The sequence below is a fragment of the Cebidichthys violaceus genome, unplaced genomic scaffold (assembly GCF_023349555.1).
Source record: "Cebidichthys violaceus isolate CVI_PGR_0920_01 unplaced genomic scaffold, fCebVio1.0.p SCAF_1, whole genome shotgun sequence".
Taxonomy (NCBI): Eukaryota; Metazoa; Chordata; class Actinopteri; order Perciformes; family Stichaeidae; genus Cebidichthys; species Cebidichthys violaceus.
The window spans coordinates 9696-81784 of NW_027176262.1; the positions used below are offsets into that span (position 1 = coordinate 9696).

The 72089-nt window shown below is 39.0% G+C and overlaps 2 protein-coding genes across 5 annotated transcripts in view; both read left to right on the forward strand.

Moving 5' to 3' along the window:
• The first annotated feature begins 16772 nt into the window (after positions 1-16772).
• Positions 16773-48303, forward strand: LOC137865929 (alpha-2-macroglobulin-like). Its single transcript, XM_068701555.1, has 36 exons — positions 16773-16885; positions 17026-17206; positions 17899-18055; positions 21171-21223; positions 21751-21771; positions 22784-22949; positions 23077-23161; positions 23250-23397; positions 23751-23868; positions 23975-24084; positions 24167-24334; positions 24887-25114; positions 25578-25641; positions 25746-25891; positions 28735-28884; positions 30088-30231; positions 30330-30423; positions 30540-30666; positions 31359-31584; positions 32524-32650; positions 32743-32864; positions 32949-33000; positions 35355-35438; positions 36774-36950; positions 37201-37276; positions 37766-37925; positions 39312-39386; positions 40632-40794; positions 40883-41070; positions 43365-43577; positions 44187-44299; positions 44422-44512; positions 45134-45202; positions 45296-45401; positions 45506-45547; positions 48124-48303. Exons 1-36 carry the CDS (start codon positions 16806-16808, stop codon positions 48126-48128), a joined length of 4329 nt encoding a protein of 1442 aa, XP_068557656.1. The 5' UTR covers positions 16773-16805; the 3' UTR covers positions 48129-48303.
• Positions 48304-50304: 2001 nt separating this feature from the next.
• LOC137866008 (alpha-2-macroglobulin-like) overlaps positions 50305-72089 on the forward strand; it is a 27406-nt gene continuing 5621 nt past the window's right edge. The window contains exons 1-29 of one of the 4 annotated variants that reach the window (XM_068701758.1): positions 50305-50417; positions 50557-50737; positions 51149-51305; positions 55956-56008; positions 56529-56549; positions 57565-57730; positions 57813-57897; positions 57986-58133; positions 58593-58710; positions 58817-58926; positions 59009-59176; positions 59844-60071; positions 60517-60580; positions 60685-60830; positions 61840-61989; positions 62886-63029; positions 63128-63221; positions 63338-63497; positions 64667-64892; positions 66967-67093; positions 67186-67307; positions 67392-67443; positions 68417-68500; positions 68868-69044; positions 69245-69320; positions 69779-69935; positions 70836-70910; positions 71799-71961; positions 72044-72089. The exon at positions 72044-72089 is cut by the window's right edge and continues 142 nt beyond it. In XM_068701758.1, coding sequence (XP_068557859.1) covers positions 50338-50417; positions 50557-50737; positions 51149-51305; positions 55956-56008; positions 56529-56549; positions 57565-57730; positions 57813-57897; positions 57986-58133; positions 58593-58710; positions 58817-58926; positions 59009-59176; positions 59844-60071; positions 60517-60580; positions 60685-60830; positions 61840-61989; positions 62886-63029; positions 63128-63221; positions 63338-63497; positions 64667-64892; positions 66967-67093; positions 67186-67307; positions 67392-67443; positions 68417-68500; positions 68868-69044; positions 69245-69320; positions 69779-69935; positions 70836-70910; positions 71799-71961; positions 72044-72089 — 3578 coding nt within the window. In that variant the 5' untranslated portion in view covers positions 50305-50337. Of the gene's footprint in view, positions 50418-50556; positions 50738-51148; positions 51306-55955; positions 56009-56528; positions 56550-57564; positions 57731-57754; positions 57898-57985; positions 58134-58592; positions 58711-58816; positions 58927-59008; positions 59177-59843; positions 60072-60516; positions 60581-60684; positions 60831-61839; positions 61990-62885; positions 63030-63127; positions 63222-63337; positions 63498-64666; positions 64893-66966; positions 67094-67185; positions 67308-67391; positions 67444-68416; positions 68501-68867; positions 69045-69244; positions 69321-69778; positions 69936-70835; positions 70911-71798; positions 71962-72043 lie in introns of those variants that run through there. The other 3 variants (XM_068701675.1, XM_068701926.1, XM_068701842.1) reach the window with 3 other exon arrangements.

The window sequence follows — 72089 nt, forward strand, 5'->3', positions numbered from 1 at the left end:
ACTCAAGAGAGCCATGACATTATGTTCTTTACAACTGTATGTAAACTTTTGACCACAACTGTATATATATATATATATATATATATATATATATACACGTATATATGTATACGTATATATATATATATATATATATATGTATATATATATATATATGTATATGTGTATATATATATATATATATACATATATATACATATGTATATATATGTGTATATATATATATATATTTATATATATATATATACACATATATATGTGTATATATATATGAACTAGCTACGCGGCAAGGGCACACCCGTGGGTGAATGGTTACCGCGACCGCACACAGCATAAAGCCAGATGCGCATGCGCAGATCATTTAAATGAAAGGTCGGAGGATCGACTTCTGTGAGAACCTATAAGTGTGAAATTTACACTACATTTACACTAAATTTACACAGGTTCTAAGAAACACAAAAGATTTGCTTTTTCTTCTTGTATCAATTAATGAAAGCGACAACTCGGGTCCTGTTCTGACTTCATATCATAAAATACACTCAAATATATGGAGCCACAAAACTAACTGAAATAGGCAAATTCATACTCATTTCTGCTCACTTTTGCATCCACTTGTTAACAAACATTCATGTCTAACAAAAACATTGCATGAAAAACGATAGAGTCAAAGCTCATCATATGATCACATGTTTCTTAAAGTTTATGTAAGAAATAACAACATTATAACATGTTTATATGTTAGAACTGGTTTAACTTATTATCTTTTAAAAGTGGCAGTATATCTGTGTGCAAATGTATGTCATGTTTATTGATGGTAACGTTGACATTACATGGTTGCCATGAATTAAACTCTTCAGTTTGTCAGATAATCTGTAACCCTATTTCTGGATAAAAGGTGAACGGAGTCAGATTTGACACCTTTTAAGCACAATTGCAGCAGTTTGACCCTTATGATAGTGCTGCCTTCATAAACTCACCATGTGAAATATTTGAACTTAAAATATAAATAAAGTGTAAAAAGTGATATGACTTCTGTCTTTTAAACATCAGATATCATCATACCTCTTGTCACATTTCATCTATACACAGCAGCTGGGTTTAGATTAAACACAGGAACTAAAGCACACCAGGTGATTTTGTTCCAGATGACAGGCTTAAATAATCTCAACCTTAAACTGCAGTTTACGACAGATTAGGGTTAGGGTTTTTCCTTCAAATTAAAGGTACAGCTATGGGGAAGAAATTTGCTCCCACATATGCAAATATTGTTATAGCTGAATGGAAGGTCTCAGCCCTAAAAATATGTCCCAAGAAACACCTGTACTATTACAGGTTTCTAGATGAAATCTGGGGGTGTGGCCTGACACAAGAGAGGATTTTGACATCTTTCTGAACACTCTCAACAATCACAGGGACTCAATCAAGCTAAAATCCACCAGCAGTTTGACCTCTGTTGATTTCCTGGACACTACCACTTTTAAGAGTGACGGGTTCCATGACACTCACACACTGGACACAAAAGTGTTCTTGGAGGAGACAGACACTCACGCTCTGCTCTTCAAGACAAGCTTTCACTCAAAACACACTTATGCAGGCTTGATTAAGTCACAGTTGTTGAGGTTTCACAGAATCTGCACTCAACGGGAGGATTTCAATTCGGCAGTCAAAATGTTGTTCCTAGCTTTGGCCTGCAGAGGGTAGCAATTGCTATTCGATTCACTGAACACAAGTACAATATAGGGTTAAGGTTAGAATACAATATACTGAACAGGAAAAAGATGGTGACGCCCTTTGTGAAACACAACATGGATGGAAATCGGTTCTGACAACTGTGATTGAGTGTAATCCTAGGTGGAGTACTTCCCAGAGGAAGAGGGCCGTAAATATTTGGATAGCCAGATTGGACACCAGGCATCCGAAAAGCCTAAATGACAAGCAGGAGCTTCAGAGTGTGAGGCAGTGATGGACAGTGCACAGATCATCTCGCTGGTTTCCAGCAAGGTGATCACATAACCCCAACACCTAACCCTAACCCTAACCCTTCTTTAGTTTAAAACAAAAAACATATGGGTCAGTAGTGAGAATGCAGCTTGAACACATGAAGCTTTGACTTCACTTTTGTTGTCGCCTGCTCTAAAAACAAAACTTCAGAAAACACTGGACAGCACCCGAGGTTTGATCCCATGGAGGGAGAACAGAGAATCCTTCAAGTAGAATTGTTGTGCGAAATAACCACTGAGCTAAACCAGTGCAGCAGATCTAGTAGGAAAAGTTTATGAACATGACACATGCATGTAGTCAGAAGCCTGCTGCTTTGTCTCGTAGTGGATTTGATTGGCTGAGTAGCGTCATGTGAGATGATTTACAACACATGCAACTTGTCTGAGTTCCCAGTGCCATAAAGATTAGAAAAAGCTGTGCGGTTTAAAATAGAAAACGCTCCTTCAAAATGTAATAATTCTCAATAATTTATGGGTTATAGATTGGGGGTTTAGACCTAGACGCCGTCCGGCTCGTGGTCAACCTACGAGTGAAGTCTGTCCTACTCGCTTGATACACAGGAGAGAAGTTTCAGTTGGTTACAATCACCACTCTCACCACTAGATGGCGCCAAATCCTACTGGCCTTTTAAGCTAAGCTAACCTGCCACTGGTGATAGCATCATATTGATCGTACTGACATGAGAGTGGTTTTGATCTTAGCCTCTTACTCTCTTATACATCTAATAATAAGGCCTTAATTGGTATCAAAATGTCTTAAATCAACTGATCAAAATGTCTTTAAAAAGAAAGGGAAGTAGGTTATATGAATCTTTATTTTCTTACAATATGTTTTTTGTTTACATCAGGCAGCCTCCCACTGGAGATTCCATCCTGCTCTCACAGAAATATGTAACATGAACACAACCTCTGAACTCTGCATTATGTGATGGTTGGAACAAATTATCTAGTTCAGGCCGATCTCATCCAGCATTCGATGCTATACCTACGAACAATGATGCGCCGTAATGCTCTCGTCCAGGAGACCGCTGTTTGTTCTCTGTGTGAAACGAGAAGTCAATGTTGATTGATTTGTCACGTAACTTGCGTACTTCAGTACGGCACTTCTTTTAACCCAAATGATGATCATTTCCTAAATATGAGTAGTTTTGTTGCCTGATCCTAACCAACTATTTAACAATCTTTTCCTAAACCTAACTAAGTGAACTATTAGTTTCCTGTGAAGACGCAAGTTTGTTTTGAAAAGACGGTACGAATGTAAGCGGAAATTGACACACGTCGCTGACTTTCGTAGGAAAACACACACAAAATGAGGCGTAACTTTTAGTTGGATATCATGATGATATGTTTTTCTAGTGGCGTAGTATAAACAGTGAAGTATTAAACATTCAAATAGACACACAGGGCGGGACGGGACGTGGATTGGTCAAACAACCGCCAAAGTAATGTTGCTTCATGTTTTTCGTCTTTTATTTATCAGCTTTGGTTATTGAAAGATTTTTATTAAAATTTCATTCCAAGTGGTAATAAAAAAGTCTTTAAAAGTTTTACATCTACCTTGCCTTAAGCTGAAGGAACCCTCAATCTATGCTAAACCTCTGGAGATGACACACTATATATAGCTATATATATATAGATATATCTATATATATAGATATATAGATATATATCTATATATACAACATTTAAATCACTCTCACAGAATATACTCAAATTTGCTATTTTTTTGTGAGCAAAATGAAAAAAACATCTAAAAACTGTACAACTCAAATGTACAATGGTTAAATGTAAATGAATACATTTCTGTTGGTCATAACATCCAAGAGTGACGCCTCATGTTGTCAAACTGTCTGTCCCGAGGACCCTCCACAGAGACAGAACCACCACAGGCCACAGGAAGGTTGGAGGTCTATGCAGCAGTAAGCCTGTGGAGCCTTTACAGTTCCTGATGCGATCTGGAGAGGAAGAGAGAGAGTAAACTCGGCAGCATTTATTTTGCTCCACTCTGTTGCTCTGAAGAAGTATGTGAAACAACATTCAAATCACGTTCAGGCATCTTAGCTACTAGTTCAAAGCTAAAAAGCTGTATATCGGTAGTTAAACACAACAATAAACAGACATATCTCTGTGTAAAAGGGTCGCACACACCTCACGTAAAAAAAAAATTATCACACGCATGTGAAAGGCGAATTAATGACACAGTTCAACATTAAACGTTAACCATCAGACTGTAAATAAAGTTTAACATTAACCATCAGAGTGTAAATAAAGTTTTAACGTTAACCATCAGAGTGTAAATAAAGTTTTAACGTCAACATCACAGTGTAGATAAAGTGAAAGGAGGTTCACTTCAGTTACATTATGATGCCTTCAGGCTCTGCTCAGTGAACATGAGAACTGGCTGAAGGTGAATTATAACGTTATCGTGATGTGTTCACTTGTAATCTGTAAAATGTAGTTTTGGTGATAAACTTGAATAAATCCAGTAGTTTGAAGGAGATGTTTTCACATGAATATAAAATAGATATTAGAGATGAATTATGATGTTTAACTTCATAACACGAGCTCTAAACACATCATTATACATCATTAATAATAATAATGAAGAGATTTATTCAGTAATATAAATACAATCTTTTATTTCCTAATCCTTTGAATTGTGTGTTTTTATGAAGAAAAAAAAAAACAATCAATTATTTAGTATTTTTGATGGTTTACAGACTTTAGAGCGTTGCAAATATTTTTGGGACGGTGGCTAAAAATAAAGTAAATATTCTGGATCCTTGTAGACCAGCTGCTATAATCAAACAACAACATGGATCATCAATGATCAGTAGTTAGTATCAGCAGCAAAAGAATGTGATCGTGGCTATTTAAAAGTTATATTTCCTCCCTCTTTTTCTTTTTTGCTGATCCAATCTGTGATACGATCCGAATAAATAAATATAATAAATAATCATTCACTAATAAAATGTGTCCACAATAGGGCTGGATACACCTACTGCTGGGCACACAATGCTGAGGAAAGACTTTTAATACTTGAAAGTAATACTCACATTTTCCTTTACGTATACCGTAGTCGATGGTGATTTGCTTCTCTTCCATCCTGCCCTTTCTCGTCAGTGTGCAGTTGTAAGTCATGGGTTTATCGGCGTACAGCACAGAATGGTTCGGGATTCTAATTTTGCAATTCTTTGATTGGTTAGCCGGCAGGAACCCATCTGAACTCGAAAATTTACAGTAGAAGGGCGGAGAGCCCAGACAAAATGCATAACGGCAGTGCAACCTTCAATAGATCAAAAATCTTATGGTTACTTTTATTTGCAAGGTACACTTTATTTAATATCAAAGACAAAAGCAAATGCATAGCAAGTTAAGTTTAATGAATGTGAGAACTCGTATGTGTTAATGAGGAGACTGGGTGCTTCAACCTGAGGCTGGTGTTGGAGGTGCATGCAGTCAAAATGCCGAAATCCCCCTGCTTCAGGGTCCAAGTTGAACCTGCAGACAGATGGTATCTTAAAAATCATGTCACAGTTTCTGAGATGAGCATCACACAATTCCACTTCTCTTAGCACCACAGTGTTAGATTGTTTAAAGAATTGTCAGAGTTTAAGATTCTATTTCAACCAGATGTTAAACGCACCCTTAATATCTCACACCCAGTATTTTATAGTCAAACTCGAGAGCTGAAGTCCCGCCTCTTCCGGTGTCGGACCTTATTTCGGAAAAAATAGGAACTGTAGTCCAAGGTGAGAGATAAATGTATATATTTTGTATCCTGTTTGAATTGTGCCATTAATTACACATATGATGTTTGTCAATTTAAAATATCATTTTGCAAGTCAAGAAAGTTTCAGTTTGTCGTAGTAACATTTAGTTTTGTGTGAAACAGCTCAGTGAACAACATCTTCTACGATGTACGTCACCTTTAGCTTAGCTTGCTATCTTTTAAATTGACAAACATCATATGTGTAATTCATGGCACAATTCAACGGGATCTAAAGTGTATTTAGGCTATCGTACATATTTTGCTGGTGGTAAACCAGAAGGTTAATTACTCCTTTTAAAGAACCGTTAAAATATCAGAGCCAGACAACATCATGTTTTTTGATCAAATACTCTTCAATCAGTGATAAAGCAACAACAACAACAACAACAGATGCACACGGACACAAGCACAACAAAAAACAAACCCAATAGTGGAACAGTGATGTAATCCAGTCTCTCAGATCCGATTAAGGCCGGTTCTGCTGATTGATCAGCTCGTTACAGGAGCAGCCCAACCCACTAAAATGTTGTTAGTGTCCTCCTGAATCTCAAAGCTACAAACTCAACCGTCCACAGCCGCTCACATCAACCGCTATAATCATAGATCATGCATGATACCTCTAACAAATCATATATATTCTTTTATCCGTTTTAAATCCACTTTCTCTGATTTGCAGTGAGCTTACCTATGAGGAGGACGAGAAGAGACAAAGAGATGTGCATTTTCCTGATCCAACTTTTGACAAAAAACAAAATGGTACAGTCATAGTGTGGAAATAAAATATTATTATTATTTCATTTGATCCAAATGATGCAAAAGTCCTTTCATCATGACAACAAAAAAAAACATTATTCAGTTCTGGCTGTTTAGTTTGTGGAGGTGGATTTAAGGAATAAAGTGTTCATGAGCAAATTCAGATTAATACGCCATGTTAAATATCATTATTGATCCTTCCCTGCCCAAGAGCAGTTTTACAAGCTAAAAAACCATTAAATGAGAGCAACCATTAGACTTTAATGGGAACAGTAACCCAGTTTGAACCCTGCTGTCACGCAACACAACATGAAAGCAACCTTCAACTGATCCAACAGATCTCATGCACCGTTTCAAGTGAATAAACAAAGTGTGTGTGTGAAGTGTAAATGTATTTCAATGTCTTACCGTTGACTTGTTCTTTTCTCCTCCGTGACTGTGGACGATGGCAGTAATCATAGAGTCGGTGCGATGGGCAGGGCGAGATGAGGGAAGCAGCTGGAGCTGGAGGGTTAAAGTGCTGCTGCACCACACAGTATACACACTGTTGCTGGTCTGAGGTCTGTGGGGGATTGCTGATGTAAAACTATCATATGTTTTTTTTTTGCAAGACACTTTCAGTCAGACATTAAAATGTTCAATGTTCTGCAGAGGATAATTAGTGTCCAATGTGCATCTCTAGAACTGCATTTAAGAAGTAAACCAGTGGAGTCGGTCTAGTGGGAAGCTGGCTTTATGAACATGACACCTGCTGCTTTGGTGTTGAATGTATGAGTCTGTACATTCTTGATTAAAAGCTCAGTTTTTTCTGTCTCCTCTGTTTTTAGAGCATGATAAATTACTTTTCTCTAACTCATTTATTTCTCGTCCACAGAATGTTTATAAGAAGTGGACGAAGTCTTTGTGACGTCACTCGTTGGTTTGTGGACTGATGTTTTGAAGCCTTGAGTTCCACCTTTTGGCCGTTGCCATCTTATTTGTTTTGCAACCAGTGAACAGGAAGTGACCATATCTGGACTGAGGAGGAGTGACGTAGAGACGCCGTATACGTCTCTGGTAGAGACCTGTCAATCACTGTGTAGCCCCGCCCCCAAAGCATCCCTTGCTTTATGGTCTGTTTGACTCTAAATGGACCATAATGTACTAAATGAACATCATGCTGTATTGAAGAAGACTGGAAACTAGAGATTGAGACCATAAACTCATGTTTACAATGTTTACTGAGAGAATAAATCAAGAGAGAAGTAGAGTCATTTAACTAAACTAAACAAAAACCTCATGACAAGATCATGACAACCTGCTATTTTGGTTCATATAGGTGAAGTGGGTAAAGTCTATCTGTCATTGTAGAAAACTAATATCCATAACGCAATTACACATTTTCATCTTGTCTCAACTGATTCTTTTAAATCTGTGTCTGAATTCACAATATTTACCCAACAATCATCACTTGGCTCATGCAACCTGCATGCTTCGTCAACTTTGTAACTGGAAATTAAGTGTGTTGCTAGTCGCGGGTGCATTAGGACTAATGTATATGGGGTTAGATTATGTTTTTCATTTCCTGGATCTCCCTCCCCAAAGACAAATTAGCAAAAACAGCCACGCCTTGAAAAGTGGAAAGTGGTGGTAAACTGCGAGGAAAAAGCTTCTCTGAAAAGAACAATGCTAATGGAACGGTACAACACAACATTTAAATTGAAGAGACATGGCCACAAACGGTGCCTTCTAGCGCAACAGATGCAAAAAAAAAATAACCCATAAATAGCGGTGATGAGAAACACACCAACCCGGAGATATATTAGATATTCATGCACCCGTCCTAAGGATAATTATAACTAAAGCAATACTATAATGTTGCATTAAAACCTGAAGAGCTCGAAACTTTAGGGCCAGACATCATCAACATAAAATGCTAAACAGAACTGAGGTGAAACATGGGGAGGGCCAGAGGAACATCTCTTCTTAACAAAAGTAATTTCCCCATGCATGATTCCCTGGAGGAATTGGCTTTTGCTTGTGCCGCTCATAAGAAAAAGAAAAATCTCTGGTAGAAACCGATGATGGATTGATGGTCAAATCTGATCTGGGAGCGTCAAGACAACCAGAAAGGTTCTAGAACGTTTTCTTAAAGTGCTTTCACAACCTGTTTGGTTCGGTTAAAACAAACTCAGGTCCATTTGCTCCGTAAGTCTTTTGGTCTGGTGTGGAGAAATTAAAGGATGATATTTAGTTCAACAAGTATCTTTCCCTCGCCACTACATGCTGCTCTGTAGCTGCTCTGAGTGTGACTGATGAGCAGAGCTTTACCCGCAGGCGATGTGATATCTAAACAAAGCATCTGTCAACAGGGAAATAAAAGCCTCTTGTCTACGTGACCGATCTCTTAAAGGATCTCCAGCTCACAGTCCGTCTGTGAGCGTGACAGTTTGAAGGAGCTTCTTGACGTTGAAAACATTGGAGAGAATTTTGGATTCTCCATTGATTTTCATAAAACTGCCAACAGTTCATTGCTTGCCTCAAGAATTCTCAGAATTCATTTTTGTGATAAAATAGCATGCAAAAACTGAACAATTGCCATTTTTTGGCCACTGTTGTTGTGACCATAGACTGAACTGTTCCAACTCTTTGCATTTTTAGCATACTGTAGACTCTGCTTTTGTTTGCACGCTACATACTACATGCTACATTTTGGCCAAATCAGTACATACTTCTAGTATAGTATACGGTTTAGAACAGTCCAGGGTCATTTTCTCACAGACGAATAAAATCTGATTTCTTTTTGCGACCGGAGGAGTCGCCCCTTGCTGGTCAGTGGAGAGAATGCAGGCTTTAAAGACACTTCCACATCGGCTTCACTCGGCAGAACCGGAACTCCCGCCTGCTTTACACTAAACCGATTTAGCATTTTGTGACTACTTCTCAAAATACCATGATACTGGGCTGGCAGTTTACAACCAAATCTTTACCACATGTTCTTTGTCAAGTTGCCATGTGCCTCATGCCTTTTGACTTCCAGCATGTATTTGTATCCGTCCCAGCGTTTTTTTACTGTTACCTGTTCTGGATTTAGCTGGACTTTGACCCTTGCCTGCCTCACAATCCCGTAAGCCTATTGTCTAAGCTCATGGTTTCCATGGGGTCATAAAAAGTCTTAAATTACATTTTCCAAGGTATTAAAAGTTTTAGCTTGTTTTTAATTTGTATATTTGTCTAGACAGATTGTGTACTAAAGTTTGTTTGTATTAAATAATTGTGTAGGTGCGTAGTGGGATTCCCTCATACGAACACTTGAATAGCCCTTATTTAAATCCTTATTTAGAATCCTAAAAGTTGTAAAATGCACTCGTGCTGCAATCCACTGTACTGAGAAGAAACTACAACCATCATTCAAGTCGCAAACTCGGTCAAGATTCATTTTATATAGACATTTGGATATCTTTCTGTCACAAGCTCTTGTGGTGCAGAAGTTCGAGGTGGAGGTGTGAGGTGACACTTTTTACTCAAAAGTAGTCAGGAAGGTAATGATCAAAGCCTATCAACCAATTCAAATTCGTCCAACCAATCTACGATCATAACCAGTTATTTTATGTTTTCCCCCGTTTGTGTTCTGATATTAATGGTCACCATTTTTACTGCCATAGCCATTGCCTCTCTAGCTTTCATTGTTATTGGTGGAGTCCACCTTTTCCAAACAAGATCCAAATGACCAACACATCCTCAGGAGACTCACAGGAAATGATGCATGCATTAGTGTTTGTAATTTAATCTACTTGATATAACACTCTCTGATCACTCCCCTACAGTCACTGTCTTAATGCAAGCTCAATGCTTCCTGTTGCTGCTGGCTCACCACTAAAGTGTTCAACTGGTGAACCATGCGGTGCATAAAAGGTTATCTTGGTAACATATTAGCAGTGGTATTGCTGACTAGAAATGTGATACCTTATTATATAATATTATTATATTACAGTCATTTAGCAGACTATTATACAAAGCGACTTACATTTCAGTATCTATCTACACACCGTAGCGCAGCTACGGGAGCAATCTTTGGGGTTAACTGTCTTGCTCAAGGACACACTGACATGAGACTAGTAGAGCAGGAGCCGGGGATCAAACCGCAGACCCTTGGATTGAAAGGCAGCCCTGCTCTCCTCTTAGCCATGGTCACCCCACGTTATGTTCAGTCATCTGTTGGGATGTTCCATGAGAAAGTTTTATCTTAGTGCATTTCAGGCTCATTACACTGGACACTAAGTTAAGTGTATTAACCTCTTCTATTAAAAAAACACTACTAGACTAGTGACCCAGTCTCAACCACCAGTTGTGGAATTGACCAGAAGTTACACAATGAGGTGAAATCTATAAGGTTGTGCCCTTTATGTGTTTAATCAGTCTCTATAAATAACTTTGAAGCCTAAAGGTCGATAGTACAACCAGTCCCTTTCGGTCAACCTGAGTTGAAGGTTGTCAAATAAACACGCTGTGATAACGCTTGAATTGTTTTGCAACATTCAGTAGCAGAGAAATGGGAATGGATTAAAGTTTGACATTAAAAGCATTATTTTCTATAACAACTATCATCTATGTAAAGATATAGTGGAGTAATGTTTCTCTCCCTCAATGTGTGTTGTTACCAGAGCTTCTCCTTGCTTTGTTGACTTAGCTCAGCAGTCGCCATGTTGAGAAGCAATCAAAATGCTTCCAATCTCATATGCAACACCTTGAAAAGAATAACTCGTGAGTATATAGTCGTGAGTTATTATATAATAGTATATAATTCCATGGCAATCCATCCAGCAGTCGCTGTAGATGTTCTACAAACACAGGCGGGACAGGCACGTCCTAATTAGCCAACTACGCTTGTGCACATTTTCAGTGGGCGAATGCATGCTCGTGATTGGAGAAGAGTATTACCCATTGAGTCCAGTAGAAGGCGGAGTCTGTGTGAGATAGAATGGTCTGGACCAGGTGGCAACCTTGTCTTGAAACCCTAACCCTCTGGTTGTATAGAAGTCTATGAGAAAATGACTCAAATTGTCAAATAGACCATAAAGCAGGGGATGCTTTAGGGCGGGGCTACACAATGATTGACAGGTCTCTACCAGAGACGTATATGGCGTCTCTACGTCACACCTCCTCAGTCCAAATATGGTCACTTCCTGTTCACTGGAAATTTCCTTTCACAGAGCAGTTTGGTCGTACAGGAATTGGTTTTCCTTTAATTGAGGATGCACATGCAGCAATCACTACAACTGTGTGTGTGTGTGTGTGTGTGTGTGTGTGCGTGTGTGTGTGTGTGTGTGTGTGTGTGTGTGTGTGTGTGTGTGTGTGTGTGTGTGTGTGTTGTAGGACACAGTGGTGTCTCTTCAGGCTTTGGCTCTCTACTCCACTCTGGTGTTCAGTCCAGCAGGTTCAAGCATGCTGACTGAGAGGCCAACTGTTTTTTTTTTATGTGAACCAACAATCTGCTCCAACAGAGAGCAGAAAATGACTTCTCTCTTGATTTATTCCGTCAGTAAACATTGTAAACATGAGTTTATGGTCTCAATCTCTAGTTTACAGTCTTCTTCAATACAGCATGATGTTCATTTAGTAAATTAGGGTCCATTTAGAGTCAAACAGATCATAAAGCAGGGGATGCTTTAGGGGCGGGGCTACACAGTGATTGACAGGTCTTTACCAGAGACGTATACGGCGTCTCTATGTCACTCCTCCTCAGTCCATATATGGTCACTTCCTGTTCACTGGTTAAAAAAATGACAACATGGCAACGGCCAAATAAATTAATCAAGTTATTTGACAAAAAAAAGGAAAAATCTGTCAGTCCAATCATTTAATTTGACCAGAACCTAATGAGTTTTCCATCAGCTGCTATCTTAACAGCTGTGAGTACTACCAGCAGCCATGTTGGTTGTTTACGTTCACTGTAATCATTTCTTGGTCCGTTTCTTTGGAGGGAGACCTAAAAAAGAAAGGGCTCTCAGTATTGACGACTTGGCAACTTTCTTGCTAGATTCAGCAAATTCTAGAGCACGTGCTGCTACTTTGATTGGAAAAGAGTTGGCAACACCGGGCCTGTTTTTTTAGGTTGGATAATTTTTTTAAATCTAAATGTACTCTTGCTATTTTTCTTTTACAAGATTACCAACACTATCTTTAAACGTTCTCTCTCTCTGTCACACACACAAACACACTCACTAAATGCAAGAAGTTCGTGACATTAAATTGCAAAGGAATCATTCTTTATTTCAACAGGATGGATGGCCAAAATCCAGCCCGAGCTAATAAACCAGTCGTTCATGAGCACACACTCTCTGAGCTGAAGAACCAGTCCTTCATGAACACACACTCTCTGAGCTGAAGAACCAGTCCTTCATGAACACACACCCTCTGAGCTGAAGAACCAGTCCTTCATGAACACACACTCTCTGAGCTGAAGAACCAGTCCTTCATGAGCACACACCCTCTGAGGTGAAGAACCAGTCCTTTATGAACACACACCCTCTGAGCTGAAGAACCAGTCCTTCATGAACACACACCCTCTGAGCTGAAGAACCAGTCCTTCATGAACACACACCCTCTGAGCTGAAGAACCAGTCCTTCATGAACACACACTCTCTGAGCTGAAGAACCAGTCCTTCATGAGCACACACCCTCTGAGGTGAAGAACCAGTCCTTTATGAACACACACCCTCTGAGCTGAAGAACCAGTCCTTCATGAACACACACCCTCTGAGCTGAAGAACCAGTCCTTCATGAACACACACTTTCTGAGCTGAAGAACCAGTCCTTCATGAGCACACACCCTCTGAGGTGAAGAACAAGTCCTTCATGAACACACACTCTCTGAGCTGAAGAACCAGTCCTTCATGAACACACACTCTCTGAGCTGAAGAACCAGTCCTTCATGAACACACACCCTCTGAGCTGAAGAACCAGTCCTTCATGAACACACACTCTCTGAGCTGAAGAACCAGTCCTTCATGAGCACACACCCTCTGAGGTGAAGAACCAGTCCTTTATGAACACACACCCTCTGAGCTGAAGAACCAGTCCTTCATGAACACACACCCTCTGAGCTGAAGAACCAGTCCTTCATGAACACACACTTTCTGAGCTGAAGAACCAGTCCTTCATGAGCACACACCCTCTGAGGTGAAGAACAAGTCCTTCATGAACACACACTCTCTGAGCTGAAGAACCAGTCCTTCATGAACACACACTCTCTGAGCTGAAGAACCAGTCCTTCATGAACACACACCCTCTGAGCTGAAGAACCAGTCCTTCATGAACACACACTCTCTGAGCTGAAGAACCAGTCCTTCATGAGCACACACCCTCTGAGGTGAAGAACCAGTCCTTTATGAACACACACCCTCTGAGCTGAGGAACCAGTCCTTCATGAACACACACACTCTCTGAGCTGAAGAACCAGTCCTTCATGAACACACACACCCTCTGAGCTGAAGAACCAGTCCTTCTTTAACACACACACTCTCTGAGCTGAAGAACCAGTCTCAGTGTCATGAGTTGGAACTGGATTAATATTAAAGAACTGGGGTCTCATTTATAACACAGTGCGTAGGATCCACACTAAAAGTTTGCGTACGTTCAAAGGAGGAAATGGACGTACACCAAAACATATTCTGATTTATTAAACCTTGCGTACGCCTGCCAATGAGCTATTTTATTTTTTTTTATTCTATCTATGTATCTATTTATTTATTTATTTATTTTATAAATCTCAGATCAACCTGTTAATGTGTTCAGCTGGTTCAACCCTCTACATGTCCACATTTCAACCATATGAAGTCTTTACGGTTGAATCACGGCAAACTACCAAGAGGAAGAACTCGTTCACTTCCTAATTCTTCCATTAACACAGTTCCATCGTGCAACATCACACATCACGAGTGTCACTGTAGTATTTAGATATTTACCGCAATCAGTCTAATTGCTTCCAAAATGGTCGTGACAATCAGTGGATATAATTTCAGAAGAAGGAAGTTAGATAGCTGAACACAATTTATTGACATATGTTTTTCTTTATGGCATCATGATTATCACTGATAATAAAGAGATGGAGTGATCGTACGAGAGCGGTGATCGGCTTTATTTACACACTTCGCACACTCTATGAAGATGTTGAGTTGTTGTGGTTTTTTTCCCCGTTGTTGATAATGAGTTTCTTTGACTTTATGACTTATGTTAAAACTGAATACCTAACGACTGGCTCAGTAACTGTTATCTATCTGACTTGTGGTGAGACAGCACAGGATCTCACTAATAGGAACTCAGTAATGAAACACCCACAGAACACAAGAGAGATTGGACTTTCTTCAGTTTACGCAGATTTGTTTGCATCACAACGTATACAAGTAAACCGAGCTGTCCAAAGTCAACTCACTCCACAATAGGACAGTTCATTATTTTATACCTCCATTCTACCCTAAGCTTGATCCCCCCCCCCCCCCCCCAGGTTTCCTCCTCCTCTGAACTTTCACCTAGGCAAGTTAAACTGTGCACCTCGGACAAGTCATAACAGAGGGTTTTTAAATTCACCACAGTCTCCTTCCACACTCGTCTTCTCCTGATTTGGCCTCTGGCAGCAGGTCATAGTGACCGGCTCCCGTTCTTGCCCTGCGTTAGAAATCTTGCTCTACTTGTTTATCAGCGTCCTCCCCCCTCACTCTTCACCCGGGCTCCAAGGCCACTATACTAGACTCCCTGTCTCTTCCTAATCAACTTTGCATTACATTTCAAATTACGGATATGATTGACACAAATATATTGTTCTCCCACATTTCCCACATTGAGTGACTCGAGTCACTCATATTAGAAAAAAGTTTGAACCTCCGGCTGGTCTTCTGGTCCATGTACTTTACGCACAGAGAACCACTCGTGCATACAGTGACAAACACCGTGTGGCTGGATGCATGAGCTTGTGTCCTTCTTCAGAGGTTTGTTCTACCTCACTATACTGTATACGGGAACAACAATTATACTAACTAAAATTACCACACATAAAATCAGACTACCATGACTAAAAAAACTGAAATGACTATGTTTCAATACCTACTTTTGTCACTTAGGGTGACCTACAAAATACTGCAAAATAGGATATATGAAACGAAATTTGATTTGAGTTTTGAGTTGGTTTATATCTTTAAGGGTTGAAATGTGCTCATAGTTATGGCTCACTAGCACAAATAACACTGCTGGTTTGGCTGTTTATGATGAAGAGAATATATAAGTGCAAAGTAACGTGTGATATGAAGTGAAATTAAAAGTGTGAGAGGCAACGTAGTGTAATGAAGCCTCTCACATTTCATTCAGTTCACCACCTGTGTCTCCAAAATGTTTGTATGCATGGGTCAGAGTCTCCGTACAGGTCATCACATTCTACCGCCAAGTTTTTTTTTTTATAGATAACATATGCGTGGGAAGTGGCGTACACAACGATTATAAATGACACCACTGGTCTTCTAATCACTACAAGAAGATCTTTCCTAGGGCCATCTGTTATCTAGAGACAGGCCTGCATACAACACCTATATTTTATAAAGTCTTTAGTTTTATTGTTGCCCAATTTTAAACAGTAAGCACATTTCTTACTGTGTTGTAACTCATTTTATCAGTTCACAAATGTTTACTTAAAAACAAATTCTACTTTGTCCGTTATCATCAGGTTAAGAGCTGTTTGCATGACAAACAGTTATGTTAGTATTTATTTAAAAATAACATTAGTACATGTCAATAAAGATTAAGTTTGTATATAGAAATAAGTAACATTGGCATATATGAAAAAAGTAACGTTAGCATATATATTGTGTATAAAATATATATTAAAATTGTATTTTTGGGGCAACATTCAGGCAAAAGGATCTTTTGATGGTAACATAGAAGAGGCCCATGTGCCACGGCCCAATTTAACCCCGTGTCCCCAATGCAAAGAATGCACAGAACAAAATGCTTAAAAGGTCAGTGCAATGTCTTAAATTGAGAAAGTACAACAATATGACAAAATATTTTGTAGAAAAAAAGACATTTTCATTATTATAGGTGGAGTGGGGATCTGATTAAATCCTTAAAATTGCAGTCTGTCTTATGCTCTATGTTAAACAACACAAAGTCTATAAATGATTGATGGGATACCTGGAATACCAGTGAAGGGTTGCATGATGATGAGTGTGTGGGTGTGGAGCAGGGGCGGGTGTCTTGGAGGCTATTTAAAAGATGCTGACTCAGCTTCCCCAGTATCATCTCAGTCAACCATGGGTCTCCCTGGGATTCAGATGTGGACGTGGACACTTTGTGTTTTCTTCAGCTGTGTGGGTCGAGCATTGGCAGGACCGTAAGTTTACCTGAAACTGTCTCAGAAAAAATAATAAGCGTGTTTTTGATTTAATTGAACATGAAACTTTGCTGCCAGTTTTGGAGTTTCTTCCATATCAGATCCAATAAGATCTCTACTGTTTGTTTCTGTGGCTGTAGGCAGTACATGGTGGCCATTCCTGCGACTCTTGAAGCTGGGGCTGAGACCAAATTCTGTGCGAGTCTCCTGCAGCCCAACGAGACTCTGGTCATGACCGTCACTCTGAAGTCTTCAGAGGCGAATACAATACTCCTTACGCGGACATCCAACACAGAATTTCATATCTGCACTCAATTTGAGGTGAGTTCTCAAGATTTGAGTCATTTGCTCATTTCTTCACAATTCATTGAAAATGTATTGATTAAAAAACAACATCAAAACCTTGATGGGACCAATATGTTAGTGTGGAAAACTATTGTGAGCATGTATGGAAAAAGTTCCATTGGCATATATGCAACAAGTAACATTAATTTATATGAAAAAAAAATAATTTTAGCATGTATGAAAAAGTAACATTAGCTTATATGAGAAAAAGTTCTGTTAGCACATAACACACTCAATTTAAGGTGAGCTCTCAAGATTTAATTTGATTAATTGGTTGTCCCAGAATGTTAACAGGCAGTATGGGTTAAAATCACAGAAGCTAATAAAAAGTATTTTAGCGTGAAAAACTATTGTGAGCATGTACAATAAATGTTCCATTGGCATATAGGAAACAAGTGACAATAGCTTATATGAAAAAAATGATGTGAGGACTTAACTTACTCAATGTAAAGTGAGCTCTCAAGATTTGATTTATTTGCTCATTTCCACAACATTCATTGAAAATGTGTTGATTAAAATACAACATTAGAACCTCAATGGGATTACGCAACACATATAGTACACACACAGATTTATAAACAAAAGCACACAAAATATTCCAGAATTATTTCTTCAGTAAGAGAGAGTAAGAGGTTCTCACCGTGTTCGTGAAATATGTTTTGTCACAGGTTCCTTTAGGGCAGAATGAAGAAGTGCAGAATTTTGAGGTGGAGGTACGAGGCGACACTTTTTACTCAAAAGAAGTCCGGAAAGTCCTGATCAAAGTTTATCATCCAAAGACATTCGTCCAAACAGATAAACCAATCTACCTCCCTGGACAAACAGGTAACCTTGAGTTGATGATCTATGATGTTGTATACAATATGGTACTATACTGTAATATAGACAGATTTCCCTTTAATAATAATTGGGATGTGAGTGCAACACAGGGTAGAACATAATGCACCTTGCTTGTTTGGAGTTAAATGAATGCAGCAGTCATCCTTACTTTCCTAAAACTTTTTTTATTTTATGTCACATGTCAACATTAACTCTCACAGGTAGTGAGAAATTAATAGTGTGTGCTCTCAAGATTTGATTAATTAGCTTATTTCCACAACATTCATTGAAAATGTGTTGATTAAAATACAGAGAAATTAATTGTGTGTGCCCCAGAATTTCAACAGGCAGTATGGTTACGTTGTTAGCGTGGAAAACGCATGTGTGAGCATATATGAAAAAAGTAACATTAGCTAATATGAAAAGTTACATAGGTATATATGTAAAGAGTCACGTTAGCGCTAATAAGAATAAATTACATTCGCATATATGACAAAGCAAAATTAGCTTCTATGAAACAAGTTGCGTTAGCATATACGTAAACAGTTATGTTAGCATATATGAAAAACTAACATTAGCACATGTGAAAAAAGGTTAAGTTGGTATAAAAGTAACATTGGCATTTCTAAAGAAAAAGGTTATTTCAGCATTTATGAAACATTAGCTTATATAGAAAATACATAAGCATATAAGAAAAAGAAACATTAGCTCGTATGGAGAAAGTGATGCTGCATATTTTAAAAAGTAACGTCAGCTAATATGAATAAAGCTACATTAGCATATATAAAAATTAACATTAGTTCATAAGGTAAAAGCTACATTAGCATATATGAAAATGAAAAATTCACTTTAGCTTATATAAAAAACTAACATTAGCACATGGGAAGTTAGCATATATAAATAAGTAACATTGGCATACATGAAAAAAATTACGTTAGCATTCATGTAAGTTACATTCGATCCACCACCAATTAATTTTAAAATACAAGGCTGTGACCAGATTACTAGATACTGATAACTAATAATGAGCTGAATGGGAGGTTTTCCACTGATTAAGTTTGCGATTCGTGCAGTTTTATGGCAGACAACAGAGAAAACGAGAACATTTCACAAGAAATTTTGGCAGCGTGGCTATTGTCGCTCCTCTTTACTGTATCTGAGGTGACTTGTCAAACCTCTGCCCGCTATACCAAAACCATGAGTCTAATCAACAACATATGGATACCATGAGAAAGATAAGACTCTGCCGAACGCGCTGATGTGGTTTTTATGTTTGTGGTGTTAAAAATGTGAGCTACAGAGCAAAATACAAAACTGCTACTGTCTGCTTTCTTTGAGAAATTAGTGGTCAGATTTAACATGGAGTCTAATGGAGCAGTTGGTTGGAGTTCATGTCGCTTTCAGGCTCCTTGAGCCAAATGTGTAAGTCCGTACATGCGTGCGACAAGCACAATATGTTCTATCGTTTTGGACAACAATGGTGTTTAAAGGGTAACAATTGTGGGACTCGGAGCAATTTGTTTGGAAAAATCACAGAATACTTTTCATGCTCTGCTCCACTCTGACCGAGATGTCGTCACTCTAGAGCTGAACATTCCGTGCAGTACACACCCATTATAAAATGTGAAACGGACCCAAAATTTTCCTGAAACTTAATCTGTGACTTCATGAAAACTGTGCTTGCAATCAAAACGCCCATTTGACTCAATAAAGTCAAGCATCTTGTCTACTTTTTAAATTTCAAATAATATTTCTATGTTAAAGTATGGCTAGTCAATATGGGCCCAAAGTTAAGTGTTTTCAGCTCTCTTGACATCGAAACCCCATTCAAATGAATGGAGAAATTTTCGGGAAAACGGCTGGGGGAATCTCTGAGACAGGAGCGTTTCTAGGATTCAAAGACGGGGGGCTTAGCCCCAAGGGGAGGGGCATGTTTGTGCGCACAGCGCGCGGCAACTTTTTTTGGGGCCGCGGATATCCATTGTTTCAGACAGTTCATAGATTGGTTCAATCAGAAAGAGTGTGATTTTGTTCTGTAGTTTTGCTTGCATTCAGTATATGATAACACAACAGACAGAATTTCAGGGTCATAGTGAAATTTGACAACACAAATATGAACTTTTCTCAAAGAGAGAAATTATTTTCCTGCTTGTAAAGGAAAGACGGATAAACTAGCTTTCATATCCGCGTCACTCCCAAATCCTAATTCTTAAAGGGACCGCACATAATGGATGGAGAATGGACCTGACAGTGTCAACTTTTGAGTTCTTTACTTGTCTTATTATGAGCAGAAGGGAATAAGATTTTGATCAACATTTACATCTATTTTGTTGTCCGTGTAGTTTTTACATACCAGTGATATTTTATGCTCATTTGGACACTATCACTGAGATAAAGATGAACTAGTTCAGTGTCAAATATACCATTAACTGATTATAAACAACAACGTTGTGTGAGAAAGCCAGCGCAGCAGCCTCCCCAAGGTCCTAGTGCCCGGGATTAATAGTTCAGTATGATGTTGGGCTGTTGGATTGTACTTTGAAGAGAAAACATACAAACCAGAACGCACGCACATATGTAGCATGTTAGAGTTATAAATAACTTGTCCATGTGAGAAACAACAGTTTAATTTAATGACATCACCAAAATGTATATATATTTTTATTTATTTTTTATAATGCCAAATTATTTGGGGGGGGCTGAAGAACATTTTAGGGGTGCTTCAGCCGCCCTAAAATAGGCCTAATGACACCCCTGTTCTGAGAAAAGTAATAGCACACCATTCCCGGTTAGGCCGCACGTTTTCATGTATTTTTTGTGTTGGCAACGCTGCAGGACGAGAAGCGCGCCAAACTTTTGCACTGAAGAATTAATAATAAGCCTGCAGGATTATAGTCACTGTGCGTTTGCACAGGCAGTTTAACTGCCTTTGTGCCACAAAGCCACACTGAATAATGTAAAAATCTATAGAAAACTATCTATGATTGTAGCTTTTACTAACTTGTGAATTCAGTAATGATATAATTTCTGAACAGTGTTACTACCCTGTTAGGATGTTTAACACTGCTGTAAAAGAGCTGCAAAAGCTTCATGTTGAATAATCTCTCTTTATTCCTCTCAGTACATTTCAGAGTCATCACACTGGACTCCAAGTTGAGACCTGCCAACGGGCTGGTGAGAGTTTACACAGTCTTTCTTTTCTTTAGATCTCATTCACGAAACCAGTGTTAGTGATACTGTTAGATAACGGTGCCTGTTTTAAAGTTATGTAATGAAGTGATCAACATCGATGTGCTGTGGGTCAATAGTACAGCCACGGCCCTTTAGGTAAACCTTCCAACATTTTAGCTAATCGATCACCTCCTCACGCTAGTTTATCATTTTTATGATTTGAATCGGTAATAACAGTGAAACTATACTGAAGATTAAATAGAACTGTGTTTTTAAAAGAAAAAAGAAAAACTGTACGACAGAGACTCTGAGGAGTTTTTATGTTAATGTATGTCCCACGTTTTATATTTACAAATCATGAATAAAGAACTGAAGTTTGTGTTTGCAGTAAATCTATGTGGATTGGAAAACACCACTAATTTCTTATTGAAAAATGTTGTGCAGTTTTTTTACATTCTACTGAATTCATAATGACTCTGTGTGATGCAAACCAGCTTTAACAAATCTCCATTTTTCGTCTTTCTTTGCAGTACAATATCATCGAAATTGCGGTAAGACTAATAGGAAAATATCCACAGTTTAATACACAATATATTAGACTAAAAGTAAAAAAAATGTAAACTTTGCTTCATAAATGAATACCTTAAAGCAAGATGGTCCAGTTCCCTTGTTTGTATTTTAGAAATTCAACATGTTGATTTCTTAAAAACATGCTTTAAAATCTGTGATGTCAACATGTGAGAGTAAAGTTCTACGAGATGTTTGACATTAATTCTGATAAAGATAAGTTAGTGGCAGGATAATTAGGAATTTATTTTGTTTATATTGTAATTGCTTTTATTGTTTCTGTTTTCACCATGTAAAGTGTCTTTGAGTAACTTTTATAGCGCTATACAAATAAAATGTATTATTATTATATTTCACACTGACCAACTTGAACAAGGCATTTATGAATGATGACTCTAAGTATAAAGTGTAAGCTTAAAAAATCATTCTTGACCGTGGAAACTAAAATAATTCAGTTTTACAGGCTGCATTTTCTTTCTTACTTGTAATTGACTGTTAACCTTCTTAAATCAAGTTAATTTAGTTTATCAAGTTTAACGTCACTGCATGAACTAGACGAGCTAATGAGAGCTAGTAAGTGGACCTTAAGTTAAGATTTCTTTGTCCAAATACATTAAACTTTTTAAATAATATATATACTTAGTTTTGCAAGAATTTCTGTTGGTATATCTGCAACAGACAGAATACACTGATATCAATGTATCTGTAACTGGGCACTATTAATAGGCAGCATTGATCGGGATCAGTTTGAGAGTAGTTTCAAATAGTTAAACAGTAGGAAAACAAAGAGTACACATGCTGTGCGTTCCAATACCTTTACTACCACACTATTTAGTATGTTAGAAGACGTAAAAGTGTGATTTGAAATGCAAAAATACAACTTCACACCAAACGTATGGCCTAGTTTCTTCTGCCATCTCGTTGAAGGAGAAGAAGAAATGAGATCCTTATGTTTGTCATAAATTTATGTTCTTCACATTTACTTTTTTTTGACAGGATGCTAACAACAACCGGATTGGACAGTGGCTGAATCAAACGTCCAACAGTAAGATATTGCAGCTTTCATACGACTTGAATTCTGAGGCCCGTCAAGGGATGTACCGAGTTATTGTGACGATCGGGTTGGAAAAAATTCATCACAACTTCAAGGTGGAGAAATACGGTAAGTTCCTTTTTTTTTTTTACTTTCCATTTCAATCCATTTGTAATGAAGCAAGCATGCTAATAAACATAATTTAATAATAATAATAATAATAATAACAATACATTTTATTTTGTTTTGTCACCAGTTTTGCCTAAATTTGACATAAAGATAAATGCATCCACCGAAGTAAGTATCAATCAGGAGGAAATCAAAGCTGAAGTATGTGCAATGTAAGTAAGCGCTCTTTTGCTCGTTACACTCTTAAATAATTCTAAAACTGGTCCAGTTTGGTGAGTGAATGAATGTCCTTCTCATCAGGTACACATTCGGACAAGCTGTTCCAGGCAGTGTTGAAGTTGAGATGTGTCGACTTATAAATAACTACTATAGGAGGCCTCCAATCAACCCTATAGCTCCGCAGGGAATCCCTGACGTGGTCGCCCCATGCCACAAGGAGACAAAGCAGGTACGGTTGCTAAGGCGACAGTCTCATCTCTGCTATAAAAAAGATGCATATAAGGGTTGACCTAGACAGCAGTCTTCAACTCTTAAAAAGTGAAGTTTCTTAAAGCCTGCATGGTTTAAATAAGCTTCAGGTGGTTCCTCAGGTGTCATTGCTGGGGCCCCTGGACATTTGTGTGAAAGTGTGTGAGTGTATTTACGTGTGTTGCATGTGTTTAGTATGCATACATCAACTTTTAAACATACAGTTTAAAAGTTGATATATTAAGGAGTAACAAGGGTGTTAAAAGGGGTAAGTTTGAAATGCCCCTTTGTTTTATTTCATTGTATTTGATCTTATTTCATTGCTCGTTCTAGACGGACAAAGCAGGCTGCGCCACGTTTATCTTCACAATGTCAACTTTCACAAGAATTTCGCAAAAGGCGCTGCGAGATGACGTGCAGATCCGGGCCAAAGTGGAAGAGGAGGGCACAGGCAAGTCATATAATATTTTATATCATATTTATATGTGGAAAAGAGAGAGAGATTTACACTGCCGTGTTATGAAACAGTTGTTGTAACGTGGAGGCTTCTTGTACAGGTATTTCACGCAAACAAGAGCAGAGAATAAGGATTTCATATGTCGTTGGTAAGCTGTCCTTCACCAACACGCCCAAGATTTATGACGAAGGCTCAAACGTGGAGGGAAAAGTAAGAGCATGTGGCCTTAACTTCTTTGTTGAGATTTTAGACGCGGTGTATTCTCGGTGATACGACTCTGTGCTTCCAACAGATTCAAGCGGTTCATTACAACAACACACCCATTGCCAACATGCCGCTGTACCTGTTCGAGGGTGAAAGCTGGTCAACACGCCGGCTGCAGAATCTCACGACCAACAGCGATGGAGTCGCCACTTTCTCATTCAGCACAACTGAACTTAAAGGGGACATCCAACTCCGCGTAAGTAAGAAGTAGCACTACACTGGTTTCTCAATATGCTGGAAGGTAAAACATATGAATGGTAGTTAACCATTATATATGTTATTGATCCTGTTTGAATTCAGCCATTAATTATACATATGATGTTTGTCAATTTAAATGAGAAAGAACGAGTGAGACCTCATTGTTGGTGTGAGAACATCCTGGTAATAAACACATCGTAGCTTCAAAAAGAGACGTTACTTATACCACTTTTTGGCATGTCATCTTTCTATTTACGGATTTTCACCGTCTTCTACTTCAAAAACTTTACGACAAATGAAAATCTCTTGACGTGCCAAATTTTTAGATTGACAAACATCATATGTGTAATTTATGAACAATTCAAACAGGATCAAATAATTGTTTGTCTCTCACCATTGACTACCATTGCTATTTTTCCAGAAACTAGGTCCCATGGTGGTCAAACGGGAGGGGCTTGACTTATCTCTAAACCTTAACATTCACTTTGTTTGTAAAAACTTTCTTCTGCCTCTATGAGCTCCTTTACAGAGTTTCTTTTCTGCTATCTAGGTCAGCAGCTTGCCGACATATGGCTATCCCGGTTACAGAACGCCGTACTACGAGGCTGGAGATCACACCGTGTCGTTGGTCCGACCTTCAACTCCACACACTCAAACAGTCAGCTCCCTGAAGGTGAAGCAGAATAATAACCCACTTCCATGTGACACAGAAGAAGAATTCACCATCCAATACGTTGTGGTAGGAGAAGCCCAGGGCTTCGTGGATGTGATGTATCTGGTGAGTGAAATATGAGAGACGACGGGGGGAAGATGGTTTTACAATGACTTTTAACATCTGATAACTGACATCTGGCTCAAAGAAAACACACTTATGCCCTTTTAATACCGGGTTTCTGAACGCATCTCTACCTTCTGACAACATAAAACACGACTGTCTCTTGCTAGAGCTAGTTTGTCCCTACCCGGGCTTCCGTAGAAACATGGCGGTGCAAAGATGGCCGGCTCCGTGGAAGACGACCTGCTCCCTTTGTAGATTTGGCTTTTTCTAAGCTAAATAAAACATAACGATTCTTAATTTCAGGTGATTAGACAACTGATTAAAACATAGTTATGAATATTGTTTTCCATTGCTGCCAATTAATCCCCCTATATGTTACTCACTGTTTTGTCCTTTAATAACAGCAGACAGCTGAAATCTGCCGTTAAATTTGTTTTTTTCTACATTATTCATTGTTTTGCAGGCCTTATCCCGAGGAGTAATCGTCATGCAAGGAGTTCAACGGGTCGTTGTGCAAGAAAATTCAGGTGAGCAAAGAATAAAATTACCCTTTATAGCTAGCAAATAATTATGTTTTATTGTTGAATGGAGGGGATGGTAGTTCATATATGAGTTGGTTTGTTTGTTTCAGTGAATGAGGGCGAGGTGTCCTTTAACCTGATGGTGTCTGCTCACATGGCTCCATACATCCAAGTTGTGGCGTACGCCGTCCTCCCCAGTGAGAATGTGATCGCCAACAATGCAGACTTCCCCGTCGAGAAATGCTTCGGTCACAAGGTCAGTGTGAGCTCAAGATGTCACCGTGCTCTTCAATCAAACCGTATATTAAATATATATCCAATGTAATATGGAAAATGTAGATTTGGTGATAAACTTGAATAAATCCAATAGTTTGAAGGAGATGTTTTCACATGAATATAAAATAGATATTAGAGATGAATTATGAGCTGTTTAATTTCCTAACACTAGCTCTAAACAGATTATAATACATCATTAAAACAACTCATGACAAGATATTATTTCCTTACCATTTGAATGGCATGTTTTTTTGCAAATAACCATTATAAATGACAACAATGTAAAAAGTAGTGCTGGGCAACTTAGCGCGTTATTATCGCGTTAACGCATAAATTAATTAACGCCAACAATTATTTTATTGCGCATTAACGCAGTTTTTTTTTAAATGCAATACACACCGTTGATGCCAGCAAATCACCCAAAACAAACGGTGGAGGGAGGCTTTGGAAGACTACGTTGATGCAGCGTGTGGGAGAAGTATAGATAAACAAAAGCAAGACAAGCTAACAAATGCCACAGAGAAGTGGATAGATACAATCTGCAGGCCGACTAGTATTGTGGAAGATGTCGGTCTGAGGAACGTTCTCAAGGTGTGTTCGCCTCTGCTCTGACTGGCATGAAAACAGAAGACACACATTTTGCTGAAATGTGCACGGAACATTTTATTGATGTTGCACAGCAGTGGAACGTTTCAAATAAAGTCAGCACACTGAGCACAGATAGTAAAGAAATATAACTGATACTGTGTAAAGGAATACTGCTGTTAAAAAGAACCTGATTTGTTTAAATTGTTTGCAAACTAAATATTATTGCACTTTTGTTTATATAGCACTACTTTAAAATAAAAGTGAGCAATACACTACTTTTGAATTCATTATTGAACTTTGCGCATAACAATGCGATTAATGGCAGAAAATCATGCCATTAATTGCTATTAAAAATTTTAATCGTTGCCCAGCTCTAGTAAAGAGATATAATCTAAAATATTTGACAGTTTACATTGACTTCAGGATAGTTGCATTTACATTTTAGGAAAAAAAAATAAACCGTGATATTTACCGTTACCGTAGGTTTTGAAGGCAACGCTTTTCTAGTAACGCGTCTCGGTGTAATTGGGGCGTCATAAGGGTGTCAACTCAATGAAAAGCCAGTAATGTAACTAAAAATGAATCTTGGAGATTATTTTTCTTTGAGTAAAATACACATTTGTGTCATGTTGAAAAGATCATAGCTTCTAATTTACTAGTTATGAATCCCAATGCTCCTCTTGGTAAAATAGTGTAGCTGGTTGAGGTGGAGACGATTGTTTTTTAAACCCGAGCGTCCCCCATTCGGACGCAAGCGAACAGACACGTATAAAGTTAATAACAATGAATGAATATATTGATGTTATAGTTATGGAAAAACCTCAGAAATGGGGCTACATTATCCAAGCCATTTTTACATGAAACAAACACAACTCAAACAGCCAACTAAAAGAATTACCAAAATATCATATTCATATTTCGCCAGGAGTGAGCACACACGAGACATTCCATGAGCTAGTGACCGCAGCTACGTGCTAACAAAGAAAACGAGACATGAAAAAGTATGCCCGTGTTCCACACAGATTACTGAGATATCCTCCATTTCTCTCTCTGTCACACCATCGCCAAGTTATAAGCCAACAAGCACCAACAAATCAAACCGCTATATCGAATATTTTCATAAACAGCTCCTTACTTTTGCCGATTCCAAGCCAAACGAGAAATATTTCCGCAGACTTCCACCACTCTATGTGTTCAGCCGGATGCCCTCTGTCTGATTCGTGAGGTCTTGTCTTTCTCCGCCTCTTGTCGGCTTTTGGGGAGGGCTCTAAGTTTCAGCAAATCGGATTTTAGATCCCGATGAGCTAGGGCACGTTTTTGATTCTGATTGGCTAACAGTGCTGTCAATCTTTCTTCTCTTGATTTAAGTGAATTCTATTGGCTCTAACAATTCGAAGGAGGTTTTAATGATGCGTATCCCCCCACGTGGGGCTGAACTACAGCCATGCAAAAGGGAGAGAGCTGGAATGTGAAAAAACACAGAGACTCAATAGAGGTCACTGGAGGATCCTGGCCTTCAATTAAAGCCCAAACTGCTCTATTTAGATGTATTGAACACCATTAGTGATATATACAAGTGAAATATATAGTTTGGTACATGGGAAAATTAAAATGGCACACATTGTGCAAAATGTGTAAATGTTTACATTTTAGAATCCTCGTCTGAACTCTCTGTACTAAAACCTCTCTAATCTTCTTGTGCTTCACTTTATCAAAGTAAAACTTTGCAGAGAGACTGTTCACATATTGTGCTATGATCTGTGGGAGGTTTAAACCTTGAAGCTACATCATTCCTAAAAATAAATATCCTGAAAGTGCTTTTTATTTAGGCAAAAATTTTAATTTTCAATTTGTGCTGTGTGCCATTTTAATTTACTTTTAACCAGTAACATATATACTGATATTTACACATCTGAACAAATCTCACAAGTGTTCCCTTTATTATAACACCAAAAGTATAAAAATACAGCTTGTAGTTGCAAAACTATACTCATTTTAGTATGGCTATGCAATTTTCAAGCGGAGGCCTAGGGTTTAACAGGTGTTAAGGTTAGTAACTCGAGTAGTCAGGGGTCGGGATAGCCCATCGGTCAGAACACTGGACCCCCAAAAAGTCAGGTTACGGTACCTCGGTGAGCACGGGTGCCAAATCCTAGCACTTGAATGCTGCCAGGAAGAGCAGTGAGATTCATGATAATGCCTCATCCACCACTAACTGTGTCTTTTCTGTGTCAGGTGTCCCTGGAGTTCTCTCCGTCCTCAGCCGTCCCAGGAGAGGAGACCACCCTGCAGCTGACGGCCCAGCCCGACTCTCTGTGCGGTGTGAGTGCCATCGACCAGAGCGTCCTCATCAAGGAGCCGGGGAAAAGTCTGGACGCAGACAAGGTACCTGCTGGAGTCAAACCACAAATCCATCTGCATTTACTTCATTAACGTCATCAGTTTTTCCTCCTGTCATGGTCAATCTGTCTTCCTTTTCTCCCTCTTGTCAGTCGTCCATTATACATTTTGGAAAAGGAAAAAGTTTAGATAACATATGTGACGATATGAAGAGTCTGCCTGAAGAATAAAGGCATTGTTTAGACAAATGAAGTTCCCCAATTGTCAGATCTTTATAGAACAAATAACATTTTTACGGTTTTCAGCTTTGAACCATTTAGTTTAGTTTAGTTTTATTTATTTTGCACAATTTAAACATTTAACAATAAAATAAAAATATACAAACATAACAGAGATAAATAAATATCACAGTGCAGCAAGAGGCAAAAAGCCAACTGGGCTTATTTGAAGTCTCCACCTATATAATATTAAAATGTAACAATATTACAGAGAACATAAAATGAATATGCATAAGACTACATAAAATATTATTGACAAGATGTTTTTACAAGATATGAAATATGATAACAATATTAATACATTACAAACAACAAAAGAAAAGAAAATGTAATTGTGTCATGTGAGAGTAAGCATGCATGTGTTTGTTCAGGAGATATTGGTTTATACACCTGCATTAACTCAAAAGTTAACCTGTCCAAGCATCGGACCTGGGGGGACAGGGCCTTCTCCATTGCTGCCCCCTCCCTCTGGAACTCCCTTCTCCAACACCTCAGACATTCTCCCTCACTCGCCACTTTCAAAACTGCACTCAAAACTCACCTGTTCAAATCTGCTTTTAACCTGTAAAGTCAGTTATGTATGTTTTCTTTCTTTCTTTTTGTGTTGTTCCTTACTGTTATGATTTTGTTCTTATTATTAATGCTTTTATTGTTTTATGTTTTTTTACCATGTAAAGTGTATATATAAATAAAATGTATTATTATTATTATTATTATTATAAGCAATAGTAATGCTACAAGTCCCTACGAGTGAAACAACTATGAATATAATATAACGGCTAAAACAAGAAATACATGAACAATAATACATAAAAAAGCAATTACAAAACAGCAATTAGATTTTCTTTTCGGCACCTTTTGAAACATTTTATAGAGGAACATTTTTTTGTTAGGAGGGAAAAGTCATTCCGTAGTTTGGTTCTCCTAAATCTTATTGAAAATTGGCCTCTGCCATGTCTTTTCTCTTCAGATATTCAACCTGTTGCCCGTCTCAAAAGTCTCCTACATTCCATATCTGCTTGAAGATTCCATGGAATGTTTGCGCGTGAGACCGAGAAGATCTGTCTTGCCGTTCCCCAATGTGCAGACAGAGGACGCTCATACGACTTTCGCGGTACAAACATGAATGCACAATATCTTTGTATTGTTTGTTGTAGTATGTTTTGCTGTTGCACATTTCAGTTGACGCCTGTATGTTGTTGTATTATCTAGAATGTGGGGATGAAGATGGCAACAAACTTGCTAATCCGAGTGCCTTCGTGCCTCAAGTACAAAGGAAGAGATTTCTACCAGGGCCACAACTATGGTGACTTATTTTGATTTGTTAATTTGCTCTATGAAGTGACACATTGCTATATATTTACCAGCATTAAAAACAGGTTTTTCTCTGCTTCTGATGGATTATGTTCTGCTTTTTTTCAGGTTTTAATTTAATGTATCCAGCTCATCCTAGAGAAAGATTGCTAGCTTCCCCACCTGATAACTCACCAATAGAGACGGTCCGCACTTTCTTCCCTGAGACCTGGATATGGGACCTGGTGGAAGTGGGGTGAGTTTTTTTTGCACCACAGTCCTTCTCTCAGACCTGATGGCTCTGAGGACGCTTAGGAAAATGGATTAGTTCACCAGTGTGTACAGTACACACCACCAGAGGTCAGTCTCTACCATAGACTGTGTATAAGAATCGGATGCCCTCATTCGTTTGTGGACTGCAGTTGTGAAGCCTTGAGTTCTGCATTTTGGCTGAGGGGTGGAGCTTAAGTACAACTGAACGCTGAGAACACTGAGACATTTTTAGGCGACCAAAATATTACAATTAACTTTGACAAGGTAAAAAAGAAAACACTGTGAAAGTTAAAGTTGTAAGATGAAAACACCGACAACTTCCAGACCGGACGACGCAGTGGTAGAGACCTGTCAATCACAAGGTAGTCCCTCCCTGAAGCATATCCTGCTTTATAGAGATTGAGACCATAAACTCATGTTTACAATGTTTACTGAGGGAATAAATCAACAGGTCTCTACCAGAGACGTATACGGTATCTCTATGTCACTCCTCCTCAGTCCAGATATGGTCACTTCCTGTTCACTGGTTGCAAAATAACAAGATGGCAAAATTTTTTACTTCTAATAGGCGTTAATCGTCTGCTCACATTAGTTGTTCTTTGACTAATCTGAATCATGGAAGTCTGATGTTGAAGTTGACAGAATGTCTGTGTGTGTGTGTGTCTGCTGTATCAGAGGCTCTGGAACGAAGGACGTGTCCCTCACCGTCCCAGACACCATCACCACCTGGGAGACGGAGGCCTTCTGTCTGTCCCCTCAGGGTTTCGGCTTGGCCCCCCGTAAAGAGATCACCGTCTTCCAGCCCTTCTTCCTGGAGCTCAGCCTGCCCTACTCCATCATCCGGGGGGAGCACTTTGAACTGAAGGCGACCATCTTCAACTACTTGAGCAGCTGCATCATGGTAACCAACGTTTTCATGTGGACTTGAATGCTAATGTCAAGCATGCTAATGTGCTCATAATGACAATGCTAACATGCCGATGTTTAGCAGCTGTAATGTTCACCATCTTATTCCTCGATTAGACAAGATCCATTTATGGTACCAGGTTCATTTCTCTGTTTCATTTTCTGCTTTAGATTCTCAGTTCATCGCCATAATGACACTGCGGCAAGCAAACAAATGAACATCTGAACTTTGTCAAGTTTACGAAGTAGCTTCACGGGCTGCCATAAAAGAATGAAGGCTATTTAATTTTATTACAATTTGTCTTCTCTCTTGACCAATCAGTGGTCTGCGGTGTTTTAAAGTTCTTCAAAGCTTCATGTGTTAAAGCTGCATTCTCTCTAGTGTCCATCAGGGGGCAACTCCTCTGGTTGTATAGAAGTCTAGTCTAAAATGACACTACTTCTCTCTTGATTTATTCCCTCAGTAAACATGAGTTTATGGTCTCAATCTCTAGTGTCAAGTCTTCTTCAATACAGCATGATGTTCATTTAGTACATTATGGTCCATTTAGAGTCAGACCATAAAGCAGAGGATGCTTTAGGGGCAGGGCTACACAGTGATTGACAGGTCTCTACCAGAGACGTATACGTCGTCTCTATGTCACTCCTCCTCAGTCCATATATGGTCACTTCCTGTTCACTGGTTGATAAAACAACATGGCAACGGCCGTAATCCAAGATGCAGAAGCCGGACACAGTCTCTTACCAATGTTCTTGTAAATGTTTGTCAGTTTTCAAACTGCTTGAGAATTTGATATCTGCTTTTTTTGGAACAAAAACTATGCAAGACGCAGCTTCAAAGTCAAAGTGTTGCATCATCTTCATGTTTTGGTTTGATACGGCGTTTGCAATATAAATGTCCAGTTTTAAAATATATATTGTCTCTCTTGACCAGGTCTCCGTGACTCCGGCCCCCTCCTTAGACTACACCCTCACCCCCCTCTCCGGAGACAAGTACACTGCCTGTTTGTGCGGCAGTGAGCGCAGGACCGTGAGCTGGACCATGGCCCCCTCAGCCTTAGGTGAGAGTCAGGTTTTCATCCACACTGGTGTTACAGGCTGTGGGATCCACCTCAGAGACTAAATGATTCGACACTCCTGGATCTGTTTTTAGGAGTCGTGAACGTGACGGTGGCCGCCGAGGCCGTGGCATCCCACGCTTCTTGTGACAACGAGATTGTGAGCGTGCCGGAGAGAGGTCGCATCGACGTGGTCACACGGTCTCTCATCGTGAAGGTCGGTACTTTAAAACAAGATGACAAAGTCAAAGTTCTACCGTCTTATTGGATGGAAAGTCTCAATGATTTTGTTTCCTCTCAGGCTGAAGGAATTGAGATGTCAAAGACCTACAACTGGCTGCTCTGCCCGAAAGGTCAGTGTGTTTTACACCAAACATCACAGTTCATCACACTGTTTTAGAGCAGATTCATTTAATGCAGTTATTTAAAGTTACTGTGAGGAACTTCTAACTGGTCCTGAACCAGTCTCAGTTTAGTCCTATCAGACCTCCATCAGTAAAGACACCATCAGAGAGAAGATGGTCTATTTCTATAGAGTTATTCTTAATTAATGCTCGTCATCTGTGCCACCGGGTCGGATTCTGGTGAAACCAGATGAAATCATGCAGGTTCACCAGAAACTCCTTCAGCTCAGACTTCAGCAGAGACCGGTCCACCGGGGACAGACCCAGATCCTCCAGCAGAGACCGGTCCATTGTGGACAGACCCAGATCCCCCAGCAGAGACCGGTCCACCGTGGACAGACCCAGATCCTCCAGCAGAGACCAGTCCACCGTGGACAGACCCAGATCCAGAACTTCGGAGGGAGGAGGAGATCTCAGCTCCCGGCAGCAGCAGCATCTCCTCCTCCTCCTTCTTCAGGAGCTTCTCCTGAGAGAGCTTTTCCTCTCTGGGAGTCAACACCGACACCACTCTGCTGGAGACCCAGGACGTATTGCTGGACTCACTGGAGGGGCAGACTGTCAGACCCTGTTGCAGTAAATGAGAGGTTTTCTAAAAGGAGTCTGGTGTTCAGAGACACTACGACTTTAGTCCACAGGGACCAACAGAATCAACACAAAGTTAAAGTTCCTCACAGTAGCTTTAAATACCTTTAATCAACCATCTAGCATCTTGTTTCCAGTCAGACCTGTTTCAGTTCATGATCCTCTAACCCAGGGGCGTTTCTAGGATTCAAAGACAGGGGGGGCTTAGCCCCAAGGGGAGGGGCATGTTTGTGCGCACAGCGCGCTGCAATTTTTTTTGGGGCCGCGGATATCCATTGTTTCAGACAGTTCATAGATTGATTCAATCAGAAAGAGTGTGATTTTGCTCTGTAGTTTTGCTTGTATTCAGTATATGATAACACAACAGACAGAATTTCAGGGTCATCGTGAAATTTGACAACACAAATATGAACTTTTCTCAAAGAGAGAAATAATTGTCCTGCTTGTAAAGGAAAGATGGATAAACTAGCTTTCATATCCGCGTCACTCCCAAATCCTAATTCTTAAAGGGACCGCACACAATGGATGGAGAATGGACCTGACAGTGTCAACTTTTGAGTTCTTTACTTGTCTTATTATGAGCAGAAGGGAATAAGATTTTGATCAACATTTACATCAATTTTGTTTTCCGGGTAGGTTTTACATACCAGTGATATTTTATGCTCATTTGGACACTATCACTGAGATAAAGATGAACTAGTTCAGTGTCAAATATGCCATTAACTGATTATAAACAACAACATTCTATAGGGACTGATATTATTGTTTCGAAATACTAGAGAGATATATTAATGCAAAGAATAGAGAGATCTCATCATCACCCGCTTATCCGGGATCAGGTCGCGGGGGCAACAGTTCCAGCAGGGGACCCCAAACTTCCCTTTCCCAGGCCACATCAGCCAGCTCTGACTGGGGGATCCCGAGGCGCTCCCAGGCCAGTTTGGAGATATAGTCCCTCCACCTGGTCCTGGGCCTCCCTCGGGGTCTCCTCCCAGCTGGTCGTGCCTGGAACACCTCCCTAGGGAGGCGCCCAGGTGGCATCCTCACCAGATGCCCGAACCACCTAGAGAGATGTCGATAGTTATTTCATGTATTTTGAATTGGCTCGTTCACTCTTGCTCACTGGAGACAGTTTCTAACAAAATAGCTAGCTAGCTAGCTTAGTGTTAACATAGCCCACTACTATATTCCCTTTCATTTGCCTCAAGTAAACCTAAATGTAAGCAGGTAACAATCGTTAACAACTACAGATAGACACATTCTGTAACTACCTGTACTTACAATTTCACTCCGTGCATCATTTACTTTGAGCTAAACTCTTTGGCTATAATCCTGGCTGTCATTGACGAGAGACGTTACTTGGCAGAGTGAGAAAGCCAGCGCAGCAGCCTCCCCAAGGTCCTAGTGCCCGGGTCAATAGTTCAGTATGATGATGGGCTGTTGGATTGTACTTTGAAGAGAAAACATACAAACCAGAACGCACGCACATATGTAGCATGTTAGAGTTATAAATAACTTGTCCAGAAACAACAGTTTAATTTAATGACATTTACAAAATAAAAAAATAAATACATTTTTAAAGCCAATAATGCCAAATTATTTGGAGGGGCTGAAGAACATTTTAGGGGGGCTTCAGCCTAACGACGCCCCTGCTCTAACCATCCGTTGAATGTGAATGACGTCTTTGTTTTACTGCTGATCTGTTTGTTCTCTGTCCACAGGAGAGGCTCTGACAGAGGAAGTAGACCTACAGCTCCCCGGGGACGTGATTGTTGGATCAGCCCGTGCTTCAGTATCAGTCCTGGGTAAACTAATCAATCCATTTTGGTTGAGTTTTGCTGTTAACCAAACAAATCGTTATGCTTTCAATGATCAACTTGAGATTTAAGGCGAGCTTTAGTAGATACATTTAAAAAACAGCTTTGTGTTGTTTTTATCAGCACTAAACAGAAAACACAATCGTATTTAGTAAACTGGAGGAAATATGAACATTTTAAAGAAACAGTACCAAACTAATTAACTAAATTTAATGCAAAGTGCATTTCTAATAAGCTTCATTCTGTCAAAATAACAACAGTTTTTTTACAATTGATTATCTGTGTCTTTAGTAAACCAGAGCTCAGGTCAGTCACATGTTCGGTCTTATGCCGTGTTCACACCAGCGGCGGCGTGAATGACGCGAATGACACAATTGACGCGATTAACCACGTTAATCGCGTCATTCTCGCCGGAGAGGGGGCGTGGCTCATCGGCCTGGAAGCTGTTCAACTGTCTGCCATTTATTACCGCCATTAACCATGGAAAAAAATAACCTCTATTCTGCTTAGTACTTGTTGTGGAAGTCCCAGATATCCCGGGAAACTAAACGCCGTCTTGTCAGGGTTCATACCGGTTCATACCGTTATATACACGGAGCTATAACAGCTTTGTGTATTTCATTGAGCTGTATTCACTGTGTCTAGCAAGCCACACGTCGGCTGGTTTACTACAGCTGAACACAAAACAAACTGATTTTGCTGTGATTTGATTGCAATAAACCGATAAAAGGGACGTCGAAATAACTACGTAATGATGCCGATTTGTAAAAAGTTTGAAATCATGTTTTGTTAGTTCTCTACGCAAGACGACAAGCAAATAACTTTTAAAATGCTTGTTTTCTCAATGGAGCTTGAATCAATCAGTGCTATTCTATGCTAACAGTGTAGCAGCTCCATCAACACTCAAAATAACGTCATCTAGGTGTAAATACGGCAGCATCTTTTCATTGTTTCTACCATATGGTTTATACACACACATTTATACACATAGTTTGGTCCGGTCTACTAATATGAGGTATTGTAGAGCTCTGGGTGAACACAGATGGCTACAGTATTTATTTCCGGATTTAACAACGGTAGGACGTCGCTGACGACAGGAGGAGCATCTCAACGCTGATAGGCTATCGTGTCACAGCGGCATGAGTTTTTTTTGCCGAAGTTGAAATATTTCAACTCCATTCGCGCCATCGCCAATTTGCGTCACTCCAGTCTCATCGCGTCTGTGCATAGACTTTGGATGTAATCTACTCGCATGTATAATTCCATGTTTGGTGTGAATGCACCTTTAGTAAGTCAGTGTTTTTTGTTTTTTTTTGTGTGCAGGTGACATTCTGGGCCGAGCCCTGAACAACCTGGATGGGCTGCTGAGGATGCCGTACGGATGTGGGGAGCAGAACATGGCGCTCCTCGCCCCCAACATCTACATCCTCCAGTACCTGAGAAACACTCAGCAGCTCACCTCAGCCATCACCGACAAGGCCACCAAGTTCCTGACCAGCGGTGAGTCTAACTAAAACAACACATTTAAGATCTTAATTATGAGAAGTGTACCCACAGTCTGGTGCTGGATGCACCCTGGTAGTGACCTTTGCTTGCCTCTTTTCTTTCCCCCTAATTTCCCGTCATCAAAGCATTCAAGTCCCCAAAAAAATATTTTTCGTCTTGCATACATTTACTTTAAATCATGAACTCAATAAAAATGTGTGTGTCAGTGAATGCAACTCCTAAGTGTGTTTGTACTGTGATGCAGGCTACCAGAGACAGCTGAACTACAAGCACCATGATGGAGCTTACAGCACGTTTGGATCAGGAACACCGAACACCTGGTGAGAAAAGTGATGATGTCATACAGTTTAGCTTTTCAGGGCTTGACATTAACCCTCTGAACCCCAAAACAAAAGCATATTTTCTTTAAGCAATCACTAAAAGTACAGCGTTTATCAGCCAGAAGCTGTCAAAAAAACTGTCAAAAAAAACAACATGGCGACAGCTGTAATCCAAGATGGCGACGGAAAAATCTTTGAACTCGAGGGTTTGCAACATCAGTCTACAAACCAATGATTGATGTCCATTGTCGCCATGACCACGTCCACTTCTTATACAGTCTGTGCTTTACTGTCGAGTCCTGCTTTCATACTGAGAGAGAGGAGATGATGAGATTCCACTTCATCAGCATGTTTTTGTGATGAAATGTGACGTCACGCTTTCTTAAAACCCTGTTGTCCCTCGTGAGAAGTTCTTCAACGTGCTACATGAACACAAGCATGTACATGATGTCTTATTTAATCGTTTTAATGTCTCAACTTCCTCCTCAGGCTGACTGCGTTTGTGGTGCGATCGTTTGCCAAAGCCCAGTCCTTCATCTACATCGACCCGATAAAGATGGAAGAGTCCGTGAGTTGGCTGAAAAATAAACAACGAAATGAGAGCGGATGTTTCGAAATGTCAGGAAAACTCTTCCACAACAGAATGAAGGTAAATAAAGTCACACTGGGTTTTGTGTTAAAGTATGACTTTAAACATCTCAGTCATAACTTCTGTCATTTGAACAAGTTTCACTTATCAAAACAAACTGTAATTTGAGACTCATGAACCTGTCAGACCTGCAATTTCCCCGTGACAATCATTTGTGAAACAGGACACAGATGCTATTTACTAACTGTGTTATCAGCAGTTGTTCAGCCGATTGTAAAATAATCACGGTTCAGATCGTATCACAGATCAGATCAGCACAAAATAAAATAAAGCAAATATAACTTTTAGATTCCTGATCACATGTTTTTTTGCCGCTGATACCAATTATTGATCATTGATGATCCATTTTAACAGATACAGATACATTTGTTGTTTGATTAAAGCAGCTGTTCTACAGAATAATTTTTCTTTCATCATCCCAAAAATCATTTAAACCGACCTGCAGTCAGTAAACCATAGAATATTCTAAATGTTATTTAAAAACTTTGTTTTAGTAATTTATAGTTACTAAATCTGAATTGAATTGTAAGGCACTTTGGATAAAGGCGTCTGCTAAATGAATGTAATGTAATGCTTAGAGCTCGTGTTATGAGGTTAAACATCATAATTCATCTCTAATATCTATTTTATATTCATGTGAAAACATCTCCTTCAAACTACTGGATTTATTCAAGTTTATCACCAAATCTACATTTTACAGATTGCACGTGAACACATCATGATAACGTTATAATTCACCTTCAGCCAGTTCTCATGTTCACTGAGCAGAGCCTGAAGGCATAATAATGTAACTGAAGTGAACCTCCGTTGGTTAGCCGTTAGCAGTGCTGCTAACGTTATTAGCTCTCCTCCTGTTGGTTTAAACACTGATTGGTTGTTTACAATGAAACATGATCAGAGATCAGAGACTAGAACCACATGTTCTACTGAATACTGGAGGAGAACCATCGTCAGGAGAACTTTATTTACACTGTGATGGTTAACGTTAAACTTTATTTACACTGTGATGTTAACGTTAAACTTTATTTACACTCTGATGGTTAACGTTAAACTTTATATACACTGCGATGGTTAACGTTTAAACTTTATTTACACTGTGATGGTTAACGTTAAATCTTTATTTACACTCTGATGGTTAACTTTTAAACTTTATTTACACTGTGATGGTTAACGTTAAATCTTTATTTACACTCTGATGGTTAACTTTTAAACTTTATTTACACTGTGATGGTTAACGTTAAAACTTTATTTACACTCTGATGGTTAACGTACGGATCACGGATCATCAACGGTCCTTTACTCCTCTACTGGTTACCAGTGATCAAAGTCTCGTTGTTGAATGTTCGCTGGTGATCTTGGTGTCTTCATCATGTTTCCTCTCTTTAGGGCGGCGTGTCTGATGAAGTGACTCTCACTGCTTACATCACTGCTGCCTTCCTGGAGATGAATACGTCCGTAGAAGTGAGTAGAAACAACTAATGCACCACGAATAATATCATAACTTTAAATAAGAATTTTCCTTTGTAATGATTTTTACACAAACGAGAAAAAAAGAAACAGAAAGTTATGTTGCTCAATGTTCTGTCCGGTTAGTTAGTTAGTTAGTTAGTTAGTTAGTTAGTTAACATTACGTAGTGTTTTAGAGTTGATGGGTTAAGTTAAACTACTCTGACTGACTGTCGTGTCATAAACAAAATTAAAAGTATTCCCCAAAATAAACACAAACCTTTACAAAAAGTACAAATCAGTGAGGAAATAAACAAGTTCAACAAACCAAACTAAGATCAAACCCAACAAAATACCCAAAACTCACACACGTCTTCCACAGTTTGGTTCAAAAACTACCACTAGGTGTTGTTACTATTATATTAAAGTAAATAAAAATAATAATTAATTATAAACTTCGCAAGAAACAACTCTAATAAGTTATTATAGTTTTTGATAGACTTTTTTGTCAATAAATATCAATCTTAGTTGTTTTTTGTATTAATATTATAACTAGTGCTGGGCAACGATTATAATTTTTAATCATGATTAATCGTATTGTTATGCACAAAGTTCAATAATGAATTGAAAAGTAGTGTATTGCGCACTTTTATTTTAAAAGTACTTCTATATGAACAAAAGTGCAATAACATTTGGTTTGCAAACACTTTAAACAAATCAGGTTCTTTTTAACAGCAGTATTCTTTACACAGTAGCAGTTATATTTCTTCACTATCTGTGCTCAGTGTGTGACTTTATTTAAACGTTCCACTGCTGTGCAACATGAATAAAATGTTCCACACATTTCATCAAAATGTGTGTCTTCTGTTTTCATGACAGTCAGAGCATGTGAATGCAGCTTCAATATAATGAACTGTAACTCCGAGGTGATTATGTTTATCAACGTGGTTAATAACGTGTTGACTTGCCCAGCACTATATATAACATTATATATTATTTCAAACAATCACAGTCTGTCTGAGATTGTGGTTTTTTTGCAGGCAGTTGTTTCTTTTAAAAATTTCCCAAGTAAAATAAGAAAAATAAAAAAAGTTGTTATTTGTCAGTTTTAATATATCAACAGCAGGTCAATCAGATTGTTTTTGCTCTTTTTCTTCCTTAAACTGAAGTTCTTTGTCGAAAGTTTTGCTGAATATATGAATTTGTAAGAATGAACTTGTGTGTAGAACAATAAAACAAGTTATTTATAATCTGTTCCAGGACCCTAAAGTAAAGAAGAGCCTGTTGTGCCTCAAAGAGTCTTTCGTCGACCTCAGTAACACCTACACCACGGCTCTGATGGTGTACGTCTTCACCCTGGCAGGAGACATGGAGACCAGAGGTTACCTTCTGAATCACCTGGACTCGGTCTCAATACAACAAGGTGAGAAGGGATCCTCCTGAAGGAAATCCCTCTGTCTTCATTACAGTGAATGGAGCTTCACCTTGTCTGTTTTTACGTCTGCTTTTAGGAGGTTTCCTCCACTGGTCTCAGACATCAACAGAGACGTCGGCCTCTCTGTCTGTGGAGATCAGCTCCTACGTGCTGCTGGCTAAACTCAGCGCCTCTCCAGCGGCTGAAGACCTCGGCTACGCCACGCGCATCGTCAGGTGGTTGACGACCCAGCAGAACCATTACGGAGGCTTCTCCTCCACGCAGGTAGAAAAAAAAAAAATACATAGCGTAAAGTGCTGGATTGTGAGTTAAAACGAACAAAGTATTCTCTTCTGGGACAAACAAACTGTGGCTTAGCTGTGACCTGTAGAGAGGTGAAGTCCTGCCAATTCAGGTGCATCACCATGGGACCTTATTTCAGAACAAAATTATAATAATAATAATAATAATAACTTAATTTATATAGCACCTTTAAAAACAGAGTTTACAAAGTGCTTTGACAGACAAAGCAGCAAAAGCAAGGCAATAATGAGACAATCGATACGATTGTCTCAGTATTGAGAAACTAATAAATAAATAAAAATTAAAAGAATTTTAGTAATATTTAGTCAAATCCACCAATAAAAATGAAACCAGAAAATCAGCTTGAAATATGTACGGGAGACAGTGTAGTTGCTACTGCCCGAAGACATCGCAATATATATATATAAATACACACACACGCCAATATTACCAGTAGTGTAATTGAGGTTCAATTGAACTTTTCTGCATTTTAGATTCATACTCTTGGTTTGAATCTTGTATTTGTGATGGACAGTCTTGAACTTGATAGCAGCTGTTGCTTCATAGAAACACATAGTTGACAGCGCATGCATGTGTGTCACTGTTTACCACGGAGATTGAGGCATCTGTATTTGAGATATAAACTTTTGGAAATTACATTTCTGCATTTGTGATGGAAAGACTTGAACTTGATAGTAGCTATTGCTTCATAATAACACGTGTAAGGCAAATGAAACAGTCAAATCACCACAATAGTATTATCAATAAAGAGGAAAGACTGCAGAACGCGTTGATATAATTTTTATGTTTGTGGTGTTAAAATGTGAGTTTTCATGCTCTGCTCCACTCTGACCAAGATGTCGTCACTCTAGCACTGAACATTCCGTGCAATACACACCCATTATAAAATGTGAAACGGACCCAAAATTTTCCTGAAACTTAATCTGTAATTTAATGAAAACTGTGCTAGCCATCAAAATGCCCATTTGACTTCAAATCATTTTTCTATTTTAAAGTATGGTCAGTCAATATGGGCCCAAAGTTAAGTGTTTTTAGCTCTCTTGAAACCGAAATGGAAGTGAATGGACCAATTTTGTTCCGTTTTTCGGGAAAACCGCTGGGCAAATCTCTGAGAAAAGTCATAGCACACCATGCCCGATCAAGCCGCACGTTTTGATGTATTTTTTGTGCAGGTGTTGGCAACGCTGTGTGAGGAGAAGTGCGCCAAACTTTTTCATGGAAGAATTAATAATAAGCCCGCAGGATTATAGTCAGTGTGCTTTTCTACAGGCAGTTTTACTGCCTTTGTGCAAATCCAGCAGGGCAGGTAGACGGGCGGGTAGATGTGACAATGACCTGGCAAAGAGTGACTGAGAGGCAGGGTTTTATAGAGTAAGTGCAGCAGAGTGAGAGTGATAGAGCTGATGAGGCGGGTGACTAACAGGTGCACTGAATGAGCTGATGAGGAGGCAGGTGAGGGGAGTTGTGCTGATGAATAGAGTGAGGAGAGTGTGGAGTGATGGGAGAGAATGGGCAGAGCTGTGACAGTTAGCTCTCAGATGCATATTGTTTCCTTTCTGTCTCACTTCTCTCTAATATTTCAGAACAACTATTCCAGAAAGCTGCTATTATCTCCTTTGTAATATCTCTCACTAATATTGTTGAAAAACGCCATATTGACATGTCTGGTGAAAAAGCTTGAGACGCCTAGCAACAGTAACCAAGGGGGGAGGGGATTAGCAAAGGGTCAATTTGTGCCATGAAGTTTTAAATTAACAAACGTGTAATTCATGGCACAATTCAAACGGGATTAAAATAAATATTAGTCTGTTGACTACTGTACATGTTTTTTTTTAATATTAGGTCCAATGGAGGACACCGTAAAGGGGCGGGACTTCGCTTCTCTCTATACTGAAGTTTAACCGTTTCAGCACTATGTTTTCAAAAGTCTCCAAAATAACAGCCCTATATTCATCTTTGTGACAATTTATAATTAATGAATACATTTTTCTTTAAATGTTTTATTTAACCTATGAAGTAAGGATAATTTTCTCAACCTAAGAGAAACTACCTAAACAATTTTAAATTACCAATAAATTAAAAAATCACATGATTTAGAGATACGTGGTTTTCACGGGATGGTTCCATGACTTAATAACAGTTAAGTGTCAGTGATTATTCACTATACTCTGCATACTCTCCTGTTCGAAATGATAATTTTCTTAATTTATTTCTGTCTGAAAATCAACAGTACATTGTTGTTTTGTGTGTTGTAGGACACAGTGGTGGCTCTTCAGGCTCTGGCTCTCTACTCCACGCTGGTGTTCAGTCCCAGTGGTTCGAGCACGGTGACGGTCCAGTCTCCCAGCGGCCAGCTGACGTTTGACGTGAACCAGAACAACAAGCTGCTCTACCAGGAGAAGCTGCTGCAGGACGTGACAGGAAAGTTCAGCCTAGAGGTGCAGGGCAGTGCATGCGCTGTGATGCAGGTCAGTGGTTCACTGCAGGATGTACATGCACAACCACAAACACTGATAATACGACCTAATGTCAGCGGCCCAGTAGCTGGAAGGGCCATACCTGTAATTCACCTCCACCTGCACTATATATATATATATATATATATATATAGTTATATATATATATATATATATATATATATATACACATATATATACATATACATATATATATACATTTATATTCAATTTAACTTACATTTATTATTCCACCCAGAGGCAGCAGATCACATTGCGCAACATGTTATTTTAATTCATAAAGGAGGATAGTTAGCTTGACATTTTTTGTTACCATAGCAACTAACAAAACATCACCATATTCTTTTGTGCGGGTCAAATAACCACCAAAAAAAACGTTACATTTCTGTTCTGCTCCTACTTTATTTCTATGCTTGTAACACAAGAGAAAAGACAGATATACGTTTTATAATTTAGCAGTAGGTGATTTTTAAAAAAATTCTGAAGACTGTAATTCTCAAACATCTGAATCATCATGAATTTTAACAATTTTGAGTAAAAAACATTCAGAAGATTCTTGTTTATGATTATTAAACCTCCCCTTGTGTACCTCTTTCTCAGATTTCGCTTCAATATAACATCCCAACTCCCACTGATATCACCACTCTCAGTGTCGAGGTCACACCAGAGGCCACCTGCCAAAGACCCAAACTCACTCTGAGGATCACGGTCCAGTAAGTAGTCCCAGCAAGCAGATTCACGTGAACTCAGTAACCATTGGTAGACGTGCGTGGGAGAAATGTTAATAACTTGGTAGCAGATTAACATCACAGTTTTTATTCTGCTTGTATTATAGGTATTTTGGAAACGAGATCAGTACAAACATGGTGATCCTGGATATCAAAATGCTCTCTGGGTTTGTCCCAGACCCAGAGTCTTTGAGTGCGGTGAGTTTATTACATTAACTTTCACCTTTAGGCTTCATCCACACTGCTACGTTTTCCTTTTAAAACAGCGTTTTAAAACAAAAATGCTCTCTGTCCAGACCACAGACTGTATATGAGAAGTGAACATAGTTGTTGTGACGTCACTCATTGGTTTGTGGATGTTTTAAGGGGCTCCAGTTTGGCATTTAGGCCGTCGCCATCTTGTTTTTTTTGCAACCAGTGAACAGGAAGTGACCATATCTGGACTGACGAGGAGTGATGTAGAGACCTCTCAATCACCATATCCCTGCCCTAAAGCATACCCAGCTTTATGGTCTATTTGACTCTAAATTACAAAATTATGTATAATTGTAGAAAGTCAGAATTCACGCTTCGTCAGGACTCTCATACAAGACAACAAGCAAATCACTTTTAAATGCTTGGTTTCTGAATGGAGTTTGGATCGATCTGTGCTAGGCTATGCTAACATTGTAGCTGCTCCATCAACACTCAAAATAGCATCATCTAAATCCATCTTTTTTACAAGGAAAACGTAGTCGTGTGGATGTCGCCCTAGTAGAAATAGAAAGGTTTTCACCTGTTCTTGATGGAGCGTCTGGCTGACTTGTCGTCTCATCACAGCTCAAAGGCGCCCTGCTGGTGGATCGAGTGGAACACAACGGGGATCACGTCCTGGTCTACATAACGGAGGTGAGGAGGAATTCACAGCCAGTAAACAAGACTCAACGCTCTCCAAGATTTTGTGACTCACGGTGTCGTCTTGTTTTTTTTCTTTCTCAACAGTTACTGCAGGAGGTACCCATCAACTACAGATTGGAGCTCATTCAGGAGCTCCCTGTGCAGAACCTGAAGCCAGCCGTGGTCAAGATTTACGACTACTACCAGCCGAGTAAGACCTGAAGAACAGATATCAGAATACTGATTCCTAGTAGTACATGTGTTCACTGTGATGGACTGTTAATCAATCTCTTCTTCTTCTTTCTTTTCTCTCAGGTGACCAGGATGACACAGAATACATCTACTCCTGTGTTACAGGTAACATATCTGTCACAACATGCAGAAGCACTGCTATGGTTTTTATATAAAAAACGTCATTTAATAACCAAAAACATTTTCATTGCAACCTCAAAAAGTATGTTTAGTTGTAGTTTAGTTTATTTATTTTTGCACACTTTAAACAATAAAATAAACAAACGTAACATAGATAAATAATACCACAGTGGAGGAAGAGGCAAAAAAGGCCAACTGGGCCCTGAAGCCTCCATTTACTATGGCCCGAATCCCTGATGCAGTCCGAGTGGAGGACCTATTGTTCTTTTAATGTTTATTACTAGGGCCCGAGCACCTACGTAGTCGGAGTGGAGGACCTTTTGTTCTTCTAATGTTTATTATTCTTATTCTGCGTCTTTCGAGGGGAAAAAGAGGTGCTTGTGCTTGGGCTACACGTCCATTCTTCAAAATGTGCACAAAAATCAGAATCGGTGAAAATCACAAGGAAATTGGGCCGTTGGGCATAATGGCTTAATAGCGCCCTCTATAGAGCAGCCCCAACATTGGGTTATTCCTAGCTGTATGAAATTCAGTAGGTATATGTAATGTGATGGGACGTACAAAAAAGCCTCAAAGAGGTATGCCCTAAACCCAACAGGAAGTCGGCCATTTTTTATTTTATTACTTTTTTTACCATTTCAAGGCGTCATACTTAAACAAATTCCTCCAAGAGATCTGACTCGATTGACTTCAGATTTGGTCAATATGCTCTTGAGATGTTGAGGTAACGTCTTTTGACGTTATCAAAAGATCAAAAAGTTATTGAACTACGTGTCCATGGTGTGGTGGCAAAAAATCACCATTTACCATAAAACAGGAAGTTGTTGTAACTCGGCCGTACATTGTCTAATCTACTCCAAATGTCTCATATGTCATAAAATCCTGATCTGGAACACATCTATATGACAATTTAGAATCATAGTAATAGTGCCACCTTGTGGCAACTGGAAGTTACGGGTTGTATACCGTTACATCCTCCTCCTCACAGATTAATCAGATCCCTTAGTCTTAACACCTTGATAATGCTTCATTGTGAAGATTGTAAGAATTCGTGAAAGGGTGGTGACGTGGTAGCTTGACGAATTTCGATCCTTCGCCGTGAACGAATGAACTGATGTAACTCGACTCCACATGGTCAGATCTCTTCCAGATTTCACATGTTTGATGAGACTCCACTCCTGAAGACATCTACAAGCCAATTATGTATAATAGTCATAGTGCCACCTACTGGTAACAGGAAGTTAAAGTTTCTATATTTTGGCTTGCTTCTCTTAGTAGGAAAATCAGATCGCCATCAAATTGGTACCACACAGTCTTCGCCGTGAAAATCATAGGTGGCTAAAAATGCTTGAAACAGAACCAAACTTGCTACACAGATTTAAAGCCCAAATTGTAGTTATCTGAGATGATGTTAAGGCTTCAGACTGGCAATTTGACTCGATAGCGCCCTGTACAAAAATTTTATGAAGCAGCCCTAGAAGTACGTTTGACTTAGATGTACCAAATTTGGTAATCATGGAACGGCGTGGATGTGATGTGGCGGCCATTTTACATGGTTCACCATCATACATCAAGCTGTTTGACTTTGTCAAAACTTTCCCAAACTTGACATGCTTGAGAAGAGTCATGGCTTGAGGACTTCTGCATGCCAATATTAACTCATAGTATAGCGCCACCTACTGGCAACCACAGACGTATGTACACAATTCTATAAATACATCGGTCCAAACACTGAACTTATTAAAAGGGTGTGTGGGCACACCACCAGAAAAAAGACTTCTCTGATCTAAATATGTGCAAAGTAAGATGTTTGGAGAGGAAAAAATGGATAACACAGGTTTACAAATTGTGCTTGCACGTGGAGTTTTCATTAGTAAATTGAATTGTTTTTGTTCGTTTTGGAGCCAGGCCGTAATGTAAATTAATTTCATGCAACGTGAAGTTTGTTCAATAAAATCAACCTGCACCCAACCTAATTCATGTTATAGATTATACAACATGGGATCACCTTTTGGCTTAAACTTATTTCTCTACAAAAATATGTTTTTTTTCCACATGGAACTATATATTCTGCCATTTCTCCTCAACTCTTCCCGCTTTGAGTCAGCAGTGATTGTCAGAGCTACCTGCAATAACAACCTTTGACAGTCTGTCATGTTACAAACACTGAAGATGAAGATGATAATGATTGTATTCAAAGCTACACTCAAAACATTCAAGGCTTAAGACCTGGCAAAATGAGCTGGTTATGCCATTGGTCCATGCAGGAAATACCGTTTAACTCGTGCACACAGTGTATGATGGTCACAGAAATGCATGGCCGCATCAACCACAGTCCTGCCAGTATGTGCATGAAAGCGTGAGGGCCCGATCAATGCTGCTTGCAGCTTTAATATATTAAAACTTCACAATATTACAGAGAACATAAAATGAATATGCATAAGATATGATTACTTAAGATGTTTTTACAAGATATGAAATATGCACAACATTTTAGAAATCAATAGATTCTTAAAATTGTCACAGTGAATGATGGTTTGTTTATCTTTATGTTTTTGCAGCTTGAAGTGGGAAGTAGAGTCAGCCGTCGAGCAGTTGCTGATTCCAGTAAAAGATACGTGTTGTGTTCCTGAACACCGCGTCTACAAACAGACAAAAACACATATTTTTGTCCTATTGCAGCTGTGTAACTATTGTATGAAGTGAAATGCATGACGGACAATAAAGTAATGTGATGTGAATGTGGCTCCTAAAACTGTCTTTTGTTGAACTTTTTCTACTGTTTCATATCATCCCAAAAAAAAAACTTTTATATTGTCCAATTAAATCCTGGTATCTCCCCCATAAACACACAGAAATACTGCAAAAAGCAGTTAAGTGGTAAACAAATGCCGTAATGTGTGATTATTGTCAAACCACGTTGATGCAGATCAAAAATAAAATGAGAGGTTTTCTAAAGGGACTACACTACCACTTTTGTCCACAGGGACCGCCAAAAACAACAAGAATGAAAAGGTCCTTGTAGTAACTTTAATACCCTAAAAAAAATAAAATCAAATAAGACAAAAGCTGCAGTTTGTCACAAGAACAAAAAGATTTCTAATATTTCCTTATATTTAAGAAGCCATAAGACCCCTTTTTAATCGTTATTCTTTAATGAATAGAACTCGTCAGCTTTGTCAACATAATTATGTGATACATAAACGCTAACAAACACGGATTAAAGCAGAATATTTCTTTTAATCTGAAAGTCATATTTTTCTTTTCATTTGCAGCTTGAAGACTGATTTGTTCCCACTAACATTTTAATTAATTCTCCATTTCATTTAAAGATACATGTATCTTGTGTAGTTTCATGTCTGCTTGTGTATATTTGCGATAAACGAGCATTCATGACTTTTTTCTGTGTTTTAACACTGACAATTATTTTATCACATTAACTCAGTTTTTTTTTAAATGCAATATACACTGTTGATGCCAGCAAATCACATAAACAAACAGTGGAGGGAGTCTTCATCAGACTACGCTGATGCAGCGTGTGGAGAAGTAGAGATAAACTAAAGACAACCTAAGAGACGCCACAGAGAAGTGGAGAGATACAAACTGCAGGACGACTAGTGTTGTGAAGATGTCAGTCTGAAGAAGGTTCTTAGGATCAACGAATGACGGCACGTACGAGCCTCCCTCGAGACGCACCGTCACAAGAAGAACACACGAGTCGTACGAAGAGGAGAGGACTACAAAAGAGACGGAGTCACAACGCACGCCGGTCGTCGCTCTCAACAGAGACTACCGGACATCGCCGGTTAACCGCCATCACCTCGGAGTTAGGGTGCATTATATTGATGAACAGTGGGAGCTACGTTCACATGCTCTGACTGTATGAAAACAGAAGACACACATTTTGATGAAACGTGTGGAACATTGTATACATGTTGCACAGCAGTGGAACGTTTAAATAAAGTCACACACTGAGCACAGATAGTGAAGAAATATAACTGATACTGTGTAAAGAATACTGCTGTTAAAAATACCCTGATTTGTTTAAAGTGATTCAAACCAAATGTTATTGTACTTTTGTTCATATAGAAGTACTTTATAATAAAAGTGAGCAATACACTACTTTTGAATTCATTAGTGAACTTTGCGCATAACAATGCAATTAATCGTGATTACAAATTGTAATCATTGCCCAGCACTAATATATATGTATATATATGTATATATATATATATATATATATATATATACAAGCCAATGCCTGAGAATGAAAAAAATAAAAGTTTAGTCTTATTGTTGCCCAATTTTAAACAGTAAACACATTTCTCACTGTGTTGTAACTCATTTTTATCAGTTCACAAATGTTTACTTACTTGAAAAAAAATTCTACTTTGTCCCCCTTGTCGTCAGGTTAAGAGCTGTTTGCATGACAAAAATCAAACATCCCACGCTGGGTAAAGGGCACTGTTGCAAAACTTACTGTAACAGGTCTGATTGATTGAAGAGAATATGTGAAAACAACCCTGTTTTCCTGGCATTGTCACCAGCGGTTAAGGAGGGATTTGTCATGTTTTTGTTTTATAAACAAGCTCTATATTAATATATTTTTTGTTGTTAAAAAACACAAAGTCTATAAATGATTGACTCATGGGATACCTGGAATATCAGTGAAGGGTTGCATGATGATGAGTGTGTGGGTGTGGAGCAGGGGCGGGTGTCTTGAAGGCTATTTAAAAGATGCTGACTCAGCTTCCCCAGTATCATCTCAGTCAACCATGGGTCTCCCTGGGATTCAGATGTGGACGTGGACACTTTGTGTTTTCTTCAGCTGTGTGGGTCGAGCATTGGCAGGACCGTAAGTTTACTTGAAACTGTCTCAGAAAAATAATAAGCGTGTTTTTGATTTAATTGAACATGAAACTTTGCTGCCAGTTTTGGAGTTTCTTCAATATCAGATCCAATAAGATCTCTACTGTTTGTTTCTGTGGCTGTAGGCAGTACATGGTGGCCATTCCTGCGACCCTTGAAGCTGGGGCTGAGACCAAATTCTGTGCGAGTCTCCTGCAGCCCAACGAGACTCTGGTCATGACCGTCACTCTGAAGTCTTCAGAGGCGAATACAACCCTCCTTACGCGGACGTCCAACACAGAATTTCATATATGCACTCAATTTGAGGTGAGCTCTCAAGATTTGATTTAATTAATTGGTTGTCCCAGAATGTTAACATGCAGTATGGGTTAAAATCATAGAAGCTTAGAAAAAATATGTTAGTGTGAACATGTACAATATATGTTCCATTGGCATAAATGAAACAAGTCACAATAGCTCACATGAAAAAAGTTACGTTAGCACATAACACTCAATGTAAAGTGAGCTCTCAAGATTTGATTTATTTGCTCATTTCCACAACATTCATTGAAAATGTGTTGATTAAAATACAACATTAGAACCTCAATGGGATTACGCAACACATATAGTACACACACAGATTTATAAACAAAAGCACACAAAATATTCCAGAATTATTTCTTCAGTAAGAGAGAGTAAGAGGTTCTCACCGTGTTCGTGAAATATGTTTTGTCACAGGTTCCTTTAGGGCAGAATGAAGAAGTGCAGAATTTTGAGGTGGAGGTACGAGGCGACACTTTTTACTCAAAAGAAGTCCGGAAAGTCCTGATCAAAGTTTATCATCCAAAGACATTCGTCCAAACAGATAAACCAATCTACCTCCCTGGACAAACAGGTAACCTTGAGTTGATGATCTATGATGTTGTATACAATATGGTACTATACTGTAATATAGACAGATTTCCCCTTTAATAATAATTGGGATGTGAGTGCAACACAGGGTAGAACATAATGCACCTTGCTTGTTTGGAGTTAAATGAATGCAGCAGTCATCCTTACTTTCCTAAAACTTTTTGTATTTTATGTCACACGTCAACATTAACTCTCACAGGTAGTGAGAAATGAATAGTGTGTGCTCTCAAGATTTGATTAATTAGCTTAATTCATTGAAAATGTGTTGATTAAAATACAGAGAAATTAATTGTGTGCCCCAGAATTTCAACAGGCAGTATGGATTAAAATCACAGATTAGAAACAAAATGTTAGCATGGAAAATGCATGTGTGAGCATATATGAAAAAGTAGCATTAGCTTATATGAAAAGTTACATAGGTATATATGTAAAAAGTCACGTTAGCATATGAAAAAAGTTGCGTTAGCACTAGAAAAAAAATCACATTTGCATATATGACAAAGCAACATTCGCTTCTATGAAAAAAGTTACGTTGGCATATATGTAAAACTAACATTAGCGTGAAAAAAGGTTAAGTTAGTATATATGAATAAGCAACATTGGCATTTGTAAAAAAAAAAGGTTACTTCAGCATTTATGAAAAAGTAACATTAGCTTATATAAAAAATACATAAGCATATAAGAAAAAGACTTGCTCATATGGAGAAAGTGATGCTAGCATATTTGAAAAAGTAACATCAGCTAATATGAATAAAGCTACATTAGCATATATGAACATTAACATTAGTAAATAAAGTAAACGTTACGTTAGCATATATGAAAAAAATCACTTTAGCTTATATAAAAAACTAATAATAGCATGTGTAAAAAGGGGAAGTTAGCATACATAAATAAGTAACATTGGCTTACATGAAAAAAAGTACGTTAGCATTCATGTAAAAGTTACATTAGTTTATTAGGTAAAAGTCACGTCAGCATGAACATTACATTACATTACAGTCATTTAGCAGACACTTTTATCCAAAGCGACTTACAATTCAGTATCTATCTACACACCGTAGACGCAGCTACGGGAGCAATTCTGGGGTTAAGCGTCTTGCTCAAGGACACATTGACATGAGACTAGCAGAGCAGGAGCCGGGGATCGAACCACATGTGCGAAAAAATAACATTAGCTTACATGAAAAAGTTCCGTAAGCACATATGAAAAAAGTCCCGTTAATATGTATGAAAAAAGTTACATTAGCATGTATGAAAAAAGTTACGTTATAACATGTATGAAAAAGTTACATTAGTATGTATGAAAAAGTTACTTTATAATATGTATGAAAAAATTGATGTTGGCATTTATGAAATGTTCGCTGTTTTCCTGCTGCACCAGTTAAGAGCACAGTTCCCCACAGTCTAGATATCATATTGGTTATGTTACACTTTTTGCAATATTAATATAAAATTGTAACTTAGTATAGTATCTTACTTTTAGATTGATGTTTTTCATCATCACCAGTTTCTGTACAAAACAATCCATCACCAATTTATTTTAAAATCCAAGACTGTGAACAGGTTATTAGATACTGATAACTAATAATGAGCTGAAAGGGAGGTTTTCCACTAAATTAAATTTGCAATATGTGCAGTTTTATGGCAGACAACAGAGGGAACTAGAAAATGCATTTCCTGCTGAAAATGCGTTGGAATGCTGAAAGCTGAAAGCTGAAATGAATTGCAAAAACATTGCTGAAAATACAGAAATGAGAGACTACCTGTCTGAAAAATGTTGAAGCCCGAAAGCATTTAAACTGCACTGCTGAAAACCCTTCTAGTTGAAACGTCTAACTATGGTGTCAGTAGCTAAAAATATGAGAAAGAAGAAGGCTTTGAAAGTTGAAGAAGTTTAACAGGATTTGAAGATTTTCTCCATAGATATCCCATAAAAAAAAATTGCAAAAAGCTTAATTCAAAAAGCTTAAAGATTACAAACATGAAACATCATATCACCCTCTCCTGAAAGAGCTGAACATTTTGATATTCTAACGGTTTCTGTGGCTTAAAAAATTTCAGCAGTAGTGATATCTGTAGTAGTAGTAGTAGTAGTAGTATAAGTTGTAGTTGTAGTAGAAGCATTGTTTGTAGTAGTAGTAGTAGTAGTATAAGTTGTAGTTGTAGTAGAAGCATTGTTTGTAGTAGAAGTATTAGTAGCATTAGAATAAGTTCTAGTAGTGGCAGTAGTGATATTTGTTGTAGTAGAAGAAGTTGTAGTTGTAGTAGAAGTATTATTAGTAGTAGAAGTATTAGCAGCATTAGAATAAGTACTAGTAGTAGCAGTAGTGATATTTGTAGTAGTAGTAGTAGTAGAAGTTGTAGTTGTAGTAGAAGTATTAGTAGTAGTAGAAGTATTAGTAATTAGAAGAAGTAGTGGTATCAGTAGTCGTAGTAATAGCTGTAGTAGTGGTCATAAGATTTAATATAACAGTAGTAGTAGTAGAATAAGTAGTAGCAGTAATAGTAATTGCAGTATTTGAAGTAGCAGTAATAGCAGTAGTAGTAGTACTAGTAGCATTCGTACTTATAGCTGTAGTAGTATTAGTACTGGTAGTGAATGAATACCAGCAGTAGTAGTAGTAGCAGTTGTAGTATAAGTAATAGTAGTAGTGGTAGTAATAGCAGTAGTGGTAGTAATAACAGCAGTAGTAGTAATAGTCGCAACAGCAAAAGTTGTAGTATTAGTAGCAGTAGTAGTAATACTAGAAATATTAGCAGCAGTAGTAGTGGTTGTCGCAGTATTAGTAAGAGCTTTAATTATTTCAACAAAAAAGCCTAATTTTTAGCTTAATGTTTAAATACAGTTAATCCATGGGGCTTTTATTTTGAAAGGGTGGGGCTGGATGGGGGAGAGAGGAGGAGAGGAGACATAATCATAATGTTTAAAACACACAAACAGAGGTTATTAAATGGCAGGCTTCATCGCAAGCATTCCAGTTAGATTTCACTCTGTGGGGGCTTTTATTTTGAAAGGGTGGGGCTGGGTGGGGGAGAGGAGACATAATCATAATGTCTGACAAACACAAACAGAGGTTATTAAATGGCAGGCTTCATCACAAGCATTCCAGTTAGATTTCACTCTGTGGGGCTTTTATTTGGAAAGGGTGGGGCTGGGTGGGACAGAGAGGAGACATGATCATAATGTTTGACAAACACAAACAGGTTATTAAATGACAGGCTTCATTACAAGCATTACAGTTATAATTCACTCTGTGGGGCTTTTATTTTGAAAGGGTGGGGCTGGGTGGGTGAGAGAGGGGGTGAGGAGACATAATCATAATGTGACTGAATACCTCCAAGTCATGTGTGTGTGTGTGTGTGTGTGTGTGTGTGTGTGTGTGTGTGCGTGTGTCTCAATGTCTCTGTGTTCATCAACTGCACTAATGACCTCATGTCACACAGCTGTGTGCTTGGGTGCATGAGTGTCACTGGTCGCCATGGTGATTGGAGCACCTGCGTGTTAGAGGCTAATTAGGAGAGATTAGATTAAACAGGGATTTTCAACAAAACTACCTGTCAAACAAGTGCACTTTATACCAAAACCATAAGTCCAATCAATAAAATAAGTGAACCGTGAGAGAGATAAGACTCTGCCGAACGCTCTGGTGTGTTTTTTTATGTTTGTGGTGTTAAAAATGTGAGCTCCAGCTCAAGTTACAAAACTGTTACTGTCTGCCTTCTTTGAGAAGTTTGTGGTCAGATTTAACATGGAGTCTAATGGAGCTGTCGGTTGGAGTTCATGTCGCTCTGCGGCTCTTTGAGCTAAATATGTAAATCTGTGGGATTCCACAGTCATGTGTCTACGACAAGGACAAGATTAGCTACGTTTCCATCCAAAAATTATGCATGTAGAGTGAAAATTGAGGAGTCAGTCGCAAAAGACAAATATTTTTTTCACAGAAATCTCAGGCTCCTCTTCACTCTAGCGGTGACATCACGCACTCTAAGTTGCGCAATACACACCCATTATAAAAGCAGAAAAGGACTGAAAAACACATACAAGCAAAAATGCTACTATTCAAAAAGTGTAAAAGATATCAAAATGATTATAACATACAATCATTGATCAGGGTTTTCTCAACATTTGAAAGTTGAAATGGTGTCTGTAGCTGAAAGTATGAGGAAGTAGAAGGATCTGAAAGTTGAAGAAGTTTAAGAGGATTTAAAAATATTCTCCATAGACATCCCATTCAAAAAATAAGGTGCAAAATGCTTAATAATTAAAAAAGTTGAAAGATTAGAAATATTATGAGAAATAGCACACATGAGCTGAACGAGCTGAACAGTTACATAGTTGAACGGTTTCTGTAGCTTAAAAACTGAAGAACAAGAAGAGTTTCAAAAAAAAGCGCGACGGAAGAAATAGTAAAAGTTGAATAAAGATTTGAAGAACAATACTTGGAATGCTGAATCAACATTCCAACAATAACGTAAATGCTAATAGCTAATGATTCTCGCTTTTACTAACTTGTGAATTCAACAGTAATGATATCATTTCTGAGCAGTTTTACTAGCCTGTTAGGATGTTTAACACTGCTGTAAAAGAGCTGCAAAAGCTTCATGTTGAATAATCTCTCTTTATCCCTCTCAGTGCATTTCAGAGTCATCACAATGGACTCCAAATTGAGACCTGCCAACGGGCTGGTGAGAGTTTACACAGTCTTTCTTTTCTTTAGATCTCATTCACAAAACCAGTGTTAGTGATACTGTTAGATAACAGTGCAGGTTTTAAAGTTATGTAATGAAGTGATCGACATCGATGTGCTGTGTGTCAATAGTACAGCCACGGCTCTTTAGGTAAACCTTCCAACATTTTAGCTAATCCATCGCCTCCTCATGCTAGTTTATAATTTTTATGGTATTTGAATCGGTAATAACAGTGAAACTATACTGAAGATTAAATAGAACCGTGTTTTTAAAAGAAAAACTGAACGACAGAGACTCTGAGGAGTTTTTATGTTAATGTAGTCCCACGTTTTATATTTACAAATCATGAATAAAGAGCTGAAGATTGTGTTTGCAGTAAATCTATGTGGATTGGAAAACACCACTGATTTCTTATTGAAAAATGTTGTGCAGTTTTTTTACATTCAGCTGAATTCATAAGGACTCTGTATGATGCAAACCAGCTTTAACAAATCTCCATTTTATTTTTATTTTGCAGTACAATATCATCGAAATTGAGGTAAGACTAATAGGAAAATATCCACACTTTAATACACAATATATTAGATTTAAAAGTTGTTGTGTTTTAACTTTGATCTATAAATGAATACCTTAAAGCAAGATGGTCCAGTTCACTTGTTTGTCTTTTAAAATTCAACATGTTGATTTTCATAAAAACATGCTTTAAAATCTGTGATGTCAACGTGAGAGTAAAGTTGTACGAGATGTTTGGCATTAATTCTGATAAAGATAAGTTAGTGGCAGGATATTTCAGAATTTATTTTGTTTATATTGTAATTGCTTTTATTGTTTCTGTTTTCACCATGTAAAGTGTCTTTGAGTAGCTTTTAAAGCGCTATACAAATAAAATGTATTATTATTATTATATTTCACACTGACCAACTTGAACAAGGCATTTATGAATGATGACTCTAAGTATAAAGCGTAACCTTAAAAAAATCATTCTTGACCGTGGAAACTAAAAAAATTCAGTTTTACAGGCTGCATTTTATTTCTTACTTGTAATTGACTGTTAACCTTCTTAAATCAAGTTCATTTAGTTTATCAAGTTTAAGATCACTGCATAAACTAGACGAGCTAATGACAGCTAGTAAGTGGACCTTAAGTTAAAATTTCTTTGTCTAAATACATTAAACTTCATTTAATAATATATATACTTTAATTCTGCAGGAATTTCTGTTTGTATATCTGCAACAGACAAAATACACTGATATCAATGTATCTGTAACTGGGCACTATTATTAGGCAGCATTGATCGGGATCAGTTTGAGAGTAGTTTCAAATAGTTAAATAGTAGGAAAACAAAGAGTACACATGCTGTGCGTTCCAATACCTTTACTACCACACTATTTAGTATGTTAGAAGAAATAAAAGTGTGATTTAAAATGCAAAATACAACTTTACACCAAACTTATGGCCTAGTTTCTTCTGCCATCTCATTGAAGGAGAAGAAGAAATGAGGTCCTTATGATTGTCATAAATTTATGTTCTTCACATTTACTTTTTTTTGACAGGATGCTAACAACAACCGGATTGGACAGTGGCTGAATCAAACATCCAACAGTAAGATATTGCAGCTTTCATACGACTTGAACTCTGAGGCCCGTCAAGGGATGTACCAAGTTATTGTGACGATCGGGTCGGAAAAAATTCATCACAACTTCAAGGTGGAGAAATACGGCAAGTTCCTTTTTTTTTTAACCTGCCATTTCAATCCATTTGTAATGAAGCAAGAATGCTAATAAACACATTTTGTCCCCAGTTTTGCCTAAATTTGACATAAAGATAAATGCATCTACCGAAGTAAGTATCGATCAGGAGGAAATCAAAGCTGAAGTATGTGCAATGTAAGTAAGCGCTCTTTTGCTCGTTACACTCTTAAATAATTCTAAAACTGGTCCAGTTTGGTGAGTGAATGAATGTCCTTCTCATCAGGTACACATTCGGACAAGCTGTTCCAGGCAGTGTTGAAGTTGAGATGTGCCGACTTCTAAATTACTACTATAGGAGGACTCCAATCAACCCTGAAGATCCGCAGGGAATCCCTGACGTGGTCGCCCCATGCCACAAGGAGATAAAGCAGGTACAGTTGCTATGGCGACAGTCTCATCTCTGCTATAAAAAAGGTGCATATAAGGGTTGACCCAGACAGCAGTCTTCAGCTCTTAAAAAGTGAAGTCAATGGTGAAGTTTCTTAAAGTTAAATAAGCTTCAGGTGGTTCCTCAGGTGTCGTTGCTGGGGCCCCTGGACATTTGTGTGAAAGTGTGTGAGTGTATTTACATGTGTTGCATGTGTTTAGTATGCATACACAGAGAGTGAAGCATCTCCAAAACTTTACATTTGTAAGTTAACGTTGGTAAAAAATTAACATTATGATGAATGTGCTTCTATAACTTTCGGGTTTGAACTGAAAAAGCGGAACAAATGGCCAGTTTAAAAGTTGATGTATTAAGGAGTAACAAGGGTGTTAAAAGGGGTAAGTTTGAAATGCCCCTTTGTTTTATTTCATTGTATTTGATCTTATTTCATTACTCGTTCTAGACGGACAAAGCAGGCTGCGCCACGTTTATCTTCACAATGTCAACTTTCACAAGAATTTCGCAAAAGGCGCTGCGAGATGACCTGCAGATCCGGGCCAAAGTGGAAGAGGAGGGCACAGGCAAGTCATATAATATTCTATATCATATTTATATGTGGAAAAGAGAGAGAGATTTACACTGCCGTGTTATGAAACAGTTGTTGTAACGTGGAGGCTTCTTATACAGGTATTTCACGCGAACAAGAGCAGAGAATAAGGATTTCATATGTCGTTGGTAAGCTGTCCTTCACCGACACGCCCAAGATTTATGACGAAGGCTCAAACGTGGAGGGAAAAGTAAGAGCATGTGGCCTTCACTTCTTTGTCAGGATTTTAGACGCGGTGTATTCTCGGTGATACGACTCTGTGCTTCCAACAGATTCAAGCAGTTCATTACAACAACACGCCCATTGCCGACATGCCGCTGTACCTGTTCGAGGGTGAAAGCTGGTCAACACGCCGGCTGCAGAATCTCACGACCAACAGCAATGGAGTCGTCACTTTCTCATTCAGCACGACTGAACTTAAAGGGGACATCCAACTCCGCGTAAGTAAGAAGTAGCACTACACTGGTTTCTCAATATGTCGGACGGTGCCGCCATCGTAGCAAGTAGCCGTATTGGAAATGTTTGCAGTGCCAATAGAGAGGCAAAGTCCCGCCCCTTCCGGTGTCACGCATGGGACCTAATTCTGGAAAAAAAATATGAATGGTAGTCAACAGCGAAATAAATATATGTTATTGATCCCGTTTAAATTCGATCATTAACTACACATAGGATGTTTGTCTTACGTTATCTTACCTTCTAGCTAGCTAAGTTAGCTATGTTCCAAATGTAATGTTATCTTACCTTCTAGCTAGCTAACTTAGCTATGTTCCAAATATAACGTTATCTTACCTTCTAGCTAGCTAACTTAGCTATGTTCCAAATATAACGTTATCTTACTTTACGACAAAATGAAAATCTCTTGACCTGCAAAATTATCTTTTACATTGACAAACATCATATGTGTAATTCATGAACAATTCAAACAGGATCAAATAATTGTTTGTCTCTCACCATTAACTACCATTGCTATTTTTTCAGAAACTAGGTCCCATGGTGGTCAAACAGGAGGGGCTTGACTTATCTCTAAACCTTAACATTCACTTTGTTTGTAAAAACTTTCTTCTGCCTCCATGAGCTCCTTTACAGAGTTTCTTTTCTGCTATCTAGGTCAGCAGCTTGCCGACATATGGCTACCCCGGTTACAGAACGCCGTACTACGAGGCTGGAGATCACACCGTGTCGTTGGTCCGACCTTCAACTCCACACACTCAAACAGTCAGCTCCCTGAAGGTGAAGCAGAATAATAACCCACTTCCATGTGACACAGAAGAAGAATTCACCATCCAATATGTTGTGGTAGGAGAAGCCCAGGGCTCCGTGGATGTGATGTATCTGGTGAGTGAAATATCTCTTACTGGTTCTCTTCTAGAGACGACATCTGGCTCAAAGAAAACACACTTATGCCCTTAATCAACTCACCAGGGGCCGTTTAATGCTGGGTTTCTGAACACATCTCTACTTTCAGATAACATAAAACACGAAAGTCTCCCGCTAGAGCCAGTTTGGCCGTTCTGGGCTGCCGTAGCAACATGGTGGTGCAAAAAAGACCACGTCCGCTCCCTTTGTAGATATAAATGGCTCTTTCAAAGCTAAATAATACATAACGATTGTTAGTTTCAGGTGATTAGACAACTGATTAAAACATAGTTATGACTATTGTTTTCGATTGCTGCCAATTAATCCCCCTATATGTTACTCACTGTTTTGTCCTTAAATAACAGCAGACAGCTGAAATCTGCCGTTAAATTAGTTTCTTTCTACATTATTCATTGTTTTGCAGGCCTTATCCCGAGGAGTCATCGTCATGCAAGGAGTTCAACGGGTCATTGTGCAAGAAAATTCAGGTGAGCAAAAAATAAAATTACCCTTTATAGCTAGCAAATAATTCTGTTTTATTGTTGAATGGAGGGAATGGTGGTTCATATATGAGTTGGTTTGTTTGTTTCAGTGAATGAGGGCGAGGTGTCCTTTAAGCTGATGGTGTCTGCTCACATGGCTCCATACATCCAAGTTGTGGCGTACGCCGTCCTCCCCAGTGAGAATGTGATCGCCAACAATGCAGACTTCCCTGTCGAGAAATGCTTCGGTCACAAGGTCAGTGTGAGCTGAAGATGTCACCGTGCTCGTCAATCAAACCGTATATTAAATATATATCAAATGTAATCTGGAAAATGTCGTTTTTTTATGATAAACTTGAATAAATCCAATAGTTTGAAGGAGATGTTTTCACATAAATATAAAATAGATATTAGAGATGAATTATGAGCTGTTTATCTTCCTAACACTAGCGCTAAGCACATTATGTTACATCATTAAATCTACAGTTTTTATCAATAAAAATACAATCTTTTATTTCCTTATCATTTGAATTGTTTCTGCAAAAACTCACTTTAGATGACAATAACAATGTAAAAAGATACAATTTAAAATATTTGACAGTTTACATTGACTTCAGGATGGCTGAAATTATTCCTCACAGTTGCCATACCAGTGCTTTGCCCTACAAGAAGCATTTATATTGACATTTTAGGAAAAACAAATAAACCGTTATTTGATACCGTGATATTTACCGTTATCGGAGGAAAACAGCGGTGTTGCAGGCAACGCAGGTGGGTGTCAACTCAATGAAAAGGCCAGTTATTTAGAGTAAAATACACATTTGTGTCATGTTGAAAAGATCATAGCTTCTCATTTACTCTTAACTATGAATCCCACTGTAATCCTAGACCTTAAATGGTGTTAAGATAAGCAGCTAGCTAACTTAGCTATGTTCCAAATATAATGTTATCTTACCTTCTAGCTAGCTAACTTAGCTATGTTCCAAATGTAACATTATCTTACGTATTAGCAAGGTAACTTAGCTATGTTCCAAATATAATGTTATGTTACCTGTTAGCAAGCTAACTTAGCTATGTTCCAAATGTGACGTTATCTTCTGCTTTACCCTACAAGAAGCATTTATATTTAAACCATGATATTTACCGTTACTGTAGGAACGCAGGCGATGCTTTTCTAGTGAATCCTAGCGCTTGAATGCTGCCAGGAAGAGCAGTGAGATTCATGATAATGCCTCATCCACCACTAACTGTCTTTTCTGTGTCAGGTGTCCCTGGAGTTCTCTCCGTCCTCGGCTGTCCCAGGAGAGGAGACCACCCTGCAGCTGACGGCCCAGCCCGACTCTCTGTGCGGTGTGAGTGCCATCGACCAGAGCGTCCTCATCAAGGAGCCGGGGAAAAGTCTGGACGCAGACAAGGTACCTGCTGGAGTCAAACCACAAATCCATCTGCATTTACTTCATTAACGTCATCAGTTTTTCCTCCTGTCATGGTCAATCTGTCTTCCTTTTCCCCCTCTTGTCAGTCGTCCATTATACATTTTGGAAATGGAAAAAGTTTAGATCACATATGTGATGATATGAAGAGTCTGTCTGAAGGATAAAGGCACTGTTTAGACAAATGAAGTTCCCCAATTGTCAGATCTTTATAGAACAAATAACATTTTTACGGTTTACAGCTTTGAACCATTTAGTTTAATTTAGTTTTATTTATTTTGCACAATTTAAACATTTAACTATAAAATAAAAATATACAAACATAACAGAGATAAATAAATATCACAGTGCAGCAAGAGGCAAAAAGCCAACTGGGCTTATTTGAAGCCTCCACCTATATAATATTAAAATGTAACAATATTACAGAGAACATAAAATTAATATGCATGAGACTACATAAAATATTATTGACAAGATGTTTTTACAAGATATGAAATATGATAACAATATTAATACATTACAAACAACAAAAGAAAAGAAAACGTAATTGTGTCGTGTGTGTGCGTGTGAGAGTAAGCATGCACGTGTTTGTTCAGGAGATATTGGTTTATACACCTGCATTAACTCATAAGCAGTAGTAATGCTACAAGTCCCTACGAGTGAAACAACTATGAATATAATATAACGGCTAAAACAAGAAATACATGAACAATAATGCATAAAAAAGCAATTACAAAACAGCAATTAGATTTTCTTTTAGGCACCTTTTGAAACATTTTATAGAGGAACATTTTTTGTTAGGTGGGAAAAGTCATTCCGAAGTTTGGTTCCCCTAAATCTTATTGAAAATTTACCTCTGCCATGTCTTTTTTCTTCAGATATTCAACCTGTTGGCCGTCTCAAAAGTCTCCTACATTCCGTATATGGTTGAAGATTCCATGGAATGTTTGCGCGTGAGACCGAGAAGATACATTTTGCCGATGCCCGATGTGCAGACAGAGGATGCTCATACGACTTTCGCGGTACAAACATGAATGCACAATATCTTTGTATTGTTTGTTGTAGTATGTTTTGCTGTTGCACATTTCAGTTGACGCCTGTATGTTGTTGTATTATCTAGAATGTGGGGATGAAGATGGCAACAAACTTGCAAATCCGAGTGCCTTCGTGCCTCAAGTACAAAGGAAGAGAATTCCACCAGGGCCACAACTATGGTGACTTATTTTGTTTTGTTATTTTGCTCTATTAAGTGACACATTGCTGAATATTTACCAGCATTAAAAACAGGGTTTTTTTGTTTCTGATGGATTATGTTCTGCTTTATTTTCAGGTATTGTTGAGAGTTATCAAGTTTCCAGTTTAGCCAGAATGGACACACCAGCAATGGCTGGTGCTGCAGGTCCCGTAGCTTCCCCACCTGATAACTCACCAATAGAGACGGTCCGCGCTTTCTTCCCTGAGACCTGGATATGGGACCTGGTGGAAGTGGGGTGAGCTTTTTTTGAGTACACTAAGGAAAATGTATTAGTTCACCAGTGTGCACAGTACACGCCACCAGAGGTCAGTCTCTACCATAGACTGTGTATAAGAATCGGATGCCCTCATTCGTTTGTGGACTGCAGTTGTGAAGCCTTGAGTTTGGCATTTTGGACGTCGCCATCTTGTTTTTATTGTAAGCAGAAGTGACATGAGAGGGTGGAGCTTAAGTACAACTGAACGCTGAGAACACTGAGACATTTTTAGGCGACCAAAATGTTACAATTAACTTTCATAAGGTAAAAAAAAAACACTGTGAAAGAGTTAAAGTTGTAAGACGAAAACACCGACAACTTCCAGACCGGACGACGTAGTGGTAGAGACCTGTCAATCACAAGGTAGTCCCGCCTTAAAGCATATGCTTTATAGAGATTGAGACCATAAACTCATGTTTACAATGTTTACTGAGGGAATAAATCAACTTCTGGTTCTGCCGAGTGAAGCCAATACATTTGTTAAAGCTGCATTCTCTCTAGTGTCCATCAGGGGGCGACTCCTCTGGTTGTATAGTCTAGTCTAAAATGACTCTACTTCTCTCTTGATTTATTCCCTCAGTAAACATTGTAAACATGAGTTTATGGTCTCAATCTCTAGTTTCCAGTCTTCTTCAATACAGCATGATGCTCATTTAGTACATTATGGTCCATTTAGAGTCAAACAGACCATAAAGCAGGGTATGCTTTAGGGGCGGGGCTACACAGTGATTGACAGGTCTCGACCAGAGACGTATATGGCGTCTCTACTTCACTCCTCCTCAGTCCATATATGGTCACTTCCTGTTCACTGGTTGCAAAAAAACTAGAATTGCCAAACTTGAGGCTTCAAAGCATCCACAAACCAATGAGAGACGTTACGACAACTATGTTCTTATATACAGTCCAAGGGGAAAACTTTGGTGAACTTGCTGGTGAATATCCCCTCATTAAGTGTTTCAACTATTGCCGGAATTTCTTCAGTAACAACAAACCCTGTTTTGCTGCATTTTTTTGAATTTCGGTCATTCTGAGATCTCAGTAATGCAGCATATTAAACAATTTCACATTTACACATTATTTTTAGGTCACAGTAAGTATAATATAATGTGTCTGTGTGTGTGTGTGTGTGTGTGTGTCTGCTGTATCAGAGGCTCTGGAACGAAGGACGTGTCCCTCATCGTCCCAGACACCATCACCACCTGGGAGACGGAGGCCTTCTGTCTGTCCCCTCAGGGTTTCGGCCTGGCCCCCCGTAAAGAGATCACTGTCTTCCAGCCCTTCTTCCTGGAGCTCAGCCTGCCCTACTCCATCATCCGGGGGGAGCACTTTGAACTGAAGGCGACCATCTTCAACTACTTGAGCAGCTGCATCATGGTAACCAAGGTTTTCATGTAGACTTGAATGCTAACATGCCGATGTTTAGCGGCTGTAATGTTCACTGAGCTTATTCCTCGATTATACAAGATCAAGACAAGAAGTATCTGTAACAAAATATAAATAAAGAGCAAAACATAGACTTTGGACCTCTTAAGCTCGAGTGCCCCCTTTTTTGGGGGGCTGTGGAGAAAGCTTAGCATATACCGTCGAAAAAAATGCACTTATCATGAACGAATATAATGATGTTGCACATCAAATTAAACACCGGGCTACAAGAATATGTAAGCCGTTTGTACATGCTCCAAACACAACTCAAACATCAACTAAATGAATTACCAGATATCAAAATCCATATAGTGCCACCTACAACAAAGCATCAGTGAGATATGAGCCAAAGAACACCAACAACAGAAATCGCTTCATCAAACAATAGTTGTAAAATTTCTCTAACCTTTGCTGTTTTTCCGTGATATGTTTATTTTCCCGGTAATTCCACACTGAAATATGTTAGAGCTACGTCCTGCGTTACACTAAAATCGTACCGGGCATTTCTACATTGCTGTTAGTCCAAGCAGGAAGTCACAGATGGCACGTCTCACAGGAGGGCACCCTGCTGATTCTGATTGGCTAACAGTGCTGTCACCCTCATTTTGGTCGGTATAGCTAAATTCTATTGGCTCTAACGCTTCAAATGAGGTGTCAATCAATGAAATCGACCAATGGGTTGCTGAGATAGAGCCCTGTGTACTCACAGGGGGCTGACATCGAGAAAAACTCCAGTACGCAGAGAGGGTTCAGAGAGGATTCTGGCTTTCAAAATAAAGCCAAAACTGCTGTATTTGGATGCATTGAACACCATTAGTGATATACTGTACAAGTGAAATATATAGTTTGAAAATTCAAATGGTACAGATGGTGCCAAAATGACCAGTTTGGAGACCTCGCCTGAACTCTCTGTACTAAAACCTCTCTAATTTTGTTCTACTTCACTTTTTCAAAGTTACATCATTACATCATCATTACAAAGAAATAATAATCCTGAAAGTGCTTTTTTCTTTTTTAGGCTAACCTGAAACTTTTTTAATTTGTGCTAACCAGTAACATATATACTGATATTTACAGATCCGAACAAATCTCACAAGTGTTCCCTTTATTATAACACCAAAATTATTCAGATACACCTTGTGGTTGCAGAGATAAACTCTTTTTAGTATGGGTATGCAATTTTCGAGCAGGGGCCTTCAAAATAGGTCAGTTTTTGAAAGGTTAAGAATATATCCATAAAATCTGACCTCTTTCTCTACTAACTTTGTTTTATCTGAATACTTCCCTCTCAATAGAGGAACCACACAGGACCGTCCACTACTCCTCTGCTCTGCTACATCTTTATGAGAGACGGAACAACAAAACTGAAGAGAACACAGATAATTCGTTTCTGAATTGTGTTTATTAGCCGACGATCTCCTCTTTTATATTTTTGACCCAAATTAATCCAAAGTTTTGAATGCACAACAGACTTTTGGGTTATTATAATAAAAAGCAAAGGGGCAATGCTAGTCTGACATACAACGGTGGTTAGAGTGGTGATAAAGCTGCACATGGTCCATGTGCAGCTTTATGGTCCATTTAGAGTCAAATAGACCATAAAACCAGGGTATGCTTTAGGGGCGGGGCTACACAGTGATTGACAGGTCTCTACTAGAGACGTATACGGCGTCTACAGTACTTTTCAAACTGCGTCAGAATTTGATCATCTCATCTCATCTCATCATCACCCGCTAATCCGGGATCGGTTCGCGGGGGCAACAGCTCCAGCAGGGGACCCGAAACTTCCCTTTCCCGGGCCACATCAGCCAGCTCTGACTGGGGGATCCCGAGGCGCTCCCAGGCCAGTTTGGAGATATAGTCCCTCCACCTGATCCTGGGCCTCCCTCAGGGTCTCCTCCCAGCTGGTCGTGCCTGGAACACCTCCCTAGGGAGGCGCCCAAGTGGCATCATCATGTTTTGGTTTGATACGGCGTTTGCAATATAAATGTCCAGTTTTAAAATATATATTGTCTCTCTTGACCAGGTCTCCGTGACTCCGGCCCCCTCCTTAGACTACACCCTCACCCCCCTCTCCGGAGACAAGTACACTGCCTGTTTGTGCAGCAGTGAGCGCAGGACCGTGAGCTGGACCATGGCCCCCTCAGCCTTAGGTGAGAGTCAGGCTTTCATCCACACTGGTGTTACAGGCTGTGGGATCCACCTCAGAGACTAAATGATTCGACACTCCTGGATCTGTTTTTAGGAGTCGTGAACGTGACGGTGGCCGCCGAGGCCGTGGCATCCCACGCTTCTTGTGACAACGAGATTGTGAGCGTGCCGGAGAGAGGTCGCATCGACGTGGTCACACGGTCTCTCATTGTGAAGGTCGGTACTTTAAAACAAGATGACAAAGTCAAAGTTCTACCGTCTTATTGAATGGAAAGTCTCAATGATTTTGTTTCCTCTCAGGCTGAAGGAATTGAGATGTCAAAGACCTACAACTGGCTGCTCTGCCCGAAAGGTCAGTGTGTTTTACACCAAACATCACAGTTCATCACACTGTTTTAGAGCAGATTCATTTAATGCAGTTATTTAAAGTTACTGTGAGGAACTTCTAACTGGTCCTGAACCAGTCTCAGTTTAGTCCTATCAGACCTCCATCAGTAAAGAGACCATCAGAGAGAAGATGGTCTATTTCTATAGAGTTATTCTTAATTAATGCTCGTCATCGGTGCCACCGGGTCGGATTCTGGTGAAACCAGATGAAATCATGCAGGTTCACCAGAAACTCCTTCCGCTCAGACTCCAGCAGAGACCGGTCCACCGGGGACAGACCCAGATCCCCCAGCAGAGACCGGTACACCGTGGACAGACCCAGATCCTCCAGCAGAGACCGGTCCACCGGGGACAGAACCAGATCCCCCAGCAGAGATCGGTCAACCGTGGACAGACCCAGATCCTCCAGCAGAGACCGGTCCACCGGGGACAGACCCAGATCCCCCAGCAGAGACCGGTCAACCGTGGACAGACCCAGATCCTCCAGCAGAGACCGGTCCACCGTGGACAGACCCAGACCCAGAGCTCCGGAGGGAGGAGGAGAGCTCAGCTCCCGGCAGTAGCAGCAGCAGCATCTCCTCCCCCTCCTCCTCCTTCAGGAGCTTCTCCTGAGAGAGCTTCTCCTCTCTGGGAGTCAACACCGACACCACGCTGCTGGAGACCCAGGACGTATTGCTGGACCCGCTGGAGGGGCAGACTGTCAGACCCTGCTGCAGTAAATGAGAGGTTTTCTATAGGGAGTCTGGTGTTCAGAGACACTACCACTTTAGTTCACAGGGACCAACAGAATCAACACAAAGTTAAAGTTCTTCACAGTAGCTTTAAATACATGTTATCAACCATCTAGCATCTTGTTTCAGTTCATGATCCTCTAACCATCCGTTCAATGTGAATGACGTCTTTGTTTTACTGCTGATCTGTTTGTTCTCTGTCCACAGGAGAGGCTCTGACAGAGGAAGTAGACCTACAGCTCCCCGGGGACATGATTGTTGGATCAGCCCGTTCTTCAGTATCAGTCCTGGGTAAACTAATCAATCCATTTTGGTTGAGTTTTGCTGTTAACCAAACAAATCGTTATGCTTTCAATGATCAACTTGAGATTTAATACAAGCTTTAGTCGATACATTTAAAAAACAGCTTTGTGTTGTTTTTATCAGCGCTAAACAGAAAACACAATCGTATTTAGTAAACTGGAGGAAATAATGTAAATATGAACATTTTAAAGAAACAGTACCAAACTGATTAACTAAATTTAATGCAAAGTGCATTTCTAATGAGCTTCATTCTGGCAAAATAACAACATGTTTTTTACACTTTGATTATCTGTGTCTTTAGTAAACCAGAGCTCAGGTCAGTCACATGTTCGGTCTTTTTCTTTTGTGTGTGCAGGTGACATTCTGGGCCGAGCCCTGAACAACCTGGATGGGCTGCTGAGGATGCCGTACGGATGTGGAGAGCAGAACATGGCGCTCCTCGCCCCCAACATCTACATCCTCCAGTACCTGAGAAACACTCAGCAGCTCACCTCAGCCATCACCGACAAGGCCACCAAGTTCCTGACCAGCGGTGAGTCTAGCTAAAACAACACATTTAAGACCTTAATTATGAGAAGTGTACCCACAGTCTGGTGCTGGATGCACCCTGGTGGTGACCTTTGGTTGCCTCTTTTCTTTCCCCCTAACTTCCTGTCATCAAAGCATTCAAGACTTCTTACAGACATTTACTTTAAAACATGAACTCAATAAATACCAATGTGTGTGATGCAGGCTACCAGCGACAACTGAACTACAAGCACCATGATGGAGCTTACAGCACGTTTGGATCAGGAAGGGGGAACACCTGGTGAGAACAGTGATGATGTCATACAGTTTAGCTTTTCAGGGCTTTACATTAACCCTCTGAACCCCAGAAACCCGTCGGCGGGAGTGAAAAGCATGTTTTTCTTTATACAATCGTGGAAACTGCAGCTTTTATCAGAGCCAAAAACAACAACATAGCGACGGCCGTAATCCAAGATGGCGACAGCAAAATCGTTGAACTCGAGGGTTCGAAACATCAGTCGCCATGACCACGTCCACTTCTTATACAGTCTGTGCTTTACTGTCGAGTCCTGCTTTCATACTGAGAGAGAGGAGATGATGAGATTCCACTTCATCAGCATGTTTTTGTGATGAAATGTGACGTCATGCTTTCTTAAAACCCTGTTGTCCCTTGTGAGAAGTTCTTCAACGTGCTACATGAACACAAGCATGTACATGATGTCTTATTTAATCGTTTTAATGTCTCAACTTCTTCCTCAGGCTAACTGCGTTTGTGGTGCGATCGTTTGCCAAAGCCCAGTCCTTCATCTACATCGACCCGATAAAGATAGAAGAGTCCGTGAATTGGCTGAAAAATAAACAACGAGAGAGCGGATGTTTCGAACAGTCAGGAAAACTCTTCAACAACAGAATGAAGGTAGATAAAGTTGTCACCGTCCCAAAAATCATTTTAACATCTCTGAAGTCAGTAAAGCATCAAAAATACTAAATGTTATGCTTTTACTTTGTTTTAGTAAGTTTGTGTTTTTCTTCATAAAAATACAAAATTCAAAGGATTAGGAAATAAAAGATTGTATTTTTATTGATAAATAAATCTCTTCATTATTATTATTAATGATGTATAATAATGTGTTTAGAGCTCGTGTTATGAAGTTAAACATCATAATTCATCTCTAATATCTATTTTATATTCATGTGAAAACATCTCCTTCAAACTACTGGATTTATTCAAGTTTTTCATCAAAACTACATTTTACAGATTACACGTGAACACATCACGATAACGTTATAATTCACCTTCAGCCTGTACTCATGTTCACTGAGCAGAGCCTGAAGGCATCATGATGTCACTGAAGTGAACCTCCGTTGGTTAGCCGTTAGCGGTGCTGCTAACGTTACTAGCTCTCCACCTGTTGGTTTAAACACTGATTGGTTGTTTACAATGAAACATGATCAGAGATCAGAGACTAGAACCACATGTTCTACTGAATACTGGAGGAGAACCATCGTCAGGAGAACTTTATTTATACTGTGATGGTTAACGTTAAACTTTATTTACACTGTGATGTTAACGTTAAATCTTCATTTACACTCTGATGGTTAATGTCAAAACTTTCTTTACACTCTGATGGTTAACGTTAAACTTTATTTACGCTCTGATGGTTAACTTAAAACTTTATTTACACTCTGATGGTTAACGTACGGATCACGGATCATCAACGGTCCGTTACTCCTCTACTGGTTACCAGTGATCAAAGTCTCGTTGTTGGATGTTTGCTGATGATCTTTGTGTCTGCATCATGTTTCCTCTCTTTAGGGCGGTGTGTCTGATGAAGTGACTCTCACTGCTTACATCACTGCTGCCTTCTTGGAGATGAATACGTCCGTAGAAGTGAGTAGAAACAACTAATGCACCACGAATAATATCATAACTTTAAATAAGAATTTTCCTTTGTAATGATTTTTACACAAACCAAGAACGTTACACAGACAAGAAAGAAAGAAACAGAAAGTTATGTTGATCAATGTTCTGTCCGGTTAGTTAGTTAGTTAGTAAATGTTATGTAGTGTTGATGGGCAATAATGATAATAATTATATTGATTGAAAAAAAACAACAACTAATTAGCCAGCTGTTCAACTAGAGCTGAAATACTGATTAATAACTATACATTAGTTTTGTTTTTTTTAAAATAAAATTTTCCCAGGGGAGCATCCCCCTGCTCCCCCCAATAGGATTAGGGTGCTTTTCACCTTTTTCACCTCTTATGAGTTTGCAGGTATGATTATAACATTATATATTATTTCAGTACTCTCTGGTTGTAGAAAATATTTGAAACATTAACTCTGCTTGCGTATTTTTTACTTCCTTAACACTCACGGTGCCTCTAAAATTTTCTACTGTTGTTGAATTAATTTTTCTTCTGATTTAAAACAAAACAGATTTGGAAAGTTTTGTCCACATTCCCAAATGATTCTGTGATGCCTTCCACCATTTAACCGTCCTCCTCCCAACGTATTTAACATACAAGGACTTCCTACTTAATAAACAGAATCTGGTTGTCATTCTAGGCCTCATTTGATATTTTGAATATGTATTGGTTGTGGTATTAATCCGTCAGGTCGGTGTTAATTAATACTTGACTCCTGACTTTTTTTTTCCATTAACTGAAGTTCTTTGTTTTGCTGAAAGTATGAATTTGTTCACACAAAATAGAATAAACTCTCTGTGAGTAGAACAATAAAACGAGTCCTGAGATGGTTATTTATGATCTGTTCTAGAACCCTGAAGTGAAGAAGAGCGTGTTGTGCCTCAAAGAGTCTATGGATGACCTCAGTAACACCTACATCACGGCTCTGATGGCATACGTCTTCACCCTGGCAGGAGACATGGAGGCCAGAGGTTACCTTCTGAAGCACCTGGACTCGGTCTCAATACAACAAGGTGAGAAGTGATCCTCCTGAAGGAAATTCATTCATCACTGTGAATGGAGCTTCACCTTGTCTGTTTTTACGTCTGTTTTTAGGAGGTTTCCTCCACTGGTCTCAGACATCAACAGAGACGTCGGCCTC

What these genes read in the sequence shown, in the direction of transcription:
- LOC137865929 (XM_068701555.1), top strand. Translation starts at nt 16,806, where the DNA reads ATGGGTCTCCCTGGGATTCAGATGTGGACGTGGACACTTTGTGTTTTC. An exon ending in CTACCTCCCTGGACAAACAG is followed by an intron (nt 18,056 to 21,170) that starts GTAACCTTGAGT and finishes TATTCCTCTCAG; the next exon opens with TACATTTCAGAGTCATCACA. An exon ending in TCAGGAACACCGAACACCTG is followed by an intron (nt 37,277 to 37,765) that starts GTGAGAAAAGTG and finishes CTTCCTCCTCAG; the next exon opens with GCTGACTGCGTTTGTGGTGC.